Source organism: Dipteris shenzhenensis, chromosome 24 (genome assembly GCF_047967505.1).
Source record: "Dipteris shenzhenensis isolate YYH24624 ecotype China chromosome 24, Dip_SZ_1.0, whole genome shotgun sequence".
Classification (NCBI taxonomy): Eukaryota; Viridiplantae; Streptophyta; class Polypodiopsida; order Gleicheniales; family Dipteridaceae; genus Dipteris; species Dipteris shenzhenensis.
The window spans coordinates 11,026,174-11,098,262 of NC_141619.1; the positions used below are offsets into that span (position 1 = coordinate 11,026,174).

The window sequence follows — 72,089 nt, forward strand, 5'->3', positions numbered from 1 at the left end:
AGGGGAGATAAAGAGCAACATTTTAAAGAGGGGGGTAAAAAAGGGGGGGGGGAGTTTGGAGGGGAAAATACAAAGGGATTCTTTATACTAGAGGGAGAGGGAGAGGGAGAGGGAGTGGGAGTGGGGGGGGGAAGGGGGGGGGGTAATAAAAGACGAGAAAAATCCATGTAAAAAAGGGGGGAAATGAAGTAATAAAAAAGGAAAGGAGGTTACACGTTGTGTACTAAGTACACCTGTGAGAGTTGAATGGACAGTGCTCGAAGGGTGGGGTATAGTATAATGTGAAGGGCGGTACAGAGAGTCGTGCGAGTCATGCCAAGAGCTAGACTACCGCGAAGGGACCAGGGAGTACAATAGATGGGAAGCAAGGGAGAATTTAGAGTACTGGAGGTAGATAGGACTGAGGTCACATGGGTGGGCGATGGGTGTCTCTAGTACTTGGACGTACATAAGTCGCATGGCAGAGCATATGCTGTGGGTGTGGCTGCAGGAACCTACAGCAGTGTTTAGGGAGAAGGAAGGGAGCCAGAAGTAGGCAGAGGGTAGCGCATGAAGCGGGTTTTGACAAAGGGTAGAATAGATTATATATAAGGGGGTAGGGAGGTTTTATCGAAGGAGAGAGCTGGGCAGTTAGGGACTACCTTGGGAGGCAGGGGAAATTGTCCTTCTGCACCAAAGTGAATGAGAGTGTGCGATGGCGGGTAGTTAGTGGGTGACTAGACCAAAGCTTTAAGGAGGGAGGGGGAATTCATTGAGGGTAGGCCACTAAGTTGGGCCCTTGCTGAAAAATAAAATTAGAATCTAGAAGTTTAAAAAAATATAAGAGTAAGGAAAAATAGTTTACTTGAGTATTTTATAAGGTTAGGGAATCATGACTTTATAAGATATTACAGTTAATTAGCTAGAGTTAATCAAGAAACAAATATGATAATTAGAAAGTATTATAGGACAGACTAGAGTAATTAAAAACAATAATAAAGAAAAGAAAAGGGGGTTGGAGGAAAAAAGAAAAACGGAAGGGAATGTAATAAGATTAATAATTCAAAGAAAATTAAAAGGGGAAAAGGAAAATCAAAGAAAAATTAAAGGGACAATAAGGAAAAATTTAAGAAAAACAAGAGAGAGAGAGAGAGACGGGGGGGGGGGAGGGGGCATAAAATATGACTTAATTGAAGAATTACAAAAAGGAGGAAAAGGTAGGGGAAAGGGTTTAATGAGGGGGAAACTAAGAAAACATTAAGGATAAAAATGAAGAAATAAGGAAGAATTAAAGAGAATAACAAAAAGGAAGAAAAAATAGAGATTTCAGGACATTAAGGAAAACAAAGAAAAAATAAGGAAAATCTTAAGGAAAGTTAAGGAAAATGAGAAAAAATAAGGAAAAAATAAGGAAAAAAGGAAAAAATAAGAGACAATTAAGGAGAACAAGAAATAATTAGGGAAAACAAGGAAAAATAAAGGGGGTTTAAGGAAAAAAGGTAATAGGAGAAATGATAAAAAATAAAAGAAGACAAATATTAGAGAAACTTTAAAAAAAGGGGGGAGAAAATTAGTGAGAAATTAAAGAGAGAATAAGGGAGTTTGAGGGAAAAGAAATTAGGGAAATTAAGGGGGGTTCTCAAGGGGAGCTCTAATGAGCAAGTGGCAAAAACCAATGGAGGAAGGGATAGTAAGTGTGTGTGTGTGTGTGTGTGTGTGTGTGTGTGTGTGTGTGTGTGTGTGTGTGTGTGTGTGAGAGAGAGAGAGAGAGAGAGAGAGAGAGTACTCGTGCAATTGTGCATTGGAGTAGTTGAAGAGAAAAAGAAATTTAGAGCCATAGCAAAGATTCAACCACCAACATGACTCTGACAAGGAACTACTTAAGTGTCAGCATATGTGGCTATTCATTTCAAGCCACGTGGTCATTCTAGTTATTTGTATTCCTTTTAAAAGGGTGAGGTCTTTCGAGCATATCTCACTTATTACAAAGCCCATGTATACAATATAAGACCCATATTATGGGCCTCTATGACTATTGACATGTGAATTGTAGCTAGTTTGTGGGTGAGTTAAATGAGTAAAAAAAGTAGAGAGGCATGATAAATGTTAAGAAATGATATTCAACAATCCCATGACGCTTCAAATTCATATTGTTCCCAAATTTTCTAGATATAAGAGCCAATAAACATCATTTGTTTGACATAATGACCACAACAATAAAGAGATAACAATTGACACTTCAGAAAGCATGAATTCAAATTCGCTATTAAAGTTTTCAATACAAATACTTTATGAAGAAAATGTGATGGATGAATAAGTATGAATGGTAGACATGAGGATGCAAAGAAAACAATTACAATACACTCTACCTAAGCGAATCACAGGAGCTACTCATAAAATGTGGTCCTTGATTTTGTTTTTGGACACTAATCTAAAGCAAGCAATTTCCACCACTTGCTCGCTCTACATAATCAATTCACTATGTAGCTTGATGTCTTTTATAAACACTTATCTAAAGCAAACTATGTGCACCAATTACATTTCCAACTCGCTCTACCTAGTGAATAGCTAATTATGAAATGTAGTCCATTTCTTTTTCAGACACCTGTCTAAAGTGAAAAATTGCCACCACTTGCGTTGCAAATCTCTATTAGTTCATTCCCAAGTTGATTTCACAAAGTCAACAAGGGCTTGAAAGGTTATTTAAAACAACCTAAGTCCTTTTTTGCAGATATTCTCACAGTTTTAGTTGTGACAATCTTTATTTTCATGCAACTTCCTTGATAGGTAACAATTTTGTGGAACTTTGATGAATTGTTTAAATCTATAATAATGGGATTGTTCATCTTGCCTATGAACTACACTTAAAGAAATCAGTAAGAAACCTCTTTCTCGTAACCCACACCAAAAAATATCACTTAAAGAAAAAAGGAAGGGAACTCTTTCCTGTAACCCAAACCCAAAAATATCACTCTAAACTTAGGAGGTCGTGCTCACGATCACATTCATTGGCACTTGTATTAGTGGTTTACAAGTTCCCCAAAATCAAGGAATTAGAGTACTGGACCACCCCCACAAGCTTAATGAATAGTTGCTTTCATTGGCACTCATGTAGATGGTCCACTCGCACAAGGAATCAAAGTAGTGGATCACCTCTAAGGGCAGTGAACTCTTGCTTGCATTCATAGGAAATTTAAGGAATCAAAGTAGTGGACACCCTTAAGATTATAATGAACACTCACTCACCCGCCTACACCTTGCATGACAAAAGTCGTGGCTCATCTCTATGAGCTAGAATCTCATTGAACGGCCATTATATAGGGAAGAAGGCTGCAAGAAACCTTGCAATTGCATGGAACATTATTTCCTATAGTTGTAAATTTTTTGCCAATGAAATTACATTATTGCAGATAGTTGTAAAATTACCATTGGTAAAATTAACATTACGGATGGTAATATGATCACTATTGATGGTAGTGTCCCTAGAATCATGAACATTACCACTAGTGGTACACAATGATTAGTTTTAGTCATATTACCACTAGTATTAAAAAAATAGCCAAATTATAACATCCTCTACCTTTTAATTACACTTATGGCATCACTCTTCATAAACCCATAAAGCATGTGCGAGCAAGCATGGGTTAAAAATTACCCCTATTCTTGCATTTTTACATCCTCTTATGTAATTGGTTAAACCCCTGTATATGTTTACATTTTCAATCTTAAAATTGTGATAACCCTTCATAAATCTACATATACAAATCACATCAAGTTGCTATTTTATAATCCCCTCATGCAGATAAACGGCATGTAGGTCCCCCCATTTAAAAAATACCCCTTAGTGCACTAAAGTGCTATGTTACATGTTATGAGTGCCCCTCCAGGTAATTGCCAAATCGAAATGGGTCACATTAAAATATTCCTTAACTTTGCACTAATCAATTTCAAGAAATGTGACACATAACCCCCCTTTTGTATACTTTCTACCTCAAGCAATTATTTTATGGGATACTTAGATTCTTTATTTGCTTGCTTGATTTTCCTACCGCTTCATGTTGCTCGCTTTTTTGTGCTTGCTTGCTTTTTCCTGCTCGCTCTATCAACTGCTTCTGCCAATCGACATGTTCTCACTCAATGAAATGTTGTTTTTTGGTAGGAGTTTCTGCTTATCTCTTTGCCATCCTCCCTCTCTCCTTTTTTTTTCTAGCTTAAAAAAGAAGAAGAGACTAAATGGGAAGCTAACAACATAGAAATTGCTGGGAAAATATGCCTTCTCGTTATTTTTGTTAGGTGTTTCTTGAAAAGCAACTCTTTTGATCACATAAAACTTGCAAAATAGTTTTTTCAATTGTATGTAAACTTGCAAAGTAGCTTTGTTTGATAGTATGTCTATTTTTAAAGCAACTTTTTCAATCATATGTGAGCTTGCAAAATAACTTTTCCAATATGAACTTGCAAAATAGCTTTATCCAATAGTATGTGAATTTGCATTTATTTTGTTTATCATTAGTTTGTAAGTCAACAAAATGTTTGTCCCAATTGCCAAAGTGATTGTAGCCACATTAGCATTTCAAGCAGTGCTTTTTGCAACTGGTTCTTCTTCGCCCTTTAAACCCTATGGTGCTTCATTGTCGTCAAGATTCCCAACCGATATTTAAGCAATCAATAAATTGCTAGGAGTCAAACCAAACATCAACTCGGAGTTGACCAATTTTTTGTCAAAATACCCTTTCATTTTTCTTGAATTACTGATCAACTGACATCTATACCAATTAATGGGTAATCCAAGGATCCCTTATGTTTATTTGAACTAGACTAACATTCTCTTCCCTAATTGTTACAACCATGTGATTGCCAGTTCCAAGTTGAACACACTTCTTGCAATGCATATATTTGTAGATGTTCTTACCTATTGTCTATAGACTGCCGGCCAATATCTTGCAAAGTAAACATGCAATAAAAAATGGACAAGCAGTTTGCATGAATGTCAATTCATCGTATACCTATGAAATTGACCACATAGCATAAATTAGCACCTTCATTTTTTTTGGGCGTGTTAATTATTAATTAATTTTTATTTTTTTGAAAACAAGGAATAGCAATGCAAACTAAGTAAGCATCACTGAGTAGGACACATAATACTACATTGTATTGCGACTTAAATATTCGATGCTACTTTCTTGACCCACGTAATATTGGTAAACTTCAATGAGCTGCTTCATTATAGCTGAATCAGTTATTGGGGTTGCTATTGAATAGCTTGCAAACTGCAATTGCTTTTTGTAGTATACCTTCCTATTGTTGCATTCTTTATCATATATAGAGAAGGGTGCTGATCATTTAATATAGAAAGCATTTCAGCTTTGATGATGATAACTATAAAAAAAGCAAGGAAATGAGGGGAATAAAAGAGGAAGAAAAGACAATTAAAATTCCTGCTATCAATTTTAAAATAAACAACAACGTTGTAGCATAAATACTTATGATCATGATTTGTGCTTGTTCCATCAGCAACTTTTAAGTAGTAGGTAAATCTAACATTATTTGTAGAAAAAGTACACAAAATTGCACCAGCTAGTAGTCTTGATGCATTGTTAAGAGAAACAATAAAGAACTCATCTATACAAATTGAATAGACATTAAGCTTTTTGTGTATGCTTAGTAAACTCTATCATCTCTACAAATTATGCAAACCAAGTTTCTTACATAGTTCTATGCTCTCTACATTGTCAATGTCTTTGCAAATGACATTGCCAGGTGTGTAATCTGCAACTCACTCCTCTCTAATTGCACCTTCTTTGTTAGCAACATATTTACTAGTGGAGCCATAAATGGGTACCGTTGTTGTCTTGTAGTGCCATTCACTAATCCCTATACAGTTTTAAGTGATTCAAAGTGACTACTGTATATTCATAATAATGCGCTTAACTATCATAATCCTATGACAGCCAAACCCTCAATGACCCAATTGACATTGCTCGATGCCATCAAGAGGCCATGTAGATAGCATTTAGGAAATGCAATTTCTTCTTGAAGACCACACAACCAAGTAAAAGCATCACCAGCCAATGTGTAACAATAACCAAACAACGAAAAGCGCAACAATGGATCTCCTAACCATGAAACACTTCTGTTTGCATCTATACTTGGAATGGATCCATCCTATGAAAGTGCAAGTTCACTTGTTCTTTGAAGATAAAAGGCTGCTTGCCGTGCAATAATCCAATGCTTTGATGGAACATCCTCAAATATTAATAGCATGAAACCATGATATAGCAAATTAGGTTTGTATAGAAAACCTAGATATATTAACATCGCTAAAATTGATGTGTATTGACTAGGTTTTGTACCTCCTAGATCCATAGAACATATCAAGCTCACTATATCTTCATCAGTTGTGATTTCAGCACATCTACCCTCATCATAACTTTGCACCTTAACATTTAGAAATCTATGCAAGGTACCATCATCTTCTACTCCTTGCGTATGGCCTTGAAGTTGGTGTCGAAGACTACACAATTCTTCCTTATCAAATAGTATGAACATCGAACAACTAAGCAACCAAAGAGTGCTCCATCCTTCTTCTTAAGATATAACTTCTTTACAACCAAACTTTTTGAGAAACTATCTTATAGTAAAAAGCTCTCTAAGGATAATCTTTGTGGCACTTTTACTAAGCACAATAAAATTTTCTTTAAAGTAGTCAAGGCAATCACCAAGCAAATGAATCCTAGTTTTCTTTGCACTCTTATGTTTTAAAAATAAGATTTTGTAATTTCCTCTTTCCAAGACTTGTAAAAACACAGATTCTCTTGAGATGGTACCAGCAAAACGGTAAATATTTCTTTAATACTTAGAGCACGGAAGTGTGGTTCGCACCCTTGTGAATTGCAACAACGTATGTAAGAGATGTCCCAAAACATTTTCAGAAGGAACCGGCACATCTAATCTAGTTGAAGAAAAGCATATTGAAACCGGCAAATATTTGAAGCCATCAATAGATGTAGCAACAAAACAAGTAAGTCTCAATATATGTTCTTGAAATGGATGACACCAAGCGTATACACTACAACAAGTTGCTGGTGTAGTCACCCTCTTCAGATGGCCACATGCAATTAGCAAGATTGATGCACCTTAACAAAAATAATCGATAAGCAATCTCTAGAGACATTTGCTCCTTAAGATCCACTCTAAGCATACCTATTGAGGCATGTCTAACTAGGTTCATGTTAGTTGTCCGATCACCATGGTGTGCAGAGGAACCTCGAATTTAGGTGTAATGTTCACTACATAGGGACTAAACTTACAAAACTTTAATAGTATCCAACCTAGAGAATAGATATCTGCTGCAATAGACTAGGGTCTCTTGGTTTCGCCCCTCAAGTACTAACCAATGCTTACTGGTAAATCTCTATTGCTATTCCAGAGCCTTTTCAGGTGAGCATCTAGGTAACAAATCTCCTTTGAAAATTCCTTTACAAGTTACATGCCCCCAATCATAGATGTGTGTCCTCCAGGTGCATAATCCAAGAGAATGTTGCTGCTATGAAAATCATTGTGCAACCAACCTTGTCCACGCAAGCATAGGAAAGCTCTGGTGCATAAGTGATAACTTGATGTATTATGTTCTACACCTGCACAAGGCCACAACACTTGCAACCATTGCACGATTCATAATAAAGGCTATACAATGTTCCCCATTGAAGTACATCATGAATGACCAATGTGGAGGGCCCTTGCCATAGCAAGCACTCAGATGAGGACATTGTGATTTATTTTTATGGATGTCTCTTGTATGAAGCTTATTAGCTTTGTCTCTACATTTCCATTAAAGATTTGGCAACAAAACACCTAGTCGAATCTAAACCTACAACTCCTAGTACTTTGCAAAAAAAATCTACCCTTCTGAACCAGCTCCAACCTTTTGGTTAGCAAAGACATGGTATTGTGTTTTGTGCAACCATAAAATGTAGCTACTTGTTGAAGGCTTTGCCTAAAAGTGGTCCTCACTTACGATAGGACAAAAATCGCTTGACGGACTTGCCATGAAGGTTGGATGACAACTAGGTTCCTTTATGCCCATTGGCCAATGCAATGACCTTGACTTGGGCTACATGTGCCTTTCATCTTTCCCACATGGCATTTTAAAGCACTTGCTTTTCATCTAAGAGAACAGTGCCATCAATGCAACTGCAATGTTATGTGTTAACCCCTCAAAATACCCACTAGGGCCTTAACAGATCCCTTGACTCTAGGCAAAAGTTAAGACAAATCGCAAATGTCCCCTGTCAAGTCATCCCAACTCATTGAGTCTTTAGCAACAACAAGCCTTGTAGAATCCACTCCATCTTGTTCACTTGCGACAACGTCTGCATTCCCAAACAAGGCCCCACGTCCATTCATGTCTTTGTATTTACAATAACATTGTGAACATAAGGCTAGTAGCTTCAGTACACAATCGATAATAAATGCTAATTGAATGGATTGTGTCTAACTGCCAACAACTAAATCTTGCAAGTTGAAGTAGAAGCTAAAAGTAAGCGGCAATCTAGTGTTTTTGCTTCTATGTTTATAATAACATTGCCAATTGTAGGAATAGTAGATTATATGTTCGAGAATACACTTTCCATGTTCAAAGAACGTTTCATAATAGTATGTTTTGCACTTTTAAAAAACATAACAAAATGAGGTTTTCTTCACGTTGTATAAGGCTTTCTCAATGCCAAGTTCTATCAAGATTAAGTAGGAACTTCAACCCTAGAAGCCCAGAATTAGCACACTTAACACCATAAAAAAACCTAATCTTTTCGTTTGGCACATAGCCAACATATAGATTTTCACAATGCAACAAGAAAGGCACTCCCCAACCCAATATATGAATAGCGTATGTCCACCCACTTGACAATGCCCATGGAATAAATAACAGCCATGGCATTCAAATATGGCACCATGCCTTGCCCTAAGAAACCTCATCACCATGAAAAGATAATCTTTATTTCCTATGCAAGTATCGAAGGCGAGGCAAGTATTCTATGAAGTAGAGCGCAAAAACAATTGCGGTGTTTTGACACAATCTACCAAACGGTTTGGAGCTTCAACTCGCACCATGTTCCTTTGTTGAGAGAATAAATAGCAAGTCAATGCACAGTCACTCTACCTTACACAATATTTGAATGGGTGCTTTCAAAAGTACTCCAAGGTAAACTGTAAAGTACCTTGAACAAGACCACGCCACAAGCACCAAAGAACTTACACTCCATTTAGAACTACTATGTAGAATGCATGCACAGCTATGAAATCAACACTTAACATGCGTATTTCCTGTATTATCCAATTGAACTTTTCGGCGTATTTCCTGTATTATCCAATTGAACTTTTCGAACAATAATCCGAATTGTTGAGACCCAGTCAACTATAGTTTTTTCACAAAAAAAATATGAGGTGGATTTTTACATAACCCCACTCAACATCACCCAAAACCCATCCTTAAGCACTGTCTATGTTGAGCCAGGGCTAAAAAAGGAAGAAACAATGCAAGAAGTGGCGTGAAAGGCTCAGCCTCCTCCCACAAGCCTTGCCGAGCATGTTTCCAACCCCCACGACGCACACCCATTTTTGAATTCCGAGAAATTTCGGAGGTGTGACAGAGAGAAACATGCAATGGAGAGGTGTTTGTTGCTACTTCCAACTTTCCAAGTGTGGTGATTCTAAGAACTAGGTACAATCATATTGTTGGTGCTTCCAAGTTAGAGAGCTTGTAAGAACTAGGTACAATCATATTGTGCCGAATTATAAAACAGAGAGTTTGAACTTTGAATGGTTATGTATTTCAAACTTTGAATGGTTATGTATTGATACCTTTCTCTTCACAACATGAACTCATTCAAATACTACTCGTAAGTCTGCTCTTCAACATGAGCACTACCGAGGAGAGCGGTAGCGAGGATGACAACCAACAGAGTGTTTCTCAAAGCGATGACGATCATAGCCAAGACGTCTTGCTCCAATCCCTTCTTCTTCTTCTCTTCCCTCTGCATTTTCCCACTTTGGCATTCTAGGGCTCCTAATTCCCCCCGAATCGGTGATTGCAGCACGACTTGCAAGGCCAAATCGCGGAAATCCCATTCGAGGAGCTTCAGAAAGCACGGAGTGACGGACGTTCCTCCTTCCTCCCACCAAAGCAGACAGTCATACCGAAGCGTGCAAACAAGAATAGGCACGTCATTAGCCTCTTGTATCTATACAAGAGAATCGACGGTGGAACAACGCTCTGTCTTTTACAAGCTAAGAAATTCCTGATGCCCCATGTCGTTTTACTTCTGCAGACCAACCGAGATGACTAGTAGAAAACCCGTCGGAAGATTACGGGAGGTGATTCAAGTACCCAAGCGAGTAAGTGCTCTATGTTGAGTTTCTTTGATTGCGGAGTTAGCATGCATCGGTTGGTCGAACGTTTGAAAGTATGCTTGATGCAGTATCCATTGATGTCGTACTTATTAGTATTTAAGGACGATCCGCACTCTAATACCCTTCCCGCTGTAAGCCAAGCCACCATATTGCAGGTGGATCCTCCGCACCCTCGCTCAAATCCCAAAAGAGCACATCCAGATTCTCTAGGGCAAAGGGCAGCTCCACAAATAGTGTGCTATCGTCTCCAAATCCCCAGCTGCACAACAATGACAGGTCCCATCTCTCCTCATTTGCACTAAGTAGGGACCATTGGTAGATCGCTGTGGGCCATCAGCCTTAAAGTATGAGATCTTCCTTCTATAGAGCCTCGTCCAAGAGCAGGACCAGAGTTTGGTATGGACCTCACTGTTGCTCCGACTAGTGGTGCTTCTGTGATACGCTCTAGTTGTTATATCTTTGGTATTTTGGCTTTGGGTATGTTTAGGATCCTTTAACGTAGAATCAAAGTCCAAATTGGGGAGCTTCAAAGCCCATTTTCTTTTTTCTCCCTGTAAGGGTCTTAGGAAAGGGTGGCGTTTTTGGGCTTGGGTTGGGAAAATGGGGATTTCTTTGGTATTGATCAAATTTGAGTAGTTAGTGGAATCCCTAGGGTTGGTCGAGGGTTAGTTGGGTGGTTAGTGGTGTTTTCAATATAGAAGCTTTTCCTATATAGCAACTTTCCTATCCAGGAACTTTTTTATAGGAGTTTTCCCTATAAAGCATCTTTCCTCTAGAGGAACTTTCTAGTAGCAAGTTTCTCATATAACCTTTCCTCTGAACTCCCTCTTTTTTGCATTTAACGGAAGTAGTAGTGATGCAACAACAGCTCAAATCAGAGATCAGAAGCAGAGGAAGCCCGATCGAGGGAATTGAGGCACAGATTTGGAAGGTGTTTCTTCAATTTTGAGAGAAAGAAGGGTGAGAGAGATGAAGCGAAAGACGAAAATTAAACAACTAGTTTCAGAAGAGACTTACAGGCAAGATATTCCTTTTGAACACTCGTTAATCTTAATCTCCTCAATTCGGGTTGGCGGTAAATGAAAGCGATTAGCCATTCGATCACTTTGAATTTGGTGCTCAGATATAAACGACATTCTCCACATTAAAGCTAAGGCTACGACTGAATCATAGGTCTCTACAGTAATACCTGAAGTAGTCGGCAACCTAGATGATTTGAGACCACAAGTTTGCAAGCATCAGTTGGCTTCTTCATTTGTCTGCAACTCCAAGGCAATGTTTCACACTGTTTTCTCTGTCAATCAATCCACAAAGGAATTTTGAAATCCGTTATACATTTGAGTATTTCGTGCAAACAGATTTGGGTTGGCAGTGATTTCTTCCGATTAGGAGAGAGAACTGCAGATTGTTCATATAGAAGGAATAGATGTAGCTTGATTATTTCTGCACCCTTGTAGTCATGGATGATGTTCTAGAGCTACTGATTGCATGGTGTTTGGCGAGATGGGTTCAAGTGTTGTCAAAGTTGTGAGGAGAGGTTAGTAGCATTAAAGAAAACTTCGATCAACGATGTACCGTTGCTCCTAATCAGGTAGCGGATTAAAGACACGGTTGATGTAGTAACAGGAACAACAAAGGAAGCGGCTTCACCAATTTGAAGATGCTTGCAAGGAGGGACTTATACATGGTTTTGACAACCCACAATGCACAAACGTGTTAGAAATTACCCAACAGAGGGTACGCACAGCGGAAGACTGATAGTAATGCCCAGGAGCTCACACTCTTACCAGGGCACCGTTTGCAGTACCCATCAGATTTGCCAATCTTGAGAGTGTTGGATATTTTCCGAACATGTACTTCTAGTTCAAGTCCTAGCTTTTGTTACCATGTTAGAACACACAGGGAAGATGAGTCTTCCATGAGATCACACCTGAGAACTCTAGATCCTACTCGGGCTGTGCACGTTGTACACATACATAAATGCAAGTCATACTCAGACCTGGAATAGACGGCAAGATTTGGAGGCAACCAATAACCGGATAAGAATATTAAAAGAGAGTCATATATTTTCCAACATAGTACTAGAGCCAGTGCACTTTCTACTACCAGTCTTCCATGCAGACACTGAAACATGCACTTTCCATGTCAGTCTCGTCAGTATCTCAAAACTACAATGAATAACTCATACACAAAATACTGTTCAAGTATCAAATCTCTATTTATATCAGGTAGGACTACTCCTGCAAGTGCCCAAATTGTGAAATTGCCAAGAAGCAAGAAGTGCTAGAAAGTGTCAGAAAGCAAAAACGAAAATGTATTCAACTTCTATGCACAGCTTCAGCATAGTGGTAATTGAAACCACAATTCTCCAGGGATGCTCTGGACCTTGCAATTGATGATGCAACAGGATTCTTAGAAAGGATTTGCAATGTGCTATAACACAGCAATTCACACGTGGGCTGCACGAAATAGCAAGAACGGAGAATTAATAGAAAACAAGCATACATTATCTCCTGGGGGGCACTCCGAGAGACTAGGATTAGTCTACAAGAATTCATTTGCATGTGGAAGGCTAACAACTTATGAGTGCCATGGTCATATGCATTGTCTTAATTGTTGCAGGTTCCAAGAGTGGTCTATTACCCAGCCTTGAGGGGAGCTGTGCTATCTTCTAGGATTCTATGAGACCGTCGGCTCAGCAGCTCCAGAACCAGCCTTGGTCCTACCCAGGTCTACTGCACTGCAGTTTCCTCATATGAGGGCTTACAAGTAGGACAGCGACCTTTGCCACTGTACTTTTCCTCCAAGACCACTACCTCGATTTGCAGCATGGTATTGCAGGTTGTCTTCTTGCAGACTGTTGTTGGAGTCTTCTTTTGCAGCATCTGCTCTCTGCACTTTGAATAGATTTCCTTCATTGTTGAACCTGAGCTGTGTCTCAGACAGGCCTTCTTTCTAGATTGGCTAGCTATCAACTGTTATTTTTGGACATCCCCTCTCAACGAGCTGTTGTGAGCCGCAGCCCACTCCTCTAAGAATGCGCTCCATTTGCTCCCTGGTAAAGGTGCTGCGGAGCACGTCATGGCATCTTCTATGTAATGGTCTAAACATCCGCAAATCAAACTCCAGCATCTACTCTGTGATGGTGTGGTTCATGTCATCCGGAAACTGCTTCGCATCATTCACACTCCACCCGAGTCAAACTAGGTAACTCATCCATGATGTCTCCCTTCAAGTGGTAGCGACCATCTGATAGATCTCTTTGTGAAAATTTCCCTCTAGAAACTCTGACCGTCTCCGGATTAATACTCATGTGGCTCCTTATCTTAGACTTCCAGATCAAGGAATCCTCATTTCTATGGATACGATGTTACATCTATTTTAAAATTCAGCTGATTTATTTATTTTTTCTTTGTGCACACGTTGCTGATCACATATGTGAGTGTCTGTGTCAGTTCTCTTTTCCAAGGCTTCACGTACAAGCTGGGATATCATCAACAAATCCAGTGCACTGGTCATTATCATTAAAAAGATCTCTTTCTTTTTCCATGGTTTATACCCATGAGTTTTGCCTGTTAGAGAAAAGGTTTGCCACTGCCAACGCTGACACGGTGGAATAGAAAGGTCTTGAGATCTCAGAACAAGACAAATAATGCCAACCCACTCCGTGTGCTTATAGAGAGAGCTTTTCTGATACGGAGATATTCAGCCAAGCAAATCTCATAAATAAAGGTAATGTCCAAGTACTATATATAGCCAAAACTGTGACAACACCTCCAGCAAACATGCGCTGAGGTAAGCCACCACAAACAGGCTATATTTTTGTTGATCCTTCTGCTGTAGAACTCTCCTAGATAACCGAGTGTCCTCAATGGACTTAAGTGGCTGCTTTAGGGGAGTCTCCTACTGCTCTTCCTGTGCACCACGATCCGGCTCTGCTACAATAGGTAGACCTGCCCCTTTGTGTGCTCCTAAACTGTCCAAATACTCCTGAACTGTGAGAACAACTTCTGCAGCACACAAGCACTCTCCTTTGCTCTCCAACAATCCTATCGGCTGCATGTGTTGGACCCTGCAGCCCGTAAATAGGCCCTGCCTATTGCTAGCCCCTGTCCGCCTGCAGCCCACCTGATCTATGCTGCTCTGGCGACTGCTCCAGCCTCTGTCACCCTGCTGCAGCCCCTTGGACTCCCTTTGGATGCCCTTGACAACTGCTTCTGTTGCTGCCCTGACTGTGGTTTTGGCCCTTCTCCACAGGCCCATGGCTGGCTGCATATAGCCACATATCAGGCCTTATTTCTGGCCATGATTGCTGCCGTAAACTGAACATATGTAGGATGATCTGTTGCTGCCCACGTGGAAGCTTGTCGTCTTCCCACGTGGCAGTCTTTCCATGACCCTCTCCACATGCCCAAATTGGACAATGTTTACCTATAGTTCTACAGGTATCAACCCCCGTTGCACCTCTCACATGGGGGGCTAACCAGTTGGGGCATTGACCTAATTTTCCAACAACACCATCCTGCTATGGTGGTTGCATCTTTCACGGGTGCAGTTTATCTACAACCCAGTGTTGGAAAAGTCAGTGGCTGGCACATGGGCAGCACATTGGCTGCCATGTGGGCAGCATTATGCATACAAGCAAGGAAAACCAAGAACATGGGGCTGTCACATGGACAGCACAAAGGAGAACAGGCAGACGGCACATCTTTGGTACAGCCTCATTGCTGAGTAGGCAGGGGTCGGGAAATCTATGCTTGGAGTGGGAAGTATCCCTAGAACCCCAAGAGGGATGGTACAGGTGTGACTGCCATAGTGTTTACTGTATTGTGATGCTAGATCTCTTTTGGGAAACAAGTTATTGTATCAGGATATGTCTGACCCATAGGGTGAGAGACTATTGGTCATGGCAGTCTTGGATAGTGGAGAAAGCTTTGGTATGCTTTCTTTCTCTGCTTTGAGCAGATGGATGGCTAATTGGGCACTAGTGACAGCTATGGGGAACTGTGTGGCCAAGTGAGGTCACTAGTGACAGTTCCAGGCTGCGTGCAAGCTTCTTGGACTAGGGATGGAGACCTACGGCCAGGAGTAGTGAGAGCTGTGAACAGTAAGGTGTTGGAAATAGAGGATAGAATCACTTACACCTCACTCCCGATCTAGCTCATATAACACTCAGAGAGACAGAGAAAGAGAGAGCCAAAACTCAGATATATATTCTTCCACAATCGTGGGCAGACAAAAGCTCAATGTGTGAGCATGTACAAACAGCCAAAGGACGCTGTCAAGTGCTGAGCCACTTCTCTTCCTCTGCGTGCTTGCCTGTGTGCAAGGCTGTAAGTGCAGATGATGGGAAAAGTGTGGGGAGGGAGGGGGTTTATATAGGAGGGCAGTCAGCCCCTAGAACTGGCCGGCTTTTCCAGTCGGTCCAGTCTGTAAAAACCGACCTGGTCAGGGCCCTTATTGGGGCTGAACCTGGGCCGATCAGACCTGGCTGGTCTGGCCTATAAATAGGCCCCCTCCGGTGGCCTTTTGCTGCTGCTGGCTGGACCTGGTACTGCTCCACGTGCCTCCGTACTATGCCGGTGCAGTCCTCTATGCAGCTAGGTAGCCTTAGCCCCTTTCCCCCTACAGTCTCCTGCCCTCTTGTCCCCTCAAAACGGGGGCTCACAGGTGGGGCAGTGACTTGCCACGAGAGCCTTCTCATCCGATTGAGTTTTTCCCGAGTCTCTTCTTGCAATAGTAAAGGCCCAAGCTCCTCGAAGATGAGAGGCTTGGTCCTTTGTCCTGCAGTGACCGTAGTCACGAAACTCTTAAAACTTCGAGGTAGCTTGTATAAAATCAACAATGCCAGTTGACTTGAATCTACCTTTTGACCAACTGCCGTGAGCTGGTCCCTTACCACCGTGACTTTTGTCAGATGGTCATGAACATTGTGTGCTTCAGTCATGTCCAGATTGTACAGTTGATGTTGGAGCATCAGAATTCGAGATGTATTGTCAGTTTCATACAAATCCTTCAGGATAGCCCACGTCTCTACAGATGTCTTGGCTATTTGGATGTGCGGAAGAACAGAGTTTGCCGTGGTCGCAATGATTAATGCTAGGGAGTGGGCATCTCTCTCTTCCCAATTCTCAAGCTCTTCGCCATCCACTGGAATGACGATCTTCCCCTTGCTGTCCAACACATCTTCCGGTTTTGCCTCCACCCCCGTTGTTAGCTTCCACAACTTCCGAGCCACTAGATGGCTCCGGATTTTCATCTTCCAGATCGGGTAGTTCGACCCGTCTAGCTTCCCTGACTCTCCAAAGTTCGGGATGGTGAATGAGAGGTACTTGGAGGAGGAGGAAGGAAGAGAAGGGGTGAAGAGGCAACAGTAGAATCTTTGTCCTCCATCCTTGCTGTAATAAAGAACAGTAAACTGAAATTTACAGCGGAGAACTTGACCATGCAGCAAACCTGAGTGTCGATTGGAGTCGCCTACTTGCTGAGGTACTCCGATCTTGTCACCACAATGTAAATATCCTAAGTCAAAGTACAGTTGACCATTTATTTGATCATAATTAAAGAGTTTTATATGTGTTAATTACGGTCAAAGAGTTATTTTAATGGTCAAAGGATTGACTACGGTCAAAGATACTTGACTCTAGTCAAGTAAACCTGACTACGGTCAGAGAGTGTTGACTTCGGTCAACAAGACTTGGCATGCGCCAAGAGGGGTTAACCCCGGTTAACCAAGATGTGCCAACCTCGGTTGGAGAGACTTGGCTATAATTAAGGCGCCTTGACCTTGGGTCGAAGCTCTTTAATTATAATCAAGAGTGTTGACTCCGGTCAACCAGAGAAAATATATATATTTATTTATATATATATATATTTGTTTAGATGTGCACATGTGTTTAGTGGGGACGCCCACCGTGACTAGGATTAGTCCACAGTGTGTTATTTGCATGCAAAGCGCTAACAATTAATGGGTACCATGGTGGTGCGCTTTAATTAATTGTTGCAGGTACTAGGAAGGATTATTTTTCCTAAGCGAAATGGGAGCCTGACAAGCACCTAGGAAGCGGTTCGTGTGACCGAGAGCTTTGAAGACTCCAGAATGGCCCTTAGAGGCTTGTAAAAGAATTTAGTCTAGATTTTAGACAAGTGGCATGTTGCCAATTTGAATAGAGCTTGAAGCTCTTGTAAAAGAAGGAATTTCTTTTCACGTTGGATGAGGAGACTTACGAGACAGCTCTAAGCTGAACTTCTGTAACAGATTTTTCTGAAATGAATAAAGACCTTCGGGGGGGTCCAGCCCGACAATTTGTCCTGGGCCCTAGTGTATGTCCAGAGAGAGGGAGTGAGGGAGAGCTTTGGAGATTTCAATTCCGTTTTTGCAGTGACGCCATAGTTCTCTCTCACAGTCAGTACGGTTTTATTGGTATCAGAGCGTAGGCTCATAGCCTCTCAAGGCTGTGACGATTCTAGCAAAGGAGCTTAAGAGGAGCTAGCTGGTAGGCCTGCGGACGATCGACGAAATGTCTTTATTAAAAGCACTAACGAAAAAGGCAGCCGGACAGATGGGAGTCACCGGGTGAAGGTTTTGCATCGCCAATCGATGCTCAATGCTATGCTTTATAGGCGCTTGCGCTGAATTGGTGTTCGTAATCTGTTTCGTTGGGCAGCCCTCGTCGAAATCCTGAGCCATAGTCACAATTACGCATGGTTTGAGCCGCCAACGCCAACGCTACACGCCTAGCTCGCCATCGCCCGTCAAGGAGACCCCGTTTCCAGAAGCTGCAGAAATTATGACGTGGCAGTGACACGTGGCGGACAGTGCACCAGATGACATGGCACTGACACGTGGCAGCCAGCCTGGCAGACCAGTGGTTAAGTTAACCCTGGTTGGTTGACCCGTGGTTAGTGAAACCCTGGTTAAGTTAACCGCAGTCAGTTAACTCTGGTTAGTTGAACCAGTATCCAGTTAGTTCAACTTTGGTCCAGTTAATCTGGCCTAACCAGACCAGTTTGGTTGGTGTAACCAGTCCAGTTAGTCTAGTTGCAGACTAACTAGACCAGAAGCAGACAGTCGGTTAGAGTAACCAGTAGTTACTCATCTGGTTACTGTTTTCACAAAAAAAAAAAAAAAAAAAAAGAGAGTTGCAGAGACAGTTTTGGCTATCAATTTTCACCTGCCTGTCAGACTTTTACTGTCAGAAAAGTAGCAGAAAACCAGAGAAAAGCAGAGAAAACAGAGATTTGCAGAAAAAGGAGTATGCATGCCTTTGAGCAGTAAAAAGAGGGAAAAACAGATGCCTTTTGAAGCCATCTGCAGCAGCCAGAAAAGGGCAATATAGTTGATGATGCTTTGGCAACTGTGTGGGTGCATGCCTTGAACTGACAGCCAGTACTGGCATAGATTGTGAATGCAAAACACCTCTTGTTGAGGTACCTTTTCTGTTGGAAAAGCAAAGGTAGTGTGCATTAGTTACTTGCACAGTGTGAGAAAAATCTGCAGATCTCAGAATATGGATCAATCACCTATCCAGTGGGATTCTCAAGATAGGGATGTGCATCCAAGACAGAGGAATGTGCCGCAAACTCAACAAGAATTTGAACAAATGGTACGCACTCGTATACAAGAGCTGGAAAATCTAAAAAGGGATCCCAGGGCTCAGCATTTGTTTCCAGCAGAAGCTATGCCTAATCCAGTATATGACGTGCCAATGCCAGAGGCACACTCTCGTGTACAGTCTGAGAGAGAGAGATCTCATAGATCTCATAGGAGACGGTCCCATAGTAAAAAGAGATCGAGGCGTCATCACCGATCTCCTAGTCCATCACCGTCTACCTCGAGTTCGACTTCTGTGTCTTCTTCTTCCTTATCAGATAAACCATCTAGGAAAAGAAGGAAACACGAGAAGTCTGGGAAGAGAAAGTCTTCCAAAGCGACCAGGGAATTTAAAGAGGGAGGAAAATCTGTCAAGTTTATGACCTACAATGGATAGTATGGTCATACAGACAAAGCATTGCAGTTTATCAGACAGTTTGATGCTGCATTCGGTACAGAGAAATTTTCAGAATCCTCCAAGTTAAGAATGGTCAGCCTACACTTAACAGCAACGGCTAGTGCATGGTGGAGTGCACTGACCACAGATGGGTCAGCCCCAAGAAAGTGGAAGGGCTTCAAGAAAGCCTTCTACCAGCAGTTCATGCCTAAACAGTTTAGAGACCATGTTCTTCAAGACTGGGACAGCTTGCACATGGATGCAGGAGATACAGTCGATGGGTACAACCAAAAGTTTTGGGATGCTTATTTGCAGGTTGCACCGTTCAAAAAGATCTCCAAAGGCACCCAGATGAGAAAGTACAGAGCAGGTCTCACTCCAAGAATTCAGGCAGTAGTAAATGCTTTGGGGGCAAAGAATATTCAAGATCTTATGCATTCAGCCTCAGTAGCGAGTCTTGTGCCGCTACAAGATCCATCTACAGTGCCATCCTTGCATGCAGGACGTGCTGATAAAAAGAAAACTGATTTTCTAAAATCAGAAAAGAAAGAGTCCCCTAAGGCTGAAAAGAAAGGGTTTCAGCCTCAGAAGCCGAGAGGTACTCAGTTCTCAAAGACCTATAAGGGCAAATCTCTATTCACCCCTGAACAGATAGTGGAATTCCGTAGAGATGGGAAATGCTTCAGGTGCGGTAAAGAGGGGCATGTGGCTGCCCAGTGCCCAGAAAAGCCTTCAACATCGAAGGGAAAAGAGGCAGAGAAGCCACGAGGACCGCAAAAGCCAATGGCGGGGGGTATTCCTGATATACTGGGTCATGCTTTGAACCCAGAAGAACGAGAATTGCTGCTATCATGGGGCAAAGTTAGAGACCAGCAAGCGCTAATTTTATTTGATCCACGGGCTACTGATAATTTCATATCAGAGGATCTAGCCCTGAGGCTGGGAATTAAGACGGAAGAGTTAGGCAGGGCTTTGGATGCCGATCAAATGTTTTGTGGGAATCCTGTGCCAGTTACTCCCTTGATAGGGAAGCTCCGTCTACATGTTCAGAGTTATGTGGATCAGGAAGACTTCTTCATTTCTCCACTGAAACATTATGATGTAGTTTTGGGGATGCCTTGGTTTCACCGCAAGGCAGTGAAGTTGACTCTTCCTGAAAGAGTGCTGGAATTTGTGCATAGGGGAAAAAATCAGCGTGTAATTGCCAGGAATAAAGGGGACACTATCCCCATTGTATCTGATGTTTCATGCGGTAAAGCAATAAAGTCTGCAATTTCTGCGTACATGGTTTTTGTAAAAGAAAAAGAGAATGATATGCATGCTGAAATGAATGATGCAGACAAAGATAGGTTTCAGTTTCTGGTAAACTTGCTTTTCTGATGTTTTGCCAGGGGAGTTACCCCCAGAGAGACCAGAAGATCATCAGATAGAGTTAATGCCTGGTAGTGAGCCACCAAACAGACCCCCTTATAGAGTCAGTGCGACTCAGAGAGAGGAGATTATGGCTCAGGTACAGGACTTGCTGTCCAAAGGGTTGATTCAGCCCAGCTCGTCTCCTTTTTGTTCCCCTGTACTGTTAGTACAGAAGAAAGATGGTTCATTCCGTATGTGCGTCGATTATCGCGCACTGAACAAAATGACCATCAAGAATAGATTCCCTATTCCGCGCATTGATGATGTCCTGGATCAGTTAAATGGAGCTTCAGTTTTCAGCAGGATAGATTTAAAGAGTGGCTACCACCAAGTGAGGATACAACCTCAGGATGTGCATAAGACAGCATTCCGCACAACATTCGGGTTGTATGAATACTTAGTGATGCCTTTTGGGTTGACAAATGCTCCAGCCACATTCAATAGAATGATGGATCGCATCTTCCGGAAGTACAGGCATTTTACGGGTACTTTCTTTGATGATATCTTAGTTTTTTCTAAGACAGAGGAAGAGCACAGAGAACATCTTGCTATAGTGTTTCAAGAGCTGAGAAATCATCAGCTCTATGCAAACAGCAAGAAAAGTGAGTTCTTCTTGGAAGAAATCCACTATCTGGGGCATATAATATCCAAGAATGGGATACAAATGGATCCAGCGAAGATCCGTGCCATTCAGGAATGGCCAGAGCTGAAAACTGTGCATGAAGTTCGAAGTTTTTTAGGCTTGTGTTCTTACTACAGAAGATTTATCAGACATTTTGCTGATATCGCAGCTCCATTACATGACCTTACTAAGAAAAATGCAGCCTTCACATGGGGATTATCACAGAAGAAAGCATTCAATACACTCAAGGAAAAGTTGACTACAGAGCCTATTCTGGTAGTTCCGGATTTGTATCAGTCTTTTGATGTGGATTGCGATGCTTGTGGAGAATGTGTTGGGGCTGCATTGCATCAGAATGGTCATGTAGTAGCCTATGAAAGCAGGCGACTTCGGGATGCGGAAAGATATTTAGGAATCTATGAGAAAGAGTTATTGGCTGTAATTCATGCTATCCATACCTGGAAACATTATCTTTTGGGTGCAGATTTTACTGTCAAAACAGATCACCAAAGTCTGAAATACTTTTTGACTCAGACCAAGCTTTCAGAGAAGCATATGAAATGGGCAAACATGCTGTCAATGTATCATTTTCAGATTGTCCATACCCCAGGAATTCGGAACAGAGTGGCAGATGCCTTGTCCCGAAGACCCCAGGTCAATAATGTGACTATTGCTTATCATCAGGACCTGGAAGGCATGAGGGAACAATATGCTCATGATTCTGATTTTGGTGAAATTTTACAGCAAATGCAAGAAGGGCAATCTACCAGTCACTATTCCCTGAAAGATGGGTATTTAATGAAAGATGATTGCCTATGCATCACCCAGGAGATGAGGAAAAAGATTTTGGAAGAATGCCATGCACCTCCCTATGCTGGACACAGAGGGATTACAGCAACAACTCTAGCACTAGAGAGGTATTTCTTTTGGCCAGGAATGCGGAAAGATATACATCAGTTTGTTACTGAATGCCTTACGTGTCAGAAAATGAAGTATGATAGACAGAAGGCACCTGGCCTACTTATGCCTCTTCCCGTGCCTCAGGCACCATGGGAAAATATTACAATGGACTTTATTTTTGATTTGCCGAGATCAAAGTCAGGGAATGATGGGATTTGGACTATCATAGATAGATTCAGCAAGCAAGCTCATTTCATTCCGGTTCGCAAAACCATAAAGGCAGATCATATGGCTAAGCTGTTCATGGCACAGATCTTTAAACATCATGGCATGCCTAAGTCCATTGTTAGTGATCGAGATCCCAGAATGACCAGTCTATTCTGGAGAGCTTTATTTGATAACATGGGGACGAATCTGAATTTTTCTTCTTCTTTCCATCCCCAGACAGATGGTCAAAGTGAAGTAGCAAATTCTACCATTTTGGATATGCTGAAATGCTACGTGGGTGACCAGAGTTCAGACTGGGAAAAGTACCTACCCTTAGTAGAGTTTGCTTACAATAATACAGTACATAGCTCTACAGGGAAAGCCCCTTTTGAAGTCATATATGGGAAGGTGATTTTGCCACCTATATTGAGGACTAAAGATGAAATATTTGCAGCTGATCAGTTTGTAAGAGACCTCCAGACAGCTTACAGCCAAGTCCGGACAGCAATTGAAAGGTCTCAAGAGAAACATAAAAGGGCTGCAGATAAACATAGGAGACAGCTAGATCTCAAGGAAGGGGACTGGATACTTTTGAGGTTTGAAAAAGCTAGGCTCCGCAAGTTTAAAGGCAAACAGAAAGTGTATGCAAAGTTATCTCCGAGATATTATGGCCCTTTTAGGGTTACAGAAAGAAGAAATGAGGTTGCATACAGATTAGCATTGCCAGAGCATTGGAGGATTCACAATGCATTCCATGTGAGTCTTCTAAAGAAATTTCAAGGACCAGAGCCTACAGAACCAGTATCAGAGGATCCACCAGAAGTGGATGAGCTGGAGGAAGTCCTTCAGCCAGAGCAAATTGTGTACCATACTGTACGTAAAGGCCCTCAGGGTAAGGAATTTTACAGGTATCTTGTAAAATTCAAGAATTATACGGCATTAGATGCCAAGTGGATGGACGAAGACATGTTATCCGATCATCCACAGCTTTTGGATGTTTACAAGGAAGCTTTTCAGTTGAGGTCAACTGAATAGAAGCCGAGGGGATGTCACCACAATGTAAATATCCTAAGTCAAAGTATAGTTGACCATTTATTTGATCATAATTAAAGAGTTTTATATGTGTTAATTACGGTCAAAGAGTTATTTTAATGGTCAAAGGATTGACTACGGTCAAAGATACTTGACTCTAGTCAAGTAAACCTGACTACGGTCAGAGAGTGTTGACTTCGGTCAACAAGACTTGGCATGCGCCAAGAGGGGTTAACCCCGGTTAACCAAGATGTGCCAACCTCGGTTGGAGAGACTTGGCTATAATTAAGGCGCCTTGACCTTGGGTCGAAGCTCTTTAATTATAATCAAGAGTGTTGACTCCGGTCAACCAGAGAAAATATATATATTTATATATATATATATATATTTGTTTAGATGTGCACATGTGTTTAGTGGGGACGCCCACCGTGACTAGGATTAGTCCACAGTGTGTTATTTGCATGCAAAGCGCTAACAATTAATGGGTACCATGGTGGTGCGCTTTAATTAATTGTTGCAGGTACTAGGAAGGATTATTTTTCCTAAGCGAAATGGGAGCCTGACAAGCACCTAGGAAGCGGTTCGTGTGACCGAGAGCTTTGAAGACTCCAGAATGGCCCTTAGAGGCTTGTAAAAGAATTTAGTCTAGATTTTAGACAAGTGGCATGTTGCCAATTTGAATAGAGCTTGAAGCTCTTGTAAAAGAAGGAATTTCTTTTCACGTTGGATGAGGAGACTTACGAGACAGCTCTAAGCTGAACTTCTGTAACAGATTTTTCTGAAATGAATAAAGACCTTCGGGGGGGTCCAGCCCGACAATTTGTCCTGGGCCCTAGTGTATGTCCAGAGAGAGGGAGTGAGGGAGAGCTTTGGAGAGTTCAATTCCGTTTTTGCAGTGACGCCATAGTTCTCTCTCTCAGTCAGTACGGTTTTACGATCTAGTGCTGTGAACCTAGTTCTGATACCAAGTTGGAAATAGAGGATAGAATCACTCAGACCTCACTCCCGATCTAGCTCATACAACACTCAGAGAGACGGAGAAAGAGATAGCCAAAACTCAGATATATATTCTTCCACAATCGTGGGCAGACAAAAGCTCAACGGGTGAGCATGTACAAACAGCCAAAGGATGCTGTCAAGTGCTGAGCCACTTCTCTCCCTCTACGCGCTTGCCTGCGTGCAAGGCTGTAAGTGCAGGTGATGGGAAAAGTGTGGGAAGGGAGGGGGTTTATATAGGAGGGCAGTCAGCCCCTAGAACTAGCCGACTTTTCAAGTCGGTCAAGTCTGTAAAAACTGACCTGGTCAGGGCCCTTATTGGGGCTGAACCTGATTAAAGAAATACCGAAAGGGGCGCCAAGGTTTGGGGCCAATCTGTGTCTTTGTCTTGGTGCAGGGGCACTCTAGCTCCCAATCTGTTGGAAATACTTTTGCTGAATTGTTAATGTAACAGTGTTGACTGGTTACTTGTTAGTTTTATTGCCCTTTGATTTATTGAAGGCTAGTTTCAGGATTCAAAGGATACAACTAATGTGATGCTCAGTGGTGAGCTTTTCTTGGTGACATATCCAGGTGTTGCTAAGGTAAGGTATGCAAACCCCGGTGTTATGGTAAGGATGTCTGACATTGAGAGAGGGTCAGATAAGGAGTCAGAAACTTCTGTGAAGGTAAAGGAGAGTGATGAGTGCTAGAGTCATCAAGGTGCTTGGCTGGTATTGCTGACACAGAGAAGGATTCCTCGACAGGACCTTTGGATCCAGAGCTGGATGGAGGCCATGGCTTCGAGGGGGACATTATAGGACTACACATGAAAGCTGATGGTCCAGGTAATTTTGATTTATGCTTGGGATTTGATTCCTCGAGTATGTTTGGTTACAAACTTTGCCAGATGAAGGACGGGTGGAAATAGACCTTGAGAGCATGATACTTGGAAGATGCCAGGTTGTTCACCTGTTATGAGGGGGACAACTTGAGGATGCTGGTAGGTAGATTGTTCGAGTTCAAAGGTAGGAACGTGATTGAAGGTGGTGGTGCCATATGGTGCTACCTTGGATGGACCTGTGTGCCATGATTGTTTGCTTTTGTGGGAGTGGACCTGGTGGAGCAGGAGCCGCTGGTTGAAAAGCCAGGAATAGACATTGATACCTCAATGGTCCATAGGGCTTCAACTTGGGAGCTGCTGGATCATCTTCATCGAGGAGTTGGGATCTCGGGCCAAGATGTGTTGGTGAGAGGGGGTGTTGGAAAAGTCACCGCTCCATGTGTGAGCCCCCATACGAGACCGTGGGGGAGGTGTACTTAGGGCTTATGTGGCTGCCACATGGGCAGCACATGGGCTGCCTTGTGGGCAGCACAAAGGCGAACATACCTGGCAGTTTTGAGCCTCCATGGTGGACAGCACAGGTGCTGAGGTGCCACCTGGCTGTCAGTGATTGGATGGAGCAGGATTGCACAGAGATTCCAGCATGGAATAGTGCGATGACATGGCAGGAGAGACCTGTACGGGATATTGGAGCAGGGTGTGCGGGACTGCAAGGCCAGATCCAGGGGCTGTAGGTGGCTTGGATAGGGGCGGAACAGCAGGGCTATGGAGATGCTTGTTTGGGGAGGCATATGGCCTGAAAGAGGGCCTGGAACAGGTCAGGGCAGGGGCAGGAATGCTTGGACCAGTGGCTGCCTGCCATTTGGCCAGGCAGGGCCTGCGATACCTCAGGAAAGGTTCCCCTACCAGGTTGGTTTAGAGACCAAGACCAGTCTGTTTATAGGGCTGTTTTGGGTCGGCTGTTTAGCCCTACTAGGTCGGCCAGTTTTGGGGCCCTTTAGGGCCTATAAAAGAAGCCCCTCAAGGGGGCATAACTCATCCACTAGAGCAGCAGTTGAGGAGCAGATTGGAGCAGCACAGCAGCAGGTCTTGGGCCTACATCCAGGAGGACCAAGAGGAGCTTAGTACTACATACATAACTTAGGAAGGGGCTGAACACCTATAGGCTAACATTCAGGGCAGCAAGGTGCAGGGATCAAGGCATGGTGACTAAAGTTTACAGAAGCTCGACAAGGAGCACGAAGGCTCTGGGATCTAGAAGTGCCGAAGAGGTAGTAGGAACAAAGGACCATGATTTGGTGGGGACTTTGGACTCCTTTGTATTCTGTTTTTTGGACAGAAATATATTTTGTTGGTTCTATATCTCTATTGGAGCATTGTCAATTTACGGGCTTGCACTTATGTATGTTGAGTACACAAAGTAAAGAAGTTTTGGATTCTGTAGTCAAATAGTCCTGTGTGAATTCCTGGGCTATTCTATCAGTCTTGCGCTGCGGGAACCCTCTGTTGTGATTTCTAACACCCATAGGGTTGTCCAAATCGTCAAGACTTGACGTTTCTTTACCAGGTCCGAATCGCCCTCCACTTGTCTGAATGTCTCACGAGATTGGGATTGCTCAAACTCATTTATAGGCTTGGCCTTAGAGGTGAGCCTCGGTGTGCACGCCCCCCCCATCACCCCAACACCAACACCAAGACCATGCAAGCTATAGCACAAACAATTACTCAGGTGAACCCTCCATGACTAGAGTCACATCTTCTTGACCAAAGTCAAGTCTTGTTGACTAGAGTCAACTTTGATCGTAGTCAGCTTTGTAGTACTTTGGTTAAACGTAGTCAATCCTCCTTGACTGCAGTTAAGTCTTCTTGGTCAGGGTAAGTCTCTTTGACCAAAGTCTAAATAAAGAGTAACTTGATCTATTGCTTGGGATATTACAAATTGGTGACACCTTGTCAATAATAATAATGACTATATGTCGTGGATCGTTTTGAAGGATCTTTATGAGACGAACAACTCGTCGTGAATTCTATTCCTCCAAATTAGCCAAGTTAGGCGTTTTATAGATGATTTATTTGTATTAGATGTTTCTAACTTTCAAGACTTTATGTACAAAGACGCTAGTGCTTTTGGAGAAGGAATCTATCCTCGTGACTTTTGTGAACTGAACTGCACTTCAAGAGGGGATTCTTGTGTTTTCTTAGATCTTAGACTTTCTCAATCTACCATAGGATTAGAGGTTGATATATACGATAAACGTGAATAACCTGAATATAGTGGTTTACAGATTATAAAAATGCCTCACATTGATTCAAACATTTCTGATTTGGCAAAATATGGAGTCATTTCTTCCCAATTCCATAGATTTTCCCACCTTTGTACAACTAAGGAGTCTTTTATCACTCAATGTAGTAATTTGATCACTTTACTATTACACAAGAGGTATAATCCAAGGAAAATAATGAAAAAAGTACGCACAATCTTAGATATGAAGTCTTTTATCTATGGTGTATCGGCCTTAGGTATGTTTAGAATGATTGAACATAAGCTGAAAACAAAAAGCGGGGAGCTGAATAGCCCGTTTTTCTTTTAGTTTCAAAAGAGAGTTTGTTTGAGTATGCTTGTGCTTTCTAAGTTAGAAATGTATTTTTGCCTCTTTGTAGGAAACGATACATAAGTGTAAAGGGCCATTTAGCTTTTTATGTTTTAAATGAGAGAGAGAGAGAGAGAGAGAGAGAGAGAGAGAGAGAGAGAGAGAGAGAGAGAGCATTTTTTTGGAAGATTTTGTTTCTTGACTTGCTTGTTTATTTTTGCTTAGTCACCTGCTTCCTTTCTTCTTTATTTCTTGTTTTCTTTCTCTTTTGTTTATTTGACATATTTTAGTAAGCACTGGGTTTGCCCAAGAGACTCTGCGCGTCTTTAGAAACCCAGTATAGCTGCTTATGCTTGTGCACTGATGACGACATAAGTGTTGCTTTGCTTGCTAAGTATGTCTTCCTTTAGTTTTTCATAAAAGTTTTTGTTTGCCTCTTTTTTCTTCTCTTTCATTTTCTCTTTTATTTTCTGTGTAGATTTTTGACCTTTAGAACAACAAAAAATCTAAATTTGTATGATTGGACTTATTCTAGTCTTATAAAGGTATATCTATTCCTCCAAAATCAATTGTTGACCATGAGAATGGAGGACGAGGATCAGGTACACGACCAACTGGGAGCAATCGGTCATAGGTGGATTTAAGCCAGCTAGCAAAGCGGCTTCAAAGATATCGCTCCAAGGGATCCCCACAAATGAGCCCACAACTCATATATATAGGCTTACCCAAGGGTGTCCTTATTGTAGGGGAGACTAGGATAGTCTTGAAGTACATGACTAACCCCATTATTAATGCCAACTCATGCTATGACCTTTGGGATCATAATATCCTGGGTAAGCTCAGTGTCAGAGAACTCAACCCAGGCTCAGAGCCTGAAAGATCCTACTCCTTCAAGGGCTTCTAGGAAACATCCCTCGAACTTTGGGCCAATGGCAATAGTCTTACTATTGGATTTTCATAGATTCTCCCTTTACGAGATAGGGATTGCCTCTAACGGTGCTCGATGAGGGCGTGGTCGCACCTGGCCTCATTTGAAGTAGCTCGTGGTGTTGGCAATATTTCAAGCACTAGGTGTATGATATGGGAACCAACGGTTCAGAATCAAGAAGGAACATGCTAGGCCACATCACTCACATAGTTGAGCACGGCTGGATAGTGGACCTACCCGCTTTGTAGGAGCTTGGAACTAGCTCCCAAAGCAATTGGAGGAGCAACTTTGGGCACCGTCACATCTAATGGACGTTGTTTATAGGGGAGAGGAAATCAATGCACACATCGTACAGGTGTGGCATGTGGGGCTTTGATGGCATATTGTGTCATCTTAGAATTGCAATGAGTGCACTCGTTTATTGAAAGATATTGTGATAGATGGACCCTTGGGCCCTTGGCTCTACATGGTACTAGGCTTGGGTATGAGTACACATGTTTTATGGGATGATTTCATACACGACACATAGAAACCCAATATAAAAGTATAAGATGTATGTGTGGCGATGCCACGTAGCAAACGTGCACATTGGTAAACTAGAATAAGCTATATCTATATCCCTAGAGCTTAGAGTAAGTTGTAACACAAATGCACACTCTAGATTTTTCTACTAAATGAGCCTTAACTATATATGAAAATATAAACAAATATGGATTTCACCCCAAAAAAAAGTGTGTTATGTGTGTGATTTTGGTCTTTTGTTGGGGGGGGGAGGGGGACTGGGTTTGGTTTTTTGGGTGTGTTTGGGGATGGAGTGGGAAATTATTGTGAGAGTTCCTAAGTATGCTCTTAGAAACACCATGTTTGGAGATTCTTTTGATTACACTTTTGTTTCAGACAGGTCTTTAGAGATCCAAGGTTTGAATCCTTATGCGGAAACTACGAGGAGTCAAGGTAAGAAGCCAAAAACCTCCACATTGTACTTATGATGGTTCTGGATAGTTACGAGTTAGCACATATTACCTTTTCAGATTATTGACGATTATTGACTTTAGAAAGATGGATTATCAATGGTATTTTTCCTTGCCTTAACAAAGAAAAACCTGATTTAATTGAAACTGAAACAAGGGCATGAAACAGTCCACTATGGCCTCTGTTCCACTATGGTGGCAAAGATGTATAATGTTTGCTTCTTGTCAGGTTTGTATAGAGCAATGCAATGCAATATTCATACCATTGGTAGAAGTATATATAGTATCTGGATATTTCTGGAGTCACAAAACTGTTGGAAAGGTCACCTCCCCCTCTGTAAGCCCCCATATGAGGAGAGCGTGGGGGAGGGAGACCTAGGGCAGGTTCTGCCCAAAAGAAAAGAAAGAGAGGGGGCTACCACATGGGCAGCACGTCACAACAAGGAAGAGAGATTATGTACCGGGAGGCATCAAAGTGGCTGCAACAGATGTTGCCTTTGTGCAGGAGAGATGGCGGGGGCAGCATGCCTTGGATCTGCCCTGGCAAGAGGATTCTGATGAGCAACAAGATGGTGGGGTATCCTGGGGTACAGAAGCCTATATGGCGAGCTATTTGGAGAGGTTTGTGGGCAGGCACATGGCCTGCAACATGCTCTGGATATGGTGCAATGAAGGCAGGTGTGCAGCAGCAGGGTCGGCCTGTGTAGATAGGCTGGTTGGGCTGGGTATAGCCAGCCAACCAGGCCTGGTTATGGGCTGGCCAATGGACTGGCCCCTGCATAAGGAAATAAGGCAGTACCCTGCCCTTTATATAGGGCTAGCAGGTTGGTTGGCTGGCCAACAAAAGTCGGCCAGCACACAGCCCCAAAATGGCAGCCCACAGCTCCATAAATGGGGAGCTGTGGGGTCTGTTGGTGGACAGGCAAAGTCGGCCAGGAGGCCGCTTCAAGTTGGTCAGTTTTGAGCCCCCTTGGGGCTTATAAAAGGAGAGGCCCTGGGCCTCATTTTGTATCCTGCAGGTCAGTGCACAGGGAAGCAGAAGGAGCAGCCAGAGCCCCTTCCTTGGGCGTACATCCAGGAGGCAAAGGAAGAGCAAAGGTGCTGCAGACTTAGCTCCATACAGGGATGAACCCTAGGATGTCTACAAGGGCAGCAAGGAGCTGAGGTCTGGACAGAGAGTCTACATATGCTTAAGGTGCGGGCTCAAGTCTTGAGATATCCGGCAGATAGTAGAAGTACTTGGTGGTAAGATCAAAGGACCACGCTTTGGTGGGACTTTGGATCTCTCTCTCTTTTGTATTGTGTCCATAGCTTTGGACGGAAATATATATTCTTTTGGTAGCTTCTATATCTAGCTGGATCATTTTCTATTGATGAGTTTGCACATCTATTTGATGCACATAAGTTTAAGAAGTTTGTGATTCCACTCCCCACACACACTGTGTGAGCTCCTGGGCTATTCTATCAGTCTTCCGCTGTGTGTACCCTCTATTGGTCGATTTCTAACATGGTATCAGAGCCCAAGTAGGAGGCTCACAAGTGTGGGAGCCTGAAGGTAGGGACCTTGCTGAAGGACGACCTTGATTTAGAAGCTCTTGGGAATGAACTTCCACGACTGGAGGACAGTGCCCTTGCGAGATGGAGGGTGATTCAGGTTTAGTTAGGTGCGTAAGGAGTTTTGTTCTACAGAAGGTTGAGTTTGTTCGATTTTGCAGTGTGGTTTAGAAGCACAGATGTCGATGTCAAAAGCCTCTTCAGCCCCTTCTCTCTCTTCCTCCTCCCCAGATTTCTTTCATTCAACATCCCTAACTTTGGAGAGTCTGAGAAATTGGATGGGGCAAACTACCCTTTCTGGAAGGTGAAGATTCGGAGTCATTTAGTGGCTCGAAAACTGTGGAAAGTGACAACGGGAGCTGAGGCGAAGCCGGAGGATATGGTGGACAACAAGGGAGAAATACTCATACCAGTAGATGGAGAGGAGCTCAAAGCTTGGGAAGATAGCGATGCCCACGCCCTAGCATTGATCATAGGGACTACGGCGGACGCTGTGCTTCCTCACATTCAGATCACCGACACGTATGAAGACGGGTGAACAAGCGTGTGTAGCATAATACAAGCATGGCACATACTTGAACAAACACCAAAGATGCAAACAATAGTACTTGTATTATAAGTAGAAACCAATCGGTTACAAACAGTCATAATTGCAAACTCAATGCTCAGACACATGTGCATGTATGTGCATACATACATTTGTGAAATTCAGCATGTGTGTACGTATGTACGTACATACACATATGTATGTATGTATGGACATACATACATAAATACATATAGTTATACGTACATATGTATGCATAAACGTACTCATGCCAAGATCGCAATCTATGTGAAGAGACCGGAAACTCCCCAATAGAGATCCTCAGCGAGTGGGTAAGTGGATCTGCGTTTGTCCTCGTGAGTCAATGTGTGATATGTAAACAATGATCCCTGTGGAAGCTGAGCTTCATTGGAAGCTCGCTCGGTCCCAACCAGGTTTGGAATGTGTGTAGCTGTAAAAGATTCTCGCGGATGACCTGGTTGACCTTGTGTGACAAGAGAGGAGAGAGCAACGCGTCAATGCTATATTGGAAGGGAGGGAGTCTATCCATGTGGAGCCCCAGTCGCTCAAACCATCTCTCTGTGCGTGCATACCAGCATCTCTGGTCACTTGCTGCTGATAGTGCCAGAGAAGAGGACAATGCTAGCCATGGTAATCTGCTGTGCCTAGAAGTGCAACCCCCGTACCCCTTGACCCGGTATAGGTAGGTGATAACCTGAAATACTGCATCTGCCTGTAGTGGGGACGACCTAAACTCAGCCTGAATGATCTAGTGAGGGATGAATGGCTTACCGCAGATCATCCGCGATAGCATAAGAACCTGTAGCCGTTCCACACGAGCCTACTCTATATGTGACAGATCCAGCTTCCAACTACGGCTGTTGTACATCCTCGTTGGACAGACCAAGGAGTCAAATATCAATCCCTTGGTCCGCGGATCTTGAAAGTGTAGCGGGAGCACTGCCTCTCTAATCTGGCCAATGAAGCGTATCCCTTACTCACGCAGGTTTGCATTGTGGGTCTCATAGTGAAGATAGGTCCAGAGAAGACAACCCCAAGGTATGTATATGACGAAACAATCTCAATAGGTGACCCGTTAAACGTGACCTGCTCTCGGTGCATAAGAGCTCGAAATGCATTGAAGATCATGACCTTGGTTTTATCAAGGTTGACCTTCAAATCATGGGACTTACGAAAGGACTGTAGTCTGTAGTGCATCAACTTGTCTTTGGAGGCCCTCTACTGATTAAGACAAAAGTGCCACGTCATCTGCTTATAGCAATATCCGGATCAGTGTGCCAACTAGAGAGCATCCATCCCACCCCAGCGTCACCATAACTGTCTCAAGCTCGTCAATGTAGAGGCCAACCGGTGTGGGTGATAAAGGACACCTTTGTTTGACCCCAATAGTGCTCATGATCTCATCTATCCATCCCAACCCTTCTCGGACTCTGCCTGAGACCCTCTCGTAAAGTGCCATGACGGCCCAAATGATCTCTTGGTCATACCTCAAATCTTGTAGGCGTCGGAGGAGGCGGGCTCTCCGAACCGTATCAAAGGCTTTGTGGAAATCCACAAAGCAACAATATACCCTCTGCTTCCGTGCCTTCGCCTCCTCCATGATACACTTGAGTGTGAGAATGTGATCCATGGTCCCATGATCGCGTTGGAATCCAGCCTGTCCAGTTGCTCTAAGTCCTCGGCACTCTGCAAATCGATTAACCTCAAAATCAAGCACTGATGCATAAATCTTGGACATGACATGTCCGATCATAGTGGTGCTGTAGTTCTCCGGGCTCATGGGATTCCTTGCCTTGTGGATGGATGAGATAGTGTTAACAGTCCAGGTGCGTGGAACTCCAAACAAATAGCTTCATTATATATACATACATATATATATATATATATATAGAGAGAGAGAGAGAGAGAAAGAGAGAGAGAGAGAGAGAAAAGAAAGAAAGAAATTTTATTAGAGTCTTAGAAAGACTGATGGGTCTATGAGACTGAAAGAAAACCTGATACAAATAAGAGTAAGGGTGGGGCTACTGAAACGAGCATCATCACCCGTGCTGAATCCTAAGTCTGATCATACATAATCAAATACATCTAGATGTAACAATGAAAAGAAAAGGATTGGAGCAGAGCGGAATCCTCCGTATGTCATGTCGCCCTGGTTGGTGCATAGTTGGTGATGGGACGCTGGCGCCCGTCAAGGGGTGCCATGCGTCTTGGTCTCCTAGACGAGGCTCGACGCAAGACCAGAGCCACCGTGACTCCCGTGGGACATATCTCGGGTCTAAACAATGACGGGAGGTCCCCCGGAGTGATCTGTGTGTCCCCTTGATGTCTCTGTGTGTCGTGCTATGGTCGTCGGGTCGGAGTCTCTGTCACGTCTGTGGTTGGAGACTGGACGATCAATGTCACTTGATGGGAAGAACTCTATGATCCTGCTCTGAGAGGTGTCTGATGATGTGGTCAAGCCCTGTCGCCTGAGTAAGTACTCTCTGTGTCGGACCCCCTCGTGAATGAAGGCTGCAAGGCATCTCTGATCTGGGTAGGCGAGGAATCTGGAAAGGAGCTCGGAGCTGTCTCTGAAGAGACAGTGGTAGCGACCTCGGATCTCGTAGTACACTGGGCACCTGAAAACAAAATGCTCCTTCGACTCAACCTCTTGATAGTCGCACAATATGCATAAGCGATGCTCCCTAGGAATCCCCTCTACTCTGCCGCTCTCTATGCGGAGGTGATGTGATGATATGCGAAACTGTCCGATGGGGATCCTTAGTGAGTGAGGCATATGAAGCTCAGTGTACCCTGGTGGTGTGATGAATCCCTCCTCCGAAATACGAAGACAGTAATCTCTGTAGAAACTCAGCTTCACTAAGCTCCCTCGGCTCTTGTGCCTCCATCTATGTGATTGGGGTCCCTCCAGGCGCTGCTCTTAGGGTCTCGAGCTCCTCTCGGAGCTGTGTGATGTCGTGTCTGAGCCCCTAGATAAGGGTGCCTTGCTCGTGTATAATGTGGGCCTGCTGCTAGGTGTAGCGGGCCTGCTCCTGAGTGTAATGTGTCAGATTTGCCTGACGGGCCCGGATGTTGTGTATCTTAGCCAATAGGGAGTCCCAAGCATCTGGTGGGAGCCTAAGATATCTTGGTCCGGGTGGGAACTGGATCTCGAGAGGGGCTGGAATGAAGGTGGGCTGTTGAGGTTGTACTGAGGGTGGGGACAACGTGATCTGGGCGGGGGAGTGGTGTGTAGGAGTAGCGAGGCGGGACGAGGCGATGAAGGGTGGTTGATTGAGAGATAGAGGGGATACAAGGGAGAAGTACTGTGGAGCCGTGGTTGATGGGGCTAGTGATGGGGCTACTGGAGAGGAGGTCTGTGATGATGATGCAGGAGAGGGAGAGGGGAGAGGTGGCATAGATGATGAGGCAGATGTGGATGATGGTGGCAAAGTGGTGGTGGTAATCATAGTGGTCGAGGCTGTGGTGATCGACATGGGCTTCGGGTGGGCCCCTTTTTCTGGGCCGCGGTGTTGTCCACTGTCAAACCACTCCGGTTGCTGCGTTTGTTGAAGTCCTCCAAGTTGAGTTGCTTTTGTGTTTTTCCCTTGTCACCGTTCCCCTTCCCCATCTCCTCGCGTATGTATATCTGGACTGAAGGGTCTCCCGCCTAAGTGAGCCCTATCCTCATCCCCCTTTGTCCTTCATTATGGTAGAGCGCTGGGGTCAAAGGTTGAAAGGTCCTCCAAGATGGAGCAGTGTGCTGGTGCGATGGCAAGGCATTGTGAGCAAGCGCGATGGCAAGGCAATGTGAGCAGAGAGGGAGGGTGGAGTAGAAGCGGGGGAGAGAAGGCAGCGGGCGGAGGGGCTGCAGGTGGGGAGGCAGTGGGCGAAGGAGCTGCAGGCAGGGGGGGAAGCAGCAGGAGCGGAGGGTCGGAAGAGGCAGCGGAAGGAGGAGGGAGCGGGCGCGGGAGGGAGCTGCAGGTGGCGAGGCTAGACGGGGAGGGAAGCTAGGCGGGGAGGGAGCTGCAGGCGAGGCTAGGCGGGTAGGGAGTTGCAGGCAGCGAGGCTAGGCGGGTAGGGAGGGAGCTGCAGGCGGCGAGGCTAGGTGGGTAGGGAGTTGCAGGCGGCGAGGGCTGAGAGGCTAGGGGCGGAGAGACTAGGAGGGGCTGAGAGGCTAGGGGCGGGGAGACTAGGAGGAGGCTAAGCGGAGAGGCTAGGGGTGGAGCAAGAGGCTGAGCGGAGGAGAGAGAGAGAGAGAGAGAGAGAGAGAGAGAGAGAGAGAGAGAGAGAGAGAGAGAGAGAGAGAGAGAGAGAGAGAGAGAGAGAGAGAGGTCTGCAGGAGGCATCGCGGGCCTATGGAACAAAGTGCGAAAAACATCAAAAAAGGAAAAAACTCATAGAAGCCACAAAGAGCTGGAGCAATGGGCGCGCTAAGGCCCTTGTTGAGTACTATACTATGCTGAAATAAGGAGCTCAATAGCTCAAGCAAAAATCGAATACAAAGCATGTCGTATCATATCATATCATGTGCTATCTGAAGTAGGAAGAAAAGAGTTGGAGTTGGAACTATAACTTAGAATCTGAAACCCGGCACTGTGGTGGCTCATCTATGAGTGGCGAAGATGTCTCGAATTTGCGTTTGTCTGGTCCTCTCATGTTGTGGTGGCGGAGGAGGGCATGGTCTCCTTGAACTCTATACCCACTGAGCTATGTTCAGAGTGACCCCTTGTCTTGGGTGATCTCCTCTGAGGAAAGCTGTGATAGGTTGGACCTCAATCAAGTGTGCTCTGGTGGCTCTCCGTGTCACGGGTAGCCTCTGCAATCCTCTCTCAGCAATCCATATTGCCCGCATATCAGCTAGCATCTCCTCCACCCCATTGTTCGGGAGCTGACTCAAATGCATATAAATCTGTGACATGCCGTTGTATCTGGTTAGCCTCTGTATCTTATGGTCTGGTCCCCTCTTGTTGCCTAATCTGTCGTAGCAAGGTCTTCTTGTGGTGGCGGCGCATCTCAAGTAGATAGAGCCCAATGCAGACTTGGTCATGGAAGTGAATCAATCGTGATAGTGGGCCGACGAACCCACTCCCATCCGGATAAAGACAGTGGTATCATCCGCGGATCTCATAGTAGGCTGGGCAAGTGAAGAGAAAGTGCTCCTTTGTCTCAATCTCTCCTAGTGTCCATAACATGCTCTCTGGGTTACGTACTGCTCTCCTTGTCTAAATCCTTAGCTGATGGGATGAAACCCACATCCGCCCAATGGCAATTCTTAGTGCGTGTAACTCTCTTGTCCTCGAGATATTGGGGTCTGATGATGAATCCATCCTCCGAGACTCGCAAGAAATGGTCTCGGTAGAATTGAGTCTTGGTGGGGAGCTCTTGATCCCCCCCCCCCCAAGCCCGAGATGTATGGAGCTAGAGGAGGTCTAACCATATGAAATGGTTAATCTCATCTCGTGGAATCGACTCAGGGGGCCATATTGTATTGAAAGGGAGGGAGCTTGCCCATTTGAATCTCGTGTCTGGCAAACCAGGTGGATATACGTGCATACCAAGTGTTCGCCTCGCTCTTAGCTAGTCGTATGGATGACTCCAGACCAGCATCGGTAGTCTTCACTGGGTAAGTCCCAGACTCTGATGATGGAAAAGCTCAAAGTTCAAAGGTTCAAGAAAGATGGCATCAGTGTGTAGTGGTGTCATGGCGAACTCTGCTTGTACTATCTCATGAGCTCTTCGATTGTGTAATCTGCGAAGTGCTGCCTATACGTTCTGTGTGGTGAATAAGTGGCAAGTGGTGGGCCTGGGCATAGAGGACATATCCGGTGGTGTTTGCATTTGGGCATCATAGAGGGAACATGCATACGTGTGCCACACATGTGGATCGGTGATGGGAATAGGTGGCTTCTCCTCCGATAGAAACCCCCAACCAATGGTTGGGTCTCCTCCTCGAAAAGATCTGACAATCTCGTCCATCCTATGTGTGAGGGAGGCTTGCCTCTTACGACGTGTCAATCATCGAAAGATCCTATGTGTCTTGGGTGGTGTCAGATGACCCAGAGCTCGCTCTTGTTTCAGGTGGGCTCTCACCTCTGCACTCGTCATTGAACCAAGGGTTTTGGGACATCTTCCCATCTCGGACCCGCATGGGTCAAGTCGTGGGAAATGATCTAGTAGCAACATCATGTACCACAGAGACAAGGGTGTCGGAGGCGCTTGGCGAGGTCTACATCATCTCCAAATAGAGCCGGGAGCCCCTTGGCTGAGTGACTCATGTACACTGGGTCAAGGGTATGATCAAAGTGGATCTGGATGCGTGCAGGTGTGGGGGGGGGTCTCCCTGTGGTTGGCATAGTGACAGAGATATGGAAGGCGAAGTATGAGTGGTCAGCTCCAAGTGGGGGGGGGAGGTATGACAAAGTCGTGTATCTGGGAGACAAAATCTAGTGGGCCTTGTGGATAGTCCTCTGTACTAGATCCACCACCATGTGGGAAGCAGGTGAGTTCTCTAGATGATGGCCATCTTTGAAGGCCATTGTAAGTGATCAGGTCGTGGACTGTCCCTAACTCAAGCAGATGTCGTCCATATCCCGTCATCGGTGGGGCATCTGTAGAGTGTCTCAATATCCCGAGCTCAATTGCATCTAGCTCAGGGACTATATATGGACCTTTGTCATCAGTGAAGTCAAGCAAGACAACTTGCTTATTTCCTATCCGTGCATTGAAATCCCCTAGTAGGAGGGTGTCTCCGTGTCTGGAGAACTCTTTGATGTCATCTTGGGACCTGAATCTTCTCATATGGGCCGTGTCCGTCTGTAGTGACCTCTCGTGCATAGGATGACGTGTCTGGAGGGAAGTAACACACTGCAAAGAAGATGGGTCGGGCATCTGGAAGCTGAATGCGTATCCACATGTGTCGTGCATGCTCCTCTCTTCGGACCACAAATATGAGTGGTCTCAAGTGTGACTTGAAAAGGACAACCACCCCTCCGGAGCCTCGTACTCCGCTATCTCTCCTCAACTCCCTCCTGTGAGCTGACTCCCAGGTGTATCTTGTTACCGTGGGCAGCCCTCTCTCTGGGCTCTCATGTGTCTCAGTATAGAAGATCATATCTCTATTACTGTATGTCTCCGAGAGACCTCCCGGGTCAGACCATAGTGTGCCATTACAATTCCATACTGCTATTTTCAGTCTGGTGTGTACACACGTCCATTGGGTTCAACACCGTCATGATTCCCCATCCTCTTTCTCCCCCTCTGTCTACTCTTTCTCTGATGATCACTTTGCCATCTCTGTAGGCAGCCCACTTTCCTGCTTCTCTTACTGCCATTACTCGTACCATTCCCTCCCTCCTATGTTCCTGCTGTAGGAGAGTGAGGTCATCATCCAAGTATATTTTTGTCCTAGAGCTTTGCTTGTCCTCCTTTTCTCCTCCTGAGAGCCTCAGAAATGAATTCCTTCTTAGGGGCTGTTGTTCCCTTTTAACCACTGCTGTCCATTCAAGCATCTCCTCGTTCCCTTTAGTAATCTGTTGTGTAATTTCTGCATGTTTGCCATTCATTGTGGCCTGCATGGCAGCCATCTCTCTCTTGAGGGTTGCATTTTCTGCTCTAAGTTCCTCATGGCTTTGCAGCCCCCTTCTGAGGTCACTTGCATGTCTCTCATTTGCTGTAGTTCAGTCCCTAATGCATGTACCTTGTCTTGGAGGTTGGTTCTCTCGGTTTCCCATCCTTCTTTCTCTTTTCCCACTCTTCACGCTTTGCCTTTTATTTCCTCCATTCCTCCTGTACTTTTCCTCCTTGCTTCTTGAATTCATTGAGCGTCTTATCTACATGAGCCTTCTCAGCCATCAAAGCCACATTGGTGGCCTGCAAACTGTTGGTCCTCTCAATTAATGCAAGGCATATTTTGTTGAGGCAGACCAATACCTCATTTGTCGCTTTGTGAGCTGTCCTGATGATGAGAGGGCTACCATGGCATTGTCTAGGGCTTGTTTGCCCCATGTGTCTTCTACAACGCCTTGTTGAGTTTTGATGTATTAGCTCCTTCTTGCAGCCTTGAATCTCTTCACTTGGAACCCATGTTTGTTGATCTGATTTCCGTCCCTTTATTTCTGTTTGCAGGTCCTTCAGCCCCTTGTCAAATGTGACCGATCATCTTTACTTTCTCCTTTCTGTTTTGTGCAGATATTCTGAGGCTCTTGTGGGTGGGAGTTGAGGGGCTAACACAGCCCTATGTATCTCACGGGGGCTGAAGGCCCTGGTGCAGATTCATGAAGGCGTATACAGGCCTTTGCACAGGCAGTAGCTCACGGGGGGGTTAGGGGCCCTTAGTGTAGGTACAACAGTTCGAGGGAGGGCCTGGAGTCCCTGGCGCAGACAGCAGCAGCTTCTGGGGGGGCCTGGAGTCCCTGGCGCAGACAGTAGAGCTCACGGGGGGCCCTGGAGCCCTGGTGCAAGACGGTGGCTGGTGGAGGGAGCCCGCAGCAATGACGCGGTCTAGGCACTTGGCCTGGCGGAGGCCTGACGGCAGCAAGAGCCCCAAGGGGAGCTTGGGCACAATGGACAGCAGCAGCAGAGTGATGGCACGACAGCAGCAGCAGCAGCGGCGATGGTGCTTGGTCTGGGAGAGGCCCGACAGCAGTAAGCGGGGGGGCTGGGAGGCAGAGCGAGAGAGAGAGAGAGAGAGAGAGAGAGAGAGAGAGAGAGAGAGAGAGAAAGAAGAAAGAAATTTTATTAAAGGTCCACGGAAGGCCATACATGGCCTATGGGACACAAAATCATCCGAAAGGAAAATACATCATCAACGATGCGCCAACTAGGTGGCCTCATCGTAATACCGCTAAGATGCCAAAAATGGCTACAAAAATCCTGGATACAAAATGAAATGAAATAGAGTACCAAAAATGCCTAGATACAAAATGTAAAATATGAAATATGAGGAACATCGTCTTCCCTAAGGGGTCTGTGATCCAAAGAAATGATGGAAGTCATGGCCATCGACCATGCCTCCTGCCATGAGTGTGAAGATCTGGGCAAGTGTCAAATGAGAGAGAGAGAGAGAGAGAGAGAGAGAGAGAGAGAGAGAGTGACATTTTGCATGAACAGGTTTAAGAAAGCATACAGTTTTCTTTATGATGAGGAGCTTCCCGCTGAACGGAAGGTAAACAATTCTTCTTAAGAGTACTAACTTTTATTAATGGTTGACATACATAGTTCTAATTTTTGTGTTAGGTGGAAAGGCTCTTATACATAAGGTTTTTGAGAAGGATTGCTGCCCTTTTTTGTTTTTGGAGAAAATTGGTGGGACTGCAACACATTTGTAACCAAATGTTGTTTATGGCAGAGGCTTCAGAAATTATTGGAAAAAGATAAGGCTTCTAGTGGCAGTGAAGAGATTCGAAAACATATAAGCTGGATTGTGAGTAAACAAAGCACTTGGCCTTCTCTTTTTTGTTATCAACATAACGATTGAATGTTCGTGGAATGCCTATGAGTTTGTGCATAGATGTAAATTTTTTTCTTCATTTTTGTACTGTGCATATACAGCCGGTCCTCTATATATAAAACATAGCATAGCCTCTGCTTCCAGCAAACTCAGCCAATCCAAAACCATGTAGGCATCCAGCAAAAACCTTTTTGGCAACCTGCCCCCAGCATCCGCAGTGGAAATCACCCAGCAATCTTAGCACTCAGCCCTTGGCTGTTACGGTGGCCCTTGACTAACAACCAGTGGATTTCAATGCGCAGCAAGGTACCCTAGCTGACCAATTGTGAATAATCTCACTGCACAATCACCTGGAAAGTAGTCCCAGCCTGGAATCAGCCCAAAAGCCCAGCCACAGACCAAGCACGGCATCCACAGCCTGATCTCTGTTAGAAATTAGCAAAAGACAAAAAAAGCACAGCCCAAAAGGCCCAAAAAGCAACTCATCCGGCCTGTAGGAGCTCCGGAAGAGCCCAAAACTGCCACAGATCAATTTGCCCCTGACTTGGCACACTCCAGAAGCACCAGCTACCAGGCCAAGAAATCAGTAAAAAGCACGTGTAAATTCAAATACGTTAGAATTCACGTCCTCGTGACATAACCCCCTCTTGACAGAAGGCAATCAACCTCGATTGCCAACGATTGAAATACATGAACAAGAGAATTGATCAGATTCACAAATGTTCACATGCATTTCAAAAACCAACATTGCGCATATGATTAGTAGAGCCATGAGTACCAAATCATACATCAATGCAAAATACATCCAAGTGACTAGTATGCTGGTCATAGAAGTCCCACGACAGATATACTATCAGCTTAGAACCTCGGGTGAAACATATAGTGTCACCAAGCGACTTCTTGACATTTGGGCTTGTCCGCGACAAAGGGGCGGAGGAACTACCCCTCTCTTGCGTATTATTCAATACTTTGGACCTGTGCCCTGCTGAACTTGAAGGAGCCTCGACCAAGGTCGGCTCAAGTTGAAAAGCTTCGAGATAAAGCTGCAAAACTTGGGGTACATCTGCCAGCCCCCCCTCCTCCAACCACGTCGCGTGAAGTGAAGAAGAGTTCTTGAATCTCACCAAGTAGCAACGTGATACTTTACCTCGAACTTTTCTTTCCTTATGCTACAGGATCTACTCAGGAATCAGGATATCTCTTCAACCTATGGTAGTTCCTCAGCAAGCATATCCTCTGGAAGAGGACCATGGAATGGTTTCAAGAGACTCACATGTAAGCAATAGAAACGGCATATACCTGTGGCTTCCTGGACAAAGCCAATCACATTCTTCTTGCTTTCCACATGAATAATGTGGAAATGGAACATAGACAAGAAGTTTGCCCATAGCATATGCTTCTCCGATAGTTTGGAATGCGTGAGGAAATAACTTAAAGATTGATGATCAGTATGCACTGTAAAATCAGCTCCCAATAGGTAATGCTTGCAAGTAGAAAGGCATGAATTACAGCCAACATTTCCTTCTCATAAATCTGCAAATGATTTTCCGGAGGCTGTAAAATGCGACTTTCATAAGCCACAACCCGTTTTTCCTGCATCAGGACCGCCCCAATACCATTTTTGCCACATGCATCTGCTTGAACATGAAAAGCCTTACGTAAATTAGGCAAACACCAGATCTGAAGTGAGCTTCTCTTTCAGTGTCTCAAAAGAGGCATTTTGCTTCTCAGTCTAGACAAACGGTGTTTCCTTCTTCTGCAAAGCATGGAGTGGACCTGCAATCTCAACAAAGTGGCGAATGAAATGGCGATAATATGAACATAGCCCAAGAAAGCTCTGTAACTCATGCAAGTTTCTAGGGTGGGGCTAACTCCTGATTGCCTCTGCCTTAGCTAGATCCATGCGTACCCCATCTTTAGAAACAATATGTCCCAAAAAGTGCATCTCCTTCATGAAGAATTCACCTTTCTTTGGAGTGACAGTCAACTTTTGCTTCCTGAGCTCGGCAAATACAATGGCCAAGTGCTTCCTATGCTCCTCCTCATTCTTTGAGAACACAATCATAGCATCAAAGAACGTACCAACAAAAGACGTGTGCTCCCGAAAAATCCTGTCCATCATGCGATTAAATGTGGCCGGAGCATTAGTAAGCCCAAAGGGAATCACCAAAAACTTATATAAGCCAAAAGTAGTCTTGAATGTTGTCTTATAGACATCTTTAGGGCGTATCCAAATCTGATGATAGCCACTTTTCAAATTGATGCAGCTGAATATCATTGAGCCCTCAAGCCTATCAAGAATATCGTCAATCCTAGGGATCAGGAAGCGATTCTTAATGGTGATCTTGTTCAAGGTGGGGTAATCAATACACATACGCCAAGAACCATCCTTCTTCTCAACAAGCAGTATCGGTGAGCAGTACGGGGATGTACTGGGATGAATCAGCCCCTTTTCTAAAAGATCTTTGACGTGACTCATTATTTCTTCTTGCTGCGCCGCACTGACCCGGTATGGTGGCTTATTAGGCGGGCTATTGCCTGGCACTGTATCTATACCGTGATCCTTTGGCTCTCAGGTGGAAGTGCACCAGGCAAAGCATCAGAAAAGCAATCAGCAATTGATTTAGAAAAGCAGCCCGCTCTTTATCCAACTTAGAGATAGTAGACTTTTCATCAATTGGATTAGATTCTTGAGCAAAAACCATGTATGCAGAAAGATGATTTTTCATTACTTTAGAAATGGCAGAAGCTGATACAATAGGAACTGACTCTCCCTTCAATTTGGCATCAAGCACGTGTGTCTTCCCTCGATGCTTAACTGTAATTTTGCGCTTATGGGCTTCTAGGACAGCATCCATCTTATGTATCCACGGTATGCCCAACAAAACATCACAATCATGCAAAGGCATAATGTAAAACTTTCGCTGTCTACCAGGCTCTGAATATGCAATCACAGCTTCCCAATCGGAGTCACTGGTGTAGTGAGTTCGGGTTTAGTCAATCCGGCTTCAGACAAGGGACCCATCTCGAATTGGAGCTTAGCTGCAAGTTCAGGGGAGATGAAATTAGCTTTAGCCCTTGGGTCAAAGAAAATCAGAGATATTTGATCTCACTTTACTCCAAGTACGGCATAACTCAGCCTCCTCTCCCTGTGGCTTCTCACTGATCACATCCGGCAATAATCTCACAGAAGGCTTCGGCTTTTTTCCACGATCATTTTTATCACCCTTATCATCTCTATGATCTTCCTTTTCCTGTCAGGACAGTTGTGAGCCACATGCCCTTCTTCCTTGCCATGAAAGCATTTGTTTGCATCCTTGAGAGCTTGCCGCTCTCCGGACTGATCCACTTGATCTTGGGACCACTGTTCCAGTCTTTCCAGAATTCTTTGCATCATCTTTCTTAGAACCCTTGCATCCACTGGACTTCCCCTGCAATAAGGCATCAGCTGTTGTAACTTGTGGCATTTTCAATCAATTGCGACATATTCGTGACCCATGTTTTGGTGCAATAATCACGGATCTTCCACTGGACTTCCCTTGCAATAAGGCATCAGTTGTTGTAACTTGTGGCATTTTCAATCAACTGCGACCTATTCGTGACCCGTGTTTTGGTGCAATAATCATGGATCTCCTTAGGCAATCACAACAATATTTCTCAATGTGCTCAACCAGTGGCACATGCCAATATGAGCTAACAGGTAACAGTGCTTGCCAAAATTTCTTATTATATTCTTTGAGATTATGGCAGCTGGCTGCGTTTAAGTTATGCCAGGCTGTCATAACATCAACCTCAAAAGTAGTGGTCAACTAGGAAGCTGAAAATACCTGTTTAAACTCTATCCAAGAGGTAGGTGCACTGTTCTGCAACAAAAGATTTGCTCACCATTGCAATGCATTACCTTTCAAGAAAGTAGCAGTCTTTCTAATCTTGGATGATTCCGTAAAGTTCCCTTCTGAGTAGGCTGCATCAAATTTCTGCAAAAGGGTAAGAGCTTTCAATCAAGCCTGTACACCATTAAAGGTCTCAAATTCGATAGCTGAGCCTCCCTCTTTAAAATCCTTAGCTTTCCTTGTCGGAGTCAAACTATCATACACATGGTGTTTCAACAAAGGAATCAGAGCAGGATTACTGACATTTTGGTTGGCTTTATCACGACCCATTGCTGCGTTAGGCATGGCAGCCCCGGAACTTAGCATATTTGGCACACCAGTAGGGTTTCCCATCATCCCTTGCATTCCTACTTGCATCCTTGGCTGCATGCCAATATTACCATACATCAAATGGGCTGCACACTCCCTAACATACCTTGCATACCTGGTTGGAAACCCATTGCATAGTTACCGTATACGCGTGGGCCTCCTCCGGCTTGACCAGCATAGCCTGAAACATAGATCCTCCCCCAAAATATCTTGTGTGAGCACCTGCATAAGGTAAAGCTTGCTGTCCCATATTTGCAAACTGAAAATTCTAATTTGGGCCCTGCAAACCAACTCCAAAACTTGGCATAGCCTGCTGTGTGGAAGCAAACTGTGCCATCTGCTCAGCGGTCTGCTGTCCATCCTGTGGCATGGGTCCCAAAGATGCTTTCTTTTGTTTTTTTCCTCCAAAAAATGCGGGTTTATATTATGAAGTCTAAAAAAGACAAGTTTTTACATCAAAAGTTCTCTATCCCTAACCAGTACTATCGGGGAGAAGTAACATAGGGAGTTATCATTGAGAATAGGTCGAACTGAGTTAAAAAGGATAAGTGTTGAACAGAACATGTTAGACTATCTCCTCATTTGGCACCACATGAGTGATGACCTTGATATAGACACAGTACCCGGGATGTGCATGTATGGACAAGAGCGCCCGCGCTTCTGTTCCTTCTCAGGATGTGCTCTCTTGGAGCGCTGAAGGGACTCGAGAAAGAGTTCCCTTGACATATTCTCATTGTGTACCTTAAATGGCACGCTTGCAGTATTCGCTGATGACGAGATGGGTCTCTTGAAGGTGAGTGGGGGTGGTGAGCTTTCTGGGGCAATAGGGAAGTGGTAGCCTGTTGGGCTTGGGATGGGGGCATAGGCAGTGTATGAGAGGGGCGAGAGAGATCTTTTCCCTTGGTACTTGAAGCAGGCAGGGGCGCAAGAGGAACGAGTGAAGGTGCTGCTACAGAAGCCCTGGTGGGAGAGGGGACGAAATCATGAGTGGGAAAGATTGGCTGAGGTTCTTGGCTGTCGTAGTGTTCTGCGACTATCTTCGCATCTCCTCTCTTTCCTTTTCCTCGTTCTCTTCAAGGATATGAACTTGAGCCTATAGCGTGTTCTTTTCTTTTGCTGAGTTATCTTCTTTCTTATAGTATACCTAAAGCTGGGTCTGAATTTGGATAATTCTCTACAAATTGCCACTTCGCTCGTGGTTTCAAACATACATTTAGAAAATAGTTTGTAGCATCCACATGATTGTCGTTAAAAACTTATGCGCATCTTGAAATCCAAATGGACCACAACGCAGAACTGCGGATAACGTTCCTGTTGGCACAGTTGGACAGATAAGGGTTGACGTCTAATAGTCTAGGTGTCCTTTTTGACTATCTCTATTACCATCTCCGGCTTCTCAAAAAGCTATATACCCATTCTTGAGGAAACGTATGCTAGTGACATTGAGACCTTTGCACGACCAGAAGTTCCTAACCCAACCTTCTAGAAACATAGCTGGTGGTCGAGGGCCGTGGATGTACCCAACAACTGTGTAGGAGCAAAGCCACTTGGTGGTTTCGTTGAGAACACTGTTATGGACCTTTAGTGTCGGGAGCTTACCTTTGATAGGAGCCATTGTCCGTTCGAGCTTTCTTAGTATCTTCGACTCTTGCTTCTGCTGAGTTGTTCGTGGTGGGTTCGTGGAAGATCTTCCTGGCTCTTGGGGTGAGCTATTCCCATGCCGATTGCTTTGGGGCCGACGCTTTTTTAAATAGACTTTAGTCGTCTCCTTGGACGACACCCTTGCTGCATCTCCAGAGGATCTTTCCTTTCTCGGCCTGCTTGACAAAATGTTGGATGGTCGGGTGCTTCAAAGTTTGAGCCACAAAAGACAACTTTTTGCGTTTTGTATTCTATTCGTATCTTGCTGAAAGAATGAAAAGTTGTCTGGGGAAGATTTGAAATCCGCTAGCCACCTCCAGAGTCCCTCGTGAGCTGTACCTCCCTGAAAGCTTTGCATGCTCTTTTCTTCCAAATGTAGGTAAAGCCAGGTAAATTTGCTAGATCCGGCTCAACAGTCTTGTGTCGTGATAGCTCTTGCATGTCTACATCTTGAGTGATGTTAGCGTTCGTCTCATGATTGGGCCTTGCCCCAGGAAACTCTAGTTCTCTGCTAGTGGAGTCGCTGTCTTTGGCGGCGGTAGTGGGGGAAGCATGAGAGGTGGAGATAACCCTATCTTCTCTGCCATCGTTGGTTATCAAACTCTAGCAGCTTACCAACGAAGATGCTTTCTGATCACCCTTAGACCCTTTTTCCTTTGATGGCCTTGGACGGGCCTTGCATAAATTCCGCGAAGCGTGGATTCTGGGTAAGTTGAGTCAAGGCTCCCATCATTGTAACCATCTGCCTCATCACCTCCTTGCTTTGACATCTTTGATAATGACATATGAGAGCCAGGTTGATTCAATTCCGGCTGCTCGTCCGCATGTTGATCACTTGCAGCATGTCCTTCTTGAATAGATTGCTCTTCACCAAAGACTTAATCACCCTATTGTGGGTCATCATCCTCCCAATCATTACTCACTTGAGTACCACTGTGTGCCATGATTCCTGTGATTTACCCTGCTGTAATTAATAACTCAGCCGGTAATACTTGCTTCCCCAACATGGCCACGTGCTCACCTCTTAGGAAAGTTGGTTGATGTCCCGGCAACGGAACCATGTGATCGGCCTACGATAAATTAAGGGTGGGGCCACTGGCAAAACACTCACAGCAGAAACAAAACCTTTTTGGCAACCTGCCCCCAGCTCCCGTAGTGGAAATCACCCAGCAATCTCAGCCCTACCTAGCTGTTACGGCATCAATCCCATGGAAAGCAAGGTCAGCACTCAGCCCCTTGGCTATTACGGTTCCCCTCGACTAACAACCAGTGGATTTCAATGTGCAGCAAGGCACCCTAGCTAACCAATTGTGAATAATCTCACCGCACAATCACTTGGAAAGTAGCCCTAGCTTGAAGTCAGCCCAAAATCCCAACAACAGACCAACCACGGCATCCATAGCTTGGTCTCTGTTAGAAATCAGCAATAGACGGACCAATCAGCAAAACCACAGCCCAGAAGGCCCATAAAGCAACTCGTCGAGTTTGTAGGAGCTCCGAAACAGCCCAAAACTGCCACTGGTCAATTCGTCCTTGACCTGGCACACTCCAGATGCACCTGCATAGCCCCAAAGCCAAATCGCCCAGCTACCAGGCCAAGAAATCAGCAAAAGACGAACTCATATGGAGGGTCTTGGCACAAAAACGAAATTCGTTTTTGACCTTTTGGCAGCCTTGGCAGCCCACCAACAGCCCACACACAGCCTTGGCAGCCCCACACACTACCTTGGTAGTCGGAAATAAGCAAGGTGATGTAATAGAATACCCTTGGAGCACTCTTCCTGCCTGTGATTTGCCTCTCCCTATTATTCTGTGGTCCAGAAACAAGCCTCAAAGCAAATTTCGCCTTTTCTGCTTGCTTTCCAAGCCAGCTAGCCAAATGTGGCTCTTGGAGCTATTTTTAGCGAAAGGGATTTTTACCACTCTTTTGGATCACCAGAAAACTACCCAAGGCACAATTAATACACCAACATGTGCATGATTTGCCTGGGATCACTAGGAATTAATTCCCCGAGCCCGATACACGTACCGAGATTCCCGTGCCACCAAGGTCCAAGGTATCCAAGCGTAAATTCAATTACGTTAGAATTCACATCCTCCTGACAGAACACACATGTGATTTGTCTTTGTGTGAGTTCTTATGATGAGACTCCACACCTCGGCCAGCTATCTTATACAGTTCTTGTGCGCATGGTTATTCACAGTTTAGAGATCTTACTATGAATGATTACCATGTGTGCTATCTCCAACATAGTGTGCTGGTTAATATTTTGAGTGTTAGGTTTAGCACCTTGATCACTTGCATACATATTAGATAAGGCACATCGAGATCTAAAGGATGGCTTCAGTTTGGGTAAAGCCTGAGTCGCTTGGATCAAGTTATGAGCCTAGCAAACCTAGGATGTGCATTAGGCTCACTAATGTAATTGTGTGCATGGGTAGAGTAGTCATGGGATTTAAGATAGTTGGAAAGGTATTTCTATTGGCCATAGATCAGAAAAGATGTCTTCCGTCTTGTCCTATTTGTCAAAAGGCAAGGCATGACTGCTTGAAGCCTCAAGGGCTACTTCAGCCCTTACCGAGGCACCATGGGAGACTTTGGCTTGGATCAAGTTATGAGCCTAGCAAACCTAGGATGTGCATTAGGCTCACTAATGTAATTGTGTGCATGGGTAGAGTAGTCATGGGATTTAAGATAGTTGGAAAGGTATTTCTATTGGCCATAGATCAGAAAAGATGTCTTCCGTCTTGTCCTATTTGTCAAAAGGCAAGGCATGACTGCTTGAAGCCTCAAGGGCTACTTCAGCCCTTACCGAGGCACCATGGGAGACTTCGTCACAAGTTTTCCCAGCTCGCTACAAGAACATGATATGATCTAGGGAAGTGATTGATAGGTTCAGCAAGCAAGCTTATTTCTTTCCTTGCAAGAAGAATTAAGAGCAACAGTAGCAGCGACATTAAGCGTATAGTTGTTCATCATGGCGTACCCCAATCAACCGTTTTTGAAATGAGATTACAAGTTCACAAGTAATTTTTGGCAATGAAGTTGGAATTCACCACCTAGAGGGGCATAGACAAAGGGAAGTTGCAAGTAAAGGCTTGGTGGAATCAATGCGCTTTTATGTTTATGATCATCCATAGTTGTGTAAGCGCTACTTTCCGACGGTAGAGTTTGCCTACAGCAATAGTATTCTTGAATCATTGTTCATGAATTATAGATCATAGAATCATAGATATTGAAGCGCCATGCATGCTGTGTAAGTCATGACTTAATGGCAAAGGCTAAGTATCATAATTTGTCACTTTAAGCACTATATTGATATTTGTATTATGTATAAAATATGCATGTGCTACACTTCCTCATCAAATGCCAAATGTCTCAAAACTATTTACTACTTTGCAAAGACGTCTCAACTAAGACAACGATTCTAGAAATCCTCTCTACTATCTGCCTCTGCTCACCCAACAAAAATTACCGGCTAAATTTGTTGCATATTTCCAAGCATAATAAAAGTTTTTGAGGTCCACATGCTTGAATGTACATTTACGATGTAGACTAAAAATTTGAAAGCTAAATCTACTACATCTAACTGATGTTTGCTAAGCACTAGATGCCAAATAGCTTTTGGCACTTTCTAAGCACTACTGGCCCACTGAATAAATCCCAATACCATCTATATTGAATGAGCATGGCAGATCACTAGGAGTGTCACATTATATGCAGTGGTCTAGATGGCAGGGGGGCCTAGTTCATTAATATAATGCAATAGAGCATCACATACTTCTTATTAGGCTAAATCTATTGCACATTTCCTAGCATAATAAATGCTTTTCAGGTGCACATGCTTGAAAAAGATTTAGGACATACACTCAACAATGCATGTTGAGACTTTGGTTTTATTAGGATACACAACTAAAAGATGAGGAGCAGCGACGCAAGAAGTCTGGAAGAGCAATGGAGCAAAGAGCAAAAGAGAAGCAAGCTGTTAAAATGGGAAAGAGGCCTTTCTATCCCAAAAAGTGTATGTATCCTTGGCTGCTCAGGATTTTTTATACAAGTCTCAATGGCTATCTTTTAATAAGAAATTGGGCTAAAGTTGACTATGCCATTCTTTTTACAGCGGAAGTACGGAAACAAGACATGGTGGAAAAGTATAAGGAGCTTAAGGTGGGCCTATAGGGAAGAATAATCTGAATTTTGGTTATGTTTTCAGAATGGGTTTCATGGTTTTGTGTCTTTTCATTGCATTTTAATTTTACTGTTAGGAGTCAATCTTTCTTTTGGAAACTGCAGGCAAGTGGGAAGCTTGATGCATTTCTTGCTAAGAGAAGGAAAAAGAAGGCTGCAAAGGATCACAGATATATCCCTTATCGACGGCCTTACGTTTCTTAGCAGGATGTAGGTGAATTCTGTAAAGGACCATAGACATATACCTTATTGATAACCTCTTTTGCTGGACTGTGTGAATGATTCTTAGAATCTGGGACTACCTTTGGGCTCTGAAGTTCAATTTTATTTGGTAACAGCTCAATGTTGATGCCCTTTTTTCCTAATACCAGAATATGCAAGCAAAGATCAACGTGTACCAGAAGATCCAGGAATGTATTTTGTTCGATCCATAGTTAGCAAAGGCATTTAGGTGCTGCCTTTGAAGCTGATTTGTCCAGTTATAGGAGCAGCAATGCTCTTAATTTACACAGCTTCATGTACGACCACTAACGAAATTGGATAATTGTGTTCTGTTCTTGTTTGAAAGATATACTCTAGGTATGTACGTTTTTGCAGTGAATGATTGAGATCATCAAATTAATGAAACTGTACAGTATTGTACATTGGTCTTTCTAAGGATTGTTAGAGGAATTAAATAGATCTTGAAATGAAATCTTTAAGGGCTGTGTGTGTTCTGAAGGGAATGGGTAATGAAGAAGCTTCCGAAATGAATTGTTGACTGAAGGCCAAGGGTGCAGATGGTAGTGCGAAACCCTTAGTATGGCTTGCTGTAGTGGGAGCGATAAGGAACAATTCTTGCCAAAATGACCCATAAACTTTGCACCCTCATCATTGACAATTTCTAGGTCAACCATGTCAACAAGTGTCGAGAAACTGAAGATGTTCACTCAGTGTCTTGGCACGGAATAAACCGGCACCAATTTAATTTTTTTCCATCCCTTTGTCAATAGTTGGCCGCCTGTAATGAAATCCATTGCAATATTTCCTTTGGAAGTCATGCTAGTGACAACAAGCCAGTCGGAAGCTTGTTATCCTTAGTCTCCGCTTTGTTTTGTTGGCATGGTAAGCATTTTGAGGGCGAGGCATACTACACTAGATATCTTTGAAATTTGTTTAACTTGATTGTAGATTTATGTGACATTCCAATGTTGTGCCATTCGAGAAGCATTAATCGCAACATTTTATGAAATGGGATTGGGACTCGGTAAATTGTATTTCGAAACCGTAATAATTCTTTAAGTAGCTTGAATTTGATGATTGTGGCATGGTGGATCTTGCAAAGTTGAAAATGTGGTGATTGCGGTTAGATTCTATATGTATTCATAATCAAACTAGTGGCCAATTTTAGGAGATAGATTGACAATCTATGTGCAAGCATCCGTTTTGGGACGGCATTTGCACTCATTTCTCTTTGCTTGTCTTAAACTCAATGTTAGTCGTTGGTTGCACCAAAGGGAATTCATCTGATTTGTTTGTTTAGTAAGTTGGGCTACGTGAGAAAGTGTTTTGAGAGTTCTATGGTTTGCCTTGACTTCGATTTTCTTCCCATTTAAGCAATGATGCTAGGCTATTACCCTTACGTGCATATAACCAACATTAATGGGTATGAAGGTCTTAGAGCCTTCTAGTCACCAAAGACGTTAATAACTAAATCCTTGGCCAGTCCCTTTTAGCACAACATAACAATCATATATTTACATTTATATACATTACCATCGGTCTCTCTAAGGACCTTATGTCATTGATCCATCCAAGGTAATGCTACATTCTAATTGGCACATAATATTTCTTCCCTCTTAAACAAAATCTTTGATGGTGAAATTTGGGAATGTTTTCTCCATATTTGGTAATTGCATTCCCAAAAAGCCTTAGATAGAGGAAGACCATGGCAAGCAAATAGCCTTGTAGGCCTCTTTCCGCTTTGAACAATAATTTTTCTTGGTCTAGGATTCTTATTATCTTGCATGTTGCATTTTCCTTTTTTTCTTGTAACATAATAATTTCATTAATTAATGAATTAGTTAGTTGCAAAAATTGCTTTAAGATAGACACATGCACATTGGAGATAGGCAACGTGACATGAAAAACATTCTGAGACATATTTATGAATATGCTTTTTCAACTCTTGGCAAAAAGAAATCACGCTTTATGAGCTCATATGTCTTTTCAACACTCGGAGGTTCAGCACATGGGCTATCATGGCATTGATGGACGATCTTCTACCATAGATCATATCAATTGGGCACTACTCTCTTCCCATTTCTTTTAAGCATACCATCATCTATGCTATATCTTGCTTATGTATGGCCTTCCTTAGATGGCGGTTCATCTGTAATCTTGGGGTTTATTACAATAGCCTTAGGCCAAACAATGCAAGACAATTTCATTATTTTTATTCTTCCGAGTCTCCTTATGGAATCCCTACATGAGTTCCTAAATGAATTTTGCCCACCTTGCTTGGCAACCACTTAAATAAGGTTGTTTACAAAAAGTATTTTAGAATATCATGGTCATCTTCGACACAAAACTCTGCACCATATAAATAATGTCTGTATAGTTTCAAATCATGGATTGGCATACAACTTATGTTCATGAGTTGGCCGATTGAGAAGGTAAAGCTTAATGCTTTCAATGGCAATTGGCTTCTCTTCTTGTAACAGTCCACTCCTACTGCTATGCCACTTGCATTGGTTTCTAGGAAAAACCATTTTGTTTATCAAGTGTCCTATCATAGTTGTTGATTCTTTTCCCAAACGTAAGGTACCTTGTCTGAGGTCAACGCAACCAATGGAGAGACAATACCCAAATAAGATTTGATATGTCTTCTATAGGAGCATACAAATCATAAGAATGACTGTCACATTTATAGGTGTGGACCACACTAAAGTTTTCGCCATCGTCTCTACCCAGTCAGTAGTTATAATGAAACCCATATTTTCTAGCTTAATAGTTTCTTTTTATTTACATTGAAACTAGCTTGTGTCAAGGTACTGAAATGTTTCTCAAATGTGCTCTATGTTCAACAAGACTTTTGTTGTAAACTATAAACTTTTCAATGTTTAGACATAGTAAATCCTTCATTTGCATGACAAATGTAGCCGGAGCATTGGTAAGCCCAAACGGCATTACCAAAAACTCATAGTAACTAAATCTGCTCCTAAAAGCAATCTTGTGCATAGAGACATGTGGTAATTCCTTCAGCCAAAATCCACAAAAAAAACATTTTATAAAATTATGATTTGAATTGTCTGTTGTGGCTAAAAGAGCCCTTACATCCTGAAGATCAACAAAAGTATAAACTCCTAAAGAAGACATTTCAAGGATGAAATGAAAAGCTGGAGGTATCTTCCTTGAAATTTGAGGTAGTAGTAGCAAAGGTGTTTGAAGAGTCTCCTTGGGCAACAGTAGTGTCAATAGAATGTCCATGAGCAGAAGAAAGGCCCTGGAGAGGGTCAATAGACATGGATGACAGTTGGGTAAGATCAGCATGGATAGGAGTAATATGAGCAGAAGGGCCAGTCAGAGCCATGGATCTGAGTTTTGACTCCTACAAAGGTAGCTTGAGGCTGTTTGGATGGGTCAACAGCCATAGAAGGGGAATTGATGGAGAGGCACCCAAAAGTAGAAGTAGGCTGTATGGGACCAGCAACAGCAAAAGTAGAGGGAGCCTTGCTTGTAGAGGCATGAGGTGTTGTGATCTTGGGGAAGAGGGAAGGGGTTCATCAGTTGCGGTAGATCTTCTTTGAAGAAAAGGGGAAAGCTTTGCATGATCATCTGAAATACATCAAGAGAGCTTGTGTCTGGCAATATATGCACTTAACCTTTGATGTCCAAGTCAGATAGGGGAGCACAGAAGGGAGGCTCGACTTGACAGATTCTATATTTTCCAAAACCTCTTGAACAGACCAAGTGAACTCTTTGTTATTATTACTGACATCAACCATCTGCCAGTGCTCTTTACAATCTTCCCAAGCAGATCCTCTGATGCATGTGCCCATCCCCTTCCATCTATTTGCTTTGCTCTCTACCATATTGAAGTCACCCATTATTATATACAATTGCCATCTGGGTATTGTAGAGATTCCCATAACTCCCTCCTTTCTGAAGTTGAATTAGGAGCATAAACAGAGATGACAAAGACATCAATTCCTTTCACACAACACTGCAGCATTAACCATCTGTTGTGAGCATCTGTAATGACTTGAGAAATACAATCCTTATAGTGGGACAAGATACCTAGAGCTGTGCCCCCTTTGCCATCCTCATGAGAAGTGAAAAACCAAATCCTTCTTCTATCTATCACTTTTAGTCTATCTTCAAGAGACCTACTTGCCTTGACTTCTTGCAATGCTAAGAAGAGAGGTGAGAGTGAGTTACCTCTTAGCCAAAAAGCTAATTCTTCACTCCTACCAGGATCTAGTAATCCTCTAACATTGAGAATCAAGAAAGTCAATGATTTATCTAACATTCTTCTTCTGCCCCTTTTTAGCCCTAGGGTTAGGTCTGTTCCATTGGCACTACGGCTACTTTGGATTGTCTTCTCTTATGCTGAACTGCTGTGAATGTCTTGCCTTGACTAGTGTCTTCTTGAGAAGGTATAATATCTTGAGTGGCCTTTCCTGGATCATCCTCCGAGTCTTCTTCACTAGCTTCTGCCTCTTCCATTGCATCTTCCTTGTTAACATCCTCCTCAAATTCTTTGGACCAACTAGCCTCTATGACCATGTTATCATCTTGGTTGACAGTGACGACCCTCTCCAAACTCTCCTCTTGTTCCTTGAGAGGATCTAAGACATTTTTATTGACCGTTCCTGTCTATCTGTTGTCTTTTTCACTCCTTTTATTGGAAATCTGGCTAGTAGACTGGCCCTTAAAAGGAGGGTTCTGGTTTTAGGGACCCACTTTTCAGTGGGAGGGTGCTGTTTTGCAGCATTGGCTTCTGGCTCCTTAGCTTTGAGTCTCTTTAGAGGACAGTTCTTGACCACATGTGTGGAGAGTGCACACAAAAAGCAAGAATGGGGGAGATTTTTATAAGAAAGGGGTTGTTCCCTAAATACACTACCATTTCTGTTAAGAATGGTGAGGGTTCCAGGCATCTCTTCTGCTATGTCCATTTTGATGCAAATATGAGGATTTCCACTAGGGTTGATAAAATTTTCTTGCTCTACTCCAAGGACTTCTTTGAGCCCACTACATAAGGAGGGAAGTTGGTTACATAAATACAGAGGTAGGTATGGGAGCTCCACCCACACAGGAATCTTGGTTGATCTAGGAAAATTAGGGGAAAATTCTTCGGACCACCACTCGAGATATAAGAGCTGATTCCTAATAGTCCAAAGACCATTTTGCATGGCTCTAGATGCAATTTCCGGTTTCTCAAATAGAAAGACAAAAAAGCCTTTCTTGAGAAATCTTACATTCAAAACATTCATACCTTTCCTAATCCAGTTCATCCTGATCCAGGACTCAATGAAAGTGAGAGGGGGCCTTACTCTAGGCAAAAAACCTACTAAAGCATGAGTCCTAAGCCAGACTAGAGAGTCTTGAAGTAAATTGCCATCCAAGAAAGCCTTTACTGACTTATCTTCTCCATGTGCTGGATTCTCTCCATTAGCATGTTGTGCTCCGTCCTCATCTGGTTGTGTATCATGCCGGGGTTCTGAGATGCCCGATGGCGGGAGGTCTTCAGTTTTTTCCTTGCCGGTTGAGGGTGGCCTCTTGTCTCCCGTAGTCTACCTAATATCGCCTCTATCTCCTCTTGAGTCTTTGTTGGGGAGGAGCCTCCACTGGTTGAGGGAACTTTGTCGCCTGTTGCACTTGGTCGACCTCCATTGTCTTTTGGTTTATCATTTCGCAAGGTTCCACCTTCACTGTTCTGATTGAGTGGATGTTTGGAGGCAAAGCTAGCACTGGTGCCTGCAGCTCCTCCTTCACTATTGCCACCTGCTTCTCCTCGCTGGAGAGACTACATGATGTGTGCTTTGTGTAAGAGTCTGGCCACCAAGGTCCCGTATGCACTGGGAGAGCCAGCAGTAGAATGCGTTCCCAAGGGAAGGCTGAAGAAGCCACCCTGTGGCTTCTGAGCTGCATGCGCATAAGAGGGGTGCACAACTCTTCCTCGTCCTCCTCTTCCATTGCAGGAAACCGAGCGAGCTCCATATCTTAAGGGTGGCGCTTCACGTTCCAAAATTGATTAGAGACAAGAGCAGGAAAGTGGCTTTCGTCAGCTATATTGAGGTGGTATGAAAGCTGAGGCAAGCGGGTGTCGATGTCGCTTGAGAAGTCAGACAGGAAGTCAGGCTCGAAAAGGCACTGAGGTAAGTCGAAGGAGATATCAACTAGATTGATGGGAGTGGAGGCGTACGGATGGAGGGATCTAGCATCACCGGCCTCTGTCATTGTCACCATCATCTCTTGGTTGAGTTTTTCACTTCTAGGACACATATTTTTGTACCTAAGTTGACGATTTTGTGTAAGAAACCTTTTTGGGCATTGGTTTGGACACCATTTGGCATCTTTTTGGGTGATGAATTCATTGTTATGGTTATTGATTGAGGCTATTTAAAGGATTTTTAGGAATATTTCTCAATGTTTTACACTAGATTTTGATTGTGGGTTTGTGATCCTAACTCTTGTAACGTGAAAAGTGATGGTGACCTTGCCTTTGTTGGTTGAGGACTTTGATTCCAGCCTTCTCTTTTAGCTGATTTTTTGGCATATGATATAAAATCCAGGTGTTAACCCTTGGTTAACATGGCAACTTGAGTCAGATCACGATTGGGGTAGCTCGGATTAAGATCATTCAAGTGAGCAAGATTAGAATTTGGCTGACACCAACAGAGCGATGGAGCATCTCTGAGTTACCAAGAAAAGTGAAAGGTCAAGAGTGTTAGCGAGTCAATGGCTTGATGAGTTTGAAGAAGGAACAAATTAGGAAGGCTGCATAGCTCGATCGCCTGAGTGAGTTTAGAGTCTTGGTATATAGGTATTGCTAACAGGTTGTAACGGGCTCTTTCCCGGGCTAGTTCTAGTCTTGTTTATTGTGCATAGGCTAGAAGGATTGAGTCGAGGAGCTGTCTCTCATAGAGTCTTGTGGCTCAAGTTGAGGCAAGTGAGAGAGAAGAATTTGACTACTGGTTTTGTGGCTACGTTAATTTGTAATTCAAGTAGGTCACCTCAAGTAATACAAGTCTGTTTGCATTGTTGAGTTATTACTTCTTTTGGTTTTGAGAAATACTTGTATTTCTGGTTCAAGTGCTTAATCAACCGTCTTCATATGGTTTTGCCTATGTGCACAAACCTTTATCGTTAGCGTTGCCTATTGATATCTGTTTTTTCATCACAAGTGACAGAGGAAAGCATTTACAAAGACATTATATATAGCTAAGTCTCCTTTATACTAATGCCAGCAACATCCCATCATGGACAACTTTTGATGGGTCTATAATGTTATCAGATGTGCAACCCCGTGCAATATTGCATGTTGTAATGCATGTTGATAGGATCTTGGAGAATATAAATCAATCTCTCTTCTTCACTACACTCTGTACGACATTAAGTTTATCAGATCGTTCTCATCCCAATAACCTCCTTAATAAAATTCCTGCAAAAAGCATGATGACATTAGAAAAATACAAAATCACATGATTGTAAGTAATGCTTCACAATTACAAAATTACCAAAGATAAATACCATGTAGCTTGCACCCTACGCTTCCTTGCTCCATCTCAATATGTCACGCTCTCCATTAGTTGCACAATCTTGATCCTATGCTTGTAAAAACAAGACGTGTTTCTTTTATTTTCTCAAATTTCCTAGTTAATGTAGCAAGTTGTTACTGGGGGGTCCAAGTCACTTTCAATAATTTGGTCTTATCATCAATTAATGTTGTGATTGCCTCTTGTGACCTTTATTTTGCAATTTTAAAATCAACAAAAAAGTTTGCATGGTATCTTGATGTCTTTTAATTTCTCCTTCCATCCTCAACCAAGTGAACCTTGGCAAATTGTACTTCAACACTAATATGACCAATGCATTTTCATAGGCAAGTAAGACTTGAAGACCATCTCCTACATATTGAATCAAACTTGAAGACCAATGTGTGAGCCTTGAAGACCATCTTTTACATATTGAATCAAACTTGCCACATTTTCAAACATAGAGGAGCACCTATTAAAGGATCCATTAGATAGAGTCCACCAATATTCCATAGGTCAACATGCCTTCCTCCTTACTATTGTAGTAAATCAAATGTTTCTTTGTTGATAATCTTTGTGGCCATGACATTGATGAGTCATAACATACTCTGATGCAACTTCAAAAAGCATATGTGGCTTGTTAGTGTGATATTTCAATGGATCCATGAGCAATTTTAAAAATAGACTTTTGGATCAGAAGTCAAAGGAAAAAAAATCAAATTAGCACAGGGTGGAATAGAATCAATCAAAGCAACAAAGGTTTGACATTACAACATATCAAAATGGTTGAAGAAATTGGATTTAGGGGTTGAAAGTGATTATGATCATCCCAAAAGAGTATGATTTAGGGGGTTTGAAGGTAACTATTGGTCAAGAAGCATGGTTTGGGGGAAGGTTTGGAAGGGTTTCATGTCATTTTTGGACGTTTACAACAAATTTGGATTTTTGGGGGAAGTGTTACTTGCAAGATGCTTTTTCAAAATGGGGACCACCTTTAGTGTAAAGAGGGTCAACTTTTACAATTGGGGGCCCCTCCAAGTGGGAGAAGGGGGGTGAACTTTTTGGGATCACTAAAGCCTAGGGAGATGTACTTAGGCCTTGTTAGTTCTTAATCCATTGTGATAATCCACTCCTCATAAGGCCCTTTTTAAGTCCAAAATTTCATTAATGTGTGTTGAAGGTCTATGCTCGTAATGGTTCATCAAATTATGGGAGAATTGAATGATAGAGTCTTAAAAATCATTGGTTGTTTGGTGGTGATATGAATATGATTGAGCATAAAGAGGCTAGCTTGCCTGTAGGTAGGGAATGTCTAGCATTGAGCTCGATGCATGGGAAGAGTTGTGTATGAATAAAGGATTAATTGAATGTACTGAATTACAACCATCTCTTGACATAACAGAAGAAGGGGAAAAGTTTAAAGCTAGTGTGGTGGAAGTGTGCTGCAATTGGGGGGGGTGTCTTGTCTATTAAATTTGGGAAATTTTGACCTTACTCTTATAGGATGCCCTTTTCTTTGCTAGTGGAGGTGGGGAGCTCTTCGAATGTTCTGTACAAGAAGATGCTATAAATGAGGCTTTCTATTATGAAATTTTGAATGTTTGGAGAAAGTAAAAAGTGGGTGTATCTTACCCTTGTGTGACATGGGATCAAGTTATTAGAGAGGTGATGATGAAGGCTAAAAACTGGGAGGATCGAGTGAGTGCAAGAAGAGTTTGTTTGATCATTGGGTCTCCATCAAGGAGATGTAAAGGGGAGCTTTGGAGATGACTCCAAATGGTCCATAGGTTTCTACCTTGTTAGTGAATTTAGAGGAGGCCTTTCAAGAAGAGGAGTTAGTGATGATAGAGGAGATCACAAGGATTCAAAGGCAATAGTTGTGGTTATCAAATGTTTCTTTAAGTATGTAAAAAAGAAGAGGTGATTGATTCTATTGATCGGATATTGGATGCTAAGAGTAATATTGTCACATGATTTTGGCATATTGCAAAAGTATTTAAAGATGAGTTGGGTCAATTATTTGGTTCTACTGGGTTGTAGGATGCTAAATGGAAGAGAAAGGTTAACCATGTGATAAAAAATGTGACCCCTATAGTCTTAAAAGTGAAGACAAATAACGTTAGACTATTTACTGAGAATGAGTTGTGGAAGCTCTAGATTGCCTTAAATGAACGATTGACTATGGAATTTTATGTTGCCTTCTAGAAGGACTTGAAAGGGGGTTTTATGGCAGTGCCCAATGCATCTATGTTGAAGGGCTCACTTTCAAAGGATGTGAATGTTGGGCTTTCAAGTAAAAAAATTACGTTGAAGCTGAGAGATTGGCATCCAATTTCAATGTTGGACACATCATATCAAATTAATGGAAAAGCATTAGCTTGTAGAATTAGACATCGTTCATGGGCATAAACATCAATAATGTCTCATCCAAGAGAGCATAGCACTATCATTGCATCAACTGCAATGTGTCAAAGCTATCCCTCAGCACAAAATAGCATATGTGTGCTAAACATCCATCAATAAAGCATTCCACAAGGCAATCTAGGCCTATCAGTGCATCCAACAAGGATCATAATGCATCCAAATAACCTATAAAGCATCCACTACAACGAAAACCATGAATGAGCGCACATGGCTCAGACTAAATCCGGAGTGATTTGCATAAGGTACTTCCAAAAATTCACGACCCCATGGCAATGACCGTCGCTAGTGAAAATAGGCCCTAAGATGCCTTAAAACATGGGCGTCACTGCATAATCGGACTCAACAAGAAAATATGCAAATATCTCTCTTCTGTTAGAACTCTAAAATCCCAACCAATGAATGGGAAATGGGGAGTCAACCTTTGCAGTTGACCTGTAATCAAAAAATCAAAGGCTTGAAACTTTGAATGGATTTTTGACAGAGAAACAAATGATTTGGCATCTTAAACAGATGGAACTTTTCCAAATCTCCATGCAATCACACAAGAGCTAAAAAGTAGGGGTTTTTGGGCCTCTGGAATGCAATGGAATAGACGGTTTTGGAAACTGTGGTCCCAATCACTAGGCCCAACACACAGACCAAAAATCACGCAAACAAACCTATATGGTAAGCACCACGGGAGTGTGAATGATGAGCAATACAAAAGTTTTAGGACCTCTTGAATCCACCGAAATTGACAGAACTGTGAATGGTTTCTTCAAACTTGAGTTCCAACACACTGGCAAAAAATTATTGTAGATACTGTGAGTCAAAAGTCCAACAAAATGATCCCAAATTCAAGAATGAAGGGGATTTCAAACTCCCGAAGTGCAATGGATACCAAAAGCAGGCAATGCTTGCCTCTATAGGTCATTCCGAACTCTTCAATCATCGAAAGGAATAGGGGAATCATGAAAAAACATCTTTTTGCTCTAAAACTATCTGCAGCTTGCCCATAGAACTTTCCAAATGTTTATGCAAGGTCTTTGCACACCAAGATGCAGGTAAAGTTACTCAACAGAGCTTCTCCTTCCTCCCACAGAGTTGCAGTAGTAGACTTCAAGCTCCAGGCTCACACCTGGGCTCAGCTAGAACACCCACGCTCTGATACCAATTGAGAGATCTCAACAAGGGAACCGGAATGGAAGAAGAAGAGAGAGGGAGATCTAGAAGAGAGAGCCACACAATTTTTGGTAGGTGCATAACACTCTAATCGTCTATGTCATCCATATATAAATGTGTGTTTGAGTATTGTACATAACCAGGGTTAAGATACAGTGGCCTTTAACCCCCACATATCTAATGCTTAAGAAACAATCAAATATTCTCCTATACATCCATATCTTTAATAACTCCAACATCCATATCTTTAATAAATCCATTCTTCTCTCTATCCATCACCAACATGCATATCTCCTTACTCCCCATAGGGAATAGTTCTCCACTTACGATAGTAGAAAGACAGGTTGTGTGCACCTTGAAAATACATATGCATGTGACATAATGGGAGCAGGTGACATACAATTTTCTTTTGCAAATGGGTTTGCATTTGTTTTGAAAAATGTGAGACATGTGTCTAAGCTGACAAAGAGTTTTATTTCAGCGGGTTAATTAAATGATGCTGGTTTTCAGACCACCTTTGGCTTCAGAATTGGAAAATTCAGAAGGGCTCTATGGTTTTGACAAGGGGTGCCAAGTGTGGGACATTGTATCCCTTACATGTATTAGGGATTTGTGATCATGTTGTTGCAATAACCAAGCAGCCAAGTACTTCTTCGTGGCATTGCCAATTGGGGCACATGAGCCAAAATGGAATGAAACTCTTATGCCGTTTGGGTTATGTACCGCATTTGAGTTTTTCTAACTTTGAATTTTGTGAGCATTGTCTCTATGGGAAGCAGACTAAATTAGCCCGTAAAAGAAGGGGAAAGAGAGAGATTGAAAAGCTTGATATGGTACATTTAGACGTGTGGTCTCATGCTTACATGGTCATTAAGCGGGGCTGAATACTATGTGACATTCATTCATGATGCAACTAGGAAAGTGTGGGTTTATGTTATAGCTCGGAAGAGCGATGTGTTTAAGGTATTTCAGAAATGGCTGGCTTTGGTTGAAAATCAATTAGGTAGAACACTTAAGTGCGGACTGAAAATGGTGGAGAGTATCTCTCTCATGACTTTCAGCATTTCTATGATACACGTGGGATCAAGAGGGAGCTCACATCCCCTCGTACTAGAGAGCAAAATCTAGTTGCAAAATAGATGAGCCATACCATTCACTAAAGGTTGCAATGTATGCTTTCCAATGCAAGTCTTTTTGGTGGTTTTTGGGCTGAGTCAATGAAGATTGCAGTGCATGTGATTGCGGTAGATCACCTAGTAAGAGTTTGGATGGTGGTATTCCTAAAGAGGCATGGAGTGGCAAGAAGCCCTCTTACTCTCATTTACGTATATTTGGGTGTGAGGCATATGCACATGTGCCAAAAGAGCTTCAAAAGAAGCTAGATCCTAAGTCTAGGAAATGCATCTTTCTGGGTTATGGTGAAAGTGGAGAGATAGGCTATCGTCTCTAGGATCTAGAAGAAAAGAAGATCATACGAAGCCATGATGTGGTCTTTGATGAGAAAAAGATGCATAAGACACCCATGAGGGATGTGGAAATGAGGAGAATCACTTTCCAGGATGTGATTCCACCCGCATATGTTGATAGATAGCAAGCTATCCATGCACCAAATGTGTAGGAAATGGTGCCACTAGGTACTCTCACAGGCACACAATCAAGGGCAGATGATGGATCATCTATTGGTGGAAATGATGAGCCAAATGTGGCTGATATATAGGTAGGACAGCAAGCGGAAATGCCCTTGATAAGATCATCTAGAGTGTCTAGACCGCTTGAGAGATTTTGTTCCAGGGTAGACTATGTGATGCTTATTGATTTGTGGGGAGCCTTCTTGCTCTATAGGGTATGATGCGTTAGGACCAATGCAAGTGGGAGTATGTTATGCAATCATAGATGAATTCATTCATGAAAAATAAGACTTGGGAGTTGGTTTCTTTGCCACATGAAAAAAAAGCATTGCCATGTAAATGGGTCTACAAGATAAAGGTCACAGGTGATGATGTGCCTAAGTATAAGGCATGTTAGGTTGCTAAAAGTTCAAGCAAGAGAAGCCTTATGGACTATTGCCCACTCAGTTTATGGGGGGCTGTTGGAGATGGTAAACTTTGTGGGGTGAGATCTTCTCTCCGGTTGTGAAGATGGCCACACTTAGATGTGTACTTGGACTTGTGGCAATAGAGGATATGGAACTTATTTAGATGGATGTCAAGACAGCTTTCTTGCATGGGGATCAGCATGAGGAAATTTACAAGGTACAGTCGAAAGGCTATGAAGAAAAGGGAAAAGAACATTTGGTTTGCAAGCTAAAAAAGAGTCTCTATGGCCTTAAGTAAGTGCCTAGAGAATGGTATCAGAAGTTTGATGCTTTCATTCAGTCCCAGGGTTTTAGAAGAAGTGAGATTGGTCACTGCCTCTACACTAAAAGGGCTAAGGATAATAGCCTGATACTCCTGGCACTTTATGTGGATGATATGCTATTGGATAGGAAGAACACTTATGAGCTAGATGCATTGAAGGTCAAGTTTCATGAGGCCTTTGACATGAAGGATTTGGGACGTAGAGGTCATATCCTTGGTATGCACATCATGCGTGACCGGAGTAGGAAACTCCTTTGGCTTTCACAAGAGTATGTTACAAAAGTGTTGTAGCAATTTAATATGGAGGAGGGGAAGGCAGTAAGTACTCCATTGCCTTCATATGTGAAACTGAGTCAGGAAAATTTAGTCCCAAATCAGATGGAGGAGAGGGCCATGATGGCCAAGGTTCCTTATGCATTAGCGGTTGGAGTCTTATGTATGCTATGATAGCTACTAGACTGGAAATTGCATTTGCAGTGGGAGTTGTTAGCCTATATATGGCTAATCCAGGAAATAGGCATTGGGAGACAGTTAAGTGCATCATGAGGTACATGAAGGGTACCAAGGAGGTGTGTATCTAATTTGGTAGAGGAGAGATGTGTGTAATTGGATACATAGATTGAGACTATGCAGAGCAAGAGATCTACTTTTGGTTGTGTTCACCTTTGCAGGTGGTGCAATGTCGTGGATGTCTCGTAGACAAAAGTGCATTGCTTTGTCTACCACAGAGGCCGAGTATGTTGAAGCTAGAGAGGGTTACAAGGAGGCTATATGGGTTGATAGGCTAGTGGGAGATTTGGGGATTCATATAGGTGTACTGACATTGTATAGTGATTCCATGAGTGCTATTCAGTTAGCATGAAATTTGGTTTTTCATGCAAAGACCAACCACGTACCATTTTATTAGGGAGGTACTTGAGGACAAGCGCACAGAGCTTGTTAAAGTTCATACAGATGTAGATATGTTGACGAAGAGTCTACCTAGTCAGTGGTTTGAGTATTGTTGTGTATTGATGGGCATTGGATGGTATGTCCATTGGTTGTTCTCCCTTAAAGGCACATTGGCCTTTAAGTGGGAGGTTGTGGGGGTTAAAGGCCACTATGCCTTAACCCGAGTTATGTACAATACTCAAACACACATATATATATGGATGACATAGAAGATTAGGGTGTTCTGTACCCACCAAAACTTGTGTGGCTCTCTCTTCTGGCTCTCCCTCTCTCTCACCTTCTTCCATTCCGCTTCCGTTGTTGAGATCTCTCAAGATTATGCTACTATCATAGGCTAACATTGTCTCCTGATGGGGTTTCATTTTGATAAATTGTATGATCGAGTAAGGTGGGGTTTCATATTGGATGTGCTGTGGAGAGATTGGCGTTTGTACTAGGGTTTGATAGGATGGTAGGGGATTTATTTAGGAATGCATGAGGAATGTGTCAGTAATGTTATGTTTGAATGAGATGTAGGGGATAGGTTTGTTTGAATGGGGTCCAAGGTTTGTCTTTGTAGTTTAGTGAGATAGGGATGTGTTTTGACTTTGTTGCTTTTTGCTCTATGTACGGTTCCACTTATTGAGTTGATAAAAAGAAGGGTGTCGCTACTGGGAAAATCAAGGCTTTGGCATTGCCTTTGGGTATTAATTCGGTTCATCCCCTATTGCTCACTAATGACATGCTGGCCTTAACATTAGAGTGGTGACAATAGTGTATAGGCTTTATGATGCCTCCTTGATCAAGTCTTATGAAGCCTTTGGTTTAATTTGAATTTGAGCTAAGATTTTTTCTTTGAGGAGTAATTTGGGTGTCATTCTAGAGTGGGACAAAGATCTTCCTACAAATTGGATGGAAAGGGGAACAACAGTACTTGGGGTGGGTTGGTGCCTCCCTCAAATAGAGATTTGACTAGTTCAATGAAAAGATGAGATAGAAGGTAATACATTGGCATGGCTTGTCTTTGGGATGGAATGTTAGGGTGCTTATTTTAAAGCATATTCTATTTGCATCCACTATGTACTTGCTTCGATTTGGATGTTTAAGCAAAGTCATTGGCAATTGGTAGAAACATGGCTCAAAGCCTTTTTATGGTCACAAGGGAGGGATAAGTGTAGATGGCACTATGTCCCATGGGAGGCTATGAAGTCTTCTACGTCCAATGGCGGTTCGGCATCTCAAACAAATCTAGAAGAAATAGTATGTTTGATTTGCAAATTGCTTTCTCACTTATTTGAGTGTAATGCTCCATGGATAGAATGTACAAAGTGGTTCATTAAGCATGGGAGGGGGAAGAGTGTAGGAGTTTAGAGGAATATTTATACAGCTTATGCTCTCGACACCCACTAAGAATTGTGGGTTTTCATTTGATTGGAGGTTTGGCAGAGGCTTGGAAGCCTTGTGGTCGTTTGATGCAATGGAAAGGAAGGGAGGGCTTAACAAGCCTATATGAGAACTCGTGGTAGAGTTGGGATCTCACGATGAATGGAAAACTCTTAGAATGGATTGATCTTTTTCATGCCAAAAGCACTTTATAAGGAGGGGGTATGTTCATGTTCGCAATCGTGGGACTTAAAGAGTGCTTACGGGGTGCCAAAATATAATGTCTATGAAAGAATGGTATCACCTGAATAATAGAGAAGCAGAGTAGATAGCAAAGGTCTTGAACGTTATTGTAGAAGGCTGGTCTTTTAATTGCATTGCATCTAGGAGATGGAGAGGTAATCAATGGAATTTGGGAAAGTCTTATCTATATAAGATCACAACAAGGGTGGTGTATAGAAATCGATGGAGGACTCTTCCCTTTATGCCTCTCTCAATGATAAGTAGTGTACCTTGAATTGGTGGAAGGCTCGTATTAGGGACATTTGGAAAGGGTGCCTAGCTAGCAAGGTGAGTTTCTTGCTTTGGAGAGTGATACATATGTGATTGCCCTCTCATGGGAAGGTTTGCTAAGTGGATGAAAAATAGTCGAGGTTGTCTTTTGTGTAGTAGGGGTGTGAAGCATATATGATATAAGCCTTTGATCTTGTCTAGTTATAAGAAGTGTTTGGTGTAGGGAGGTGGCTAGTTCTATTAGGAACATGGGGCTGATGGCTTGATTTTCTTTGAAAGCAAAATAGAAGACGATGTTTTTGGCGGACCGACAAGTCTTTCGTTGACTCTGGTCATGTGTTGGCCTTTCTTGCATGTAATGGTCATCTTGGCAGTCTAGTCATTTTGTTATTAAAAGTTGGTCTTTAATCATGGGGTACGGATGGGTTTACGTGAGGATGGAGGTGCTGGTCTTTTGAAGACTCATATGGGAGTGATATTGGGTAGAAAGCATACTTTGGTTGGATTTTATATTTTAGAAGTTAAGGTCCGCGGTCGAAAATAAATGAACCTCCACTGTGTGATATACGGCTCTTCATTTCGAGAAGATCAGGTCGGCATGCTTGCCTGTCACATTGAAGCTAGAAGGTATCTGCGGGTCTCCATCGAAGATGGAAGGTGTCTGCAGGTCTCCATCCAACCTAGAAAATGCATGGAAAGCTAGCTTGCCGCGAAATGATTGGCTTGTGCATCTCCATCAATGGGCCTCCGACGGGGGCCCTCAACATAGGTGAAAAGCCCACGTGGAGGGCTTTTCACTTATACTTGAGTTCTTTAGAGTTATAAGTCGCTGCATTAGCAGAGTAGGCCATAGGCAATTTGCCCACTTCAATGGCCAATTTTTGTGCTTTGGTCTTTAGTTTTAATATAAGTCGGCTTAAAAACATTTTGCGATTCGAGTCAACGTGCCTTTTATCACAAATTTGGGTAGGTCTACATGGTCTTATTTACGTCTATTATATTGTGGTTGAGATAGCGCTATCTCCACCTACTTACATCGACATTCTACGTGAAGTCGAATGGCCATCCCAACTCCTATCCAATTTGTGATGCGACGGGGAAAGAAGGAACCGAACTGGCAAGAAGGAACTCGGGAGCAGTTGCTTGGCCTTCCACATATGAGCTTCAACGGGCATGCTTATTCGCTTTCATATACTTCAACAGCAATTAGCGCCTGGGGATCCAAGTCGCCCCCGGTTTTCTTGTGCTATCTCCATCTATTATTTCAAGCAACAGGAAGAAAATGATCAAACTTTGAATCCACCTTGCAAGAACTGCTTCAACATATGAACAGTTTCTATGCTCTGCATACCAAGTGTCTTGATCCTCCGAAAGAATCGGCGATTGGGCTTGACGAGGAATGATCTGCGTTTGGCAATGTCGAGCCTCCATCTAAACGAGTCCAAGAAAATTAAGTAGTCAGAAAGACTAATGAGTCAGCATCAGAAGGGCAGAAAAACCAATGAGTCTGCAGCAAAAGGGGAGTGTGGCAAAGAAGATGATGGTGCTCAAGCTTCAGCTAATTCATGCTAGTGGGAAAACTCGCCATGGGTATTTGGGATCTTCAAGAAAAAGCGATGAAGCTGCATGACTAATCCATGAAAACAACAAAACCAGCTCTCACACCAAAACAAATTAAAACGCAAAGGATATAAAGAGTTGGCTGCGAATTACCTTGGGAGGAGATCATAGCTCCATCCGATGGATTGATATGAGTGGCCGCAATAAGGGCCAGCATGCATATGACTAAGAAACTCCTGCGGAAACGATCAGGCCGTAAGTGCCTGCGTTGATGTGTCTGAACCAAAGTGAATGTCATTGGGCAACTCTGCAACTGGTAGCAGTTTCGAAGATCGAAGGAGTAAGAAGTAGTAGGTGACAATTGTTTGATATATCGTGAGAGCAATATGAGGGCGATTGGAACCTTTAAAGACAGGTCAACAATTGACACCACCGAATTGTCGTCGCCTTAATGACTCTCGACCATTTTCTCTTGACCATTTTCCGTCCATGTGATTCTTGTTTTTAGCTCCCACGTGGAACCTACATTCATCGTGTGCCAAAGCTTTCCTTTGACTAGTTCCAAGCTGTGAAAAGGGATACACCCAGCACCATTTGAGCATGCATGCTTACTGTTTATGCTTACTTAATCTTTGGAGATTTGAGAGGGATTACGGACTTTAGGATAGCCCTCATTAAAGCTGAGCAAAAGTGTTTCAAGTACGAGCTTTCATCTGCATAGCACAACCTAGTAACAATGGTGTATTAATGGAATTCGAAGAGAGGAAATATTTTCTCCTTACAGTAGTGAAAGAATGCACATTATTCAAAGTGAAATACTTATATTTAGGTCTACATGCAATGACATAAGAGTATCAACCCATGCAATTCTCATAATTATGGCATAAAAGATATGGAAATGTGAAATTCAAAGCTTGATACATCTCTGAAATCAAATTTAAAAAATTGGGTTTTCAAGACTTAGAAACTTTTGGAAAAGCCTTGTGATCAATATGGTAAACAAGTAAGAGCTTTGCAAAAGCAATTGACAAAAAAGGTGCTCTTGAACTCTATTGTATGAGTTATGCATAATCTAGAAGCACTAATAGAGTCACATATCATGTAACCTCTGTTGATGAATAGTTAACTATACATGCATCCACCTCAAGGGTATGTGGGAAAAGGAAAATTTTAAAAAAGTGCAAACTAATGAAGCTTTAATTATATGATTTCAACAAAATCTATTGAGAATCCAAAATAGACAAATCACAACTGATATTTTGCTAATTTGGGATACACAAAGTCCTATGTAAATCGTACACTCTACTTAAATTCAAGGGAAGACATTACCACTTTACCTTTGTATGTAAATGATTTGATAATGACATTTAAAGCAATGACAACTTCATCACAAAGCTCAAGTAGGAGCTATTTGCAATTTGAAACGAAGGATCTTGGACTCAATGAATAATGCTATGGTTAATCTATCCTCAAAATGAAAATTTCTTGAACTAACAAAATACTTGCTATGAATACTATATTTGCTATGGTTAATTAAGTAGATTCCAAAGAGTAACTTTGTATCTAAGATGACATAAAACTTGCCATTTTTCAGGTTGAAAATGTCAATAAAGTGATATATAAGTTGCCATTTATTATGTTACCAATGGCAAGAAATAGAGATAGATTTGACAGTTCCTTATGTCATAAAGAAGATAGAAGTGCCATTCATTGCTATCTTTTTAGTTGCACATATATGATATGAAAATACTATTTCTTATGTTATGAGTTTCAAAAAGTGATCACAATTTTCATTTATAAGATTCTAATTAATGGCTAACAAGTGACATTTAAGAGTCCACTAGCTTTTATATATATAATATATATATATATATTCATTCATTCTAAATGACTACAACGTTACATTGAATAACTGGTATCCATCAATGAATTTATTATCTAAGTGTGGAAGATTTATCAAAGGTATTAAGCATACCAGTATTCGTATTACACAGTGTGAAGATTGCATCGTCAACTTGAACTCTTACATAACCAAATCCTATCAGTACAATATGAAATCTACGTGAAGGATCTGACCTAATTATTATTCCTAATCCATCTATGTCTATTGTGTCCTATCTCTATTGTTACTTGTTGCTCCCTTTAAAAAGCATCAACTTGCAAAGATACATTTAGAAAGGTAAAGGGATCATTAGTAGATTATTTGTTTAACATACCATTATATAGAACTTTGGAAATAATTATGGAACTTATTGCAATACTAACTAAGAAAAACGAATAAGGTTTACATACTTGGTGAACATGTATCTCATTTGTTTGCACTATTGTCTTTTCTATTCCAATCGTTGATTCATGACATTTTAAATTTAATAAATTAAATATGAAATTAATAGTGCTTCATGTGAATGCTTTCTACTCTACTAAATGATCTATAAACCTTTTAAAAACAATATCTATGATTAATGTGTGTGTGTGATCTTTCCCGTGAAAATTATCATGAAAATAGGCAAAAAATTTACCAAAGGTAGAGAAAAACTGTTTTTTCTCAAATCATTATGTTCTAGTCAATGCATTGC

The 72,089-nt window shown here is 42.8% G+C and overlaps 1 protein-coding gene and 1 long non-coding RNA gene across 3 annotated transcripts; one reads left to right on the plus strand and one right to left on the minus strand.

The window, feature by feature from the left end:
* Positions 1-9,820: 9,820 nt before the first annotated feature.
* Positions 9,821-51,955, plus strand: LOC147886212 (rRNA biogenesis RRP36-like protein). Of its 2 annotated transcripts, XM_087395685.1 has the most exons (10): positions 9,821-9,977; positions 10,074-10,198; positions 10,308-10,374; positions 29,793-29,845; positions 41,075-41,129; positions 41,313-41,387; positions 51,162-51,279; positions 51,379-51,425; positions 51,552-51,656; positions 51,818-51,955. In XM_087395685.1, exons 1-9 carry the CDS (start codon positions 9,897-9,899, stop codon positions 51,648-51,650), a joined length of 720 nt encoding a protein of 239 aa, XP_087251811.1. In that variant the 5' UTR covers positions 9,821-9,896; the 3' UTR covers positions 51,651-51,656; positions 51,818-51,955. The 2 variants fall into 2 exon arrangements, with proteins under 2 accessions (XP_087251811.1, XP_087251810.1); XM_087395684.1 differs by having other exon boundaries at positions 51,552-51,955.
* Positions 51,956-69,053: 17,098 nt separating this feature from the next.
* On the minus strand, positions 69,054-69,844 carry LOC147886213 (uncharacterized). Its single transcript, XR_015543276.1, has 3 exons — positions 69,667-69,844; positions 69,305-69,384; positions 69,054-69,209 (listed from the first exon to the last, which is right to left on the minus strand). It is a non-coding gene; the product is annotated as an uncharacterized LOC147886213 (long non-coding RNA).
* Between the last annotated feature and the right edge of the window lie 2,245 nt (positions 69,845-72,089).

Coding starts and splice junctions, on each gene's coding strand:
- LOC147886212 (XM_087395684.1), top strand. CDS start 9,897: ATGAGCACTACCGAGGAGAGCGGTAGCGAGGATGACAACCAACAGAGT. Junction 10,199..10,307: donor AAGCGTGCAAACAAGAATAG/GCACGTCATTAG, acceptor TTACTTCTGCAG/ACCAACCGAGATGACTAGTA. Junction 29,846..41,074: donor GGAAACTACGAGGAGTCAAG/GTAAGAAGCCAA, acceptor TTGCATGAACAG/GTTTAAGAAAGCATACAGTT.